The 61,306-nt window shown below is 44.8% G+C and overlaps 1 protein-coding gene across 2 annotated transcripts; it reads right to left on the bottom strand.

Moving 5' to 3' along the window:
- Positions 1-12,813: 12,813 nt before the first annotated feature.
- VAPB (VAMP associated protein B and C) lies at positions 12,814-60,954 on the bottom strand. 2 transcript variants are annotated; one of them, XM_070589634.1, is made up of 6 exons: positions 60,581-60,954; positions 35,854-36,006; positions 22,359-22,462; positions 18,941-19,021; positions 16,870-17,046; positions 12,814-14,309 (listed from the first exon to the last, which is right to left on the bottom strand). In XM_070589634.1, the coding sequence occupies exons 1-6, from the start codon at positions 60,636-60,638 to the stop codon at positions 14,151-14,153; spliced, it is 732 nt and encodes a 243-aa protein (XP_070445735.1). In that variant the 5' UTR covers positions 60,639-60,954; the 3' UTR covers positions 12,814-14,150. The 2 variants fall into 2 exon arrangements, with proteins under 2 accessions (XP_070445735.1, XP_070445736.1); XM_070589635.1 differs by lacking the exon at positions 18,941-19,021 and having other exon boundaries at positions 60,581-60,945.
- Positions 60,955-61,306: the final 352 nt, after the last annotated feature.

Below are 61,306 nucleotides of genomic sequence, written 5' to 3'. Positions count from 1 at the left end.
TTAAAATGCTTGCTGATCATTGTGTGAAATGATTTATTCACGCTCATTCTCTGCCTCCTCTATGACGAGTATCAGCTCCCTGGGAAAAGCGAAGGACAGAGCTGTCCCCGTCATCTTTTCCAGCAGCTCCAGCAGTGCCTGGCACATGGCAGGACCTCAGTAAACATGGTTGGGTAGAGAGACGTTGGTGATCCTGGTTAATCCTCACACCAGAACCTGGGACGAGGTCCCTGCCGTGTGCCAGGTCTGGGGTCCTGAGCAGGAGGCCCAGCAGTGTGGGTGCAGGTGCCTCTCTGCATCCTGCCAAGGCTCAGAGCGGAGGAGGAGCTTGCCCCAGGTCCCCGGCGGCTGGGCCCCAGAGCCTGAGATCTGAGCCTCCCTCTCGGGCGTCCTCTGGGCCTCCGCTCCCCTGGCAGGAGTGGCATTATTTCACTGTGTTTGGGGAAAGCAATTCAGAGCTGTTTTGTGGGACTCGGCTGAGCACCCTCTACTTAGGAGGCATGTGGGAGGGACAGAGAAGGCTCTTGGCCCATTGAGTGGACTGAGCCCCCGACCCCACCCCAGGGCCTTCTGTGCTGGAGAAAGGACAACAGACGTTTTCTCCCGGGCATGAAGCCACGATCCCCAGACTCTGGGCTCCAATAAGGAGGGGTCGGTTTGGGGCCGAGGGGCCGGGCTTAGGCCAGCAGACCACCACCTGTCTTGGCTCATCGTTAGTCCGGGCCTTCCACGTGAAACCTGAGATAGCTTTAATCAAGAGAGGAAAATAAAACCCACAGTTCTAGTTCAAAGCAAAACAAAACAAAATTAATGTTCTCCATTGTATGTTCAGTCACGTTTAAAAGGAAAAAAAAAAACCCTGTGCAGTTTATAATTTCATAGCGCAAGCTCCCAGGAGAGCAAATGAGCTTTTTTTTTTAATAAAAAGTTTAAATTGTATACAGCTCTCAGAGGCCCATTAGCTAACAGATGCTGGTTATCAAAAGAAGTTATTTCTTTGCTTTTTCTAAGTGAATGTGTTTAATCTCCCTGCGGTGCTACTGGCCTAAGAAAGCGGCTAACGGTGGCGCAGGCTGCCGCGCTGGCCCTGGTCTCCTGGGGCCGGTGACTCAGGCTGACTCAGGCGGGAGGAGGCTGCAGGGGAGGGAGGGGATGGTGGCTTCCTGATGCAGAGGAGAGAGTCGCATTCGGTTGTGGCCTGGGCCGTCTCCCGGCAGTTAGTGGAGCCCAGCAGGGAGGGGCCGGTTCACTTACGGGGGGCACACTTGGGCAGCAGCCTGTGACGGCCAATCCACTCTTGATGGCCTGAAGGGACTGGGAGCCGACTCCTTCTCACGCACATAACCCCATCAGATGGATGTGAGGGTGGGTCCCCAGAACTGACCTGCTAAGCTTCCAGGCTGACCCTCCTCCCACTTCCTTTCTACCTCCATCCTCCACCCCAGCCAGGGAGCCCCCTGCTATTCTTGAATCACACCCAACGGTCCCTCCCAGGGTCTTGCATAGCTCCTCCCTCTGCCTGGACGCTGGGCCCGCCCCACCCCTACCTCGGCACCCTGATATTTTCACCACAGCACTGATCAGAATCTGAGATGCCCTCCTCGTCCGTTTCCTTATGTCTTGCCAGCCTTGCCCGTCTGGAGTGAGTTCCCTGACCACAGGCCTTGTCTGTCGTGTTCCCCACTGCACCCCTCAAGAGGGCGGACGGGCCTGGCACCTCAGAGGAGCTTGATGAACACCGTTAACCAGGTAAACACTCTGCGAACTGGTTGGAGCTCTGAATTCAAGCATCGAGTTGACAACCACACGCTCTCAACTGGAATTTTGATGTTGCTATTTTTTCAATAAGATGGGCAGTGCAGAACCCAGAACTGTGAACTTGAGGAGACCTGCTCTCCACCAGCCAGGCTCTCTCTAGGACAGGCACTGGGGCGGCTGCTGTCCTGGACACGCGCTCCCGAGAGGCCGTCTCAGGTTTCTCATACCCACAGAGGTCAGGGAGACGGTGAGACCCACCTCCCAGGCTCTCCATCTTCAGCTGTGGAGCCTTCAGCTTCAGTGTCGGCACCAGAAAATGAGCTAAAACCTGAGGATTCCTGGAGCCATCCTGCCCCGACTCGTGGCAAGACCATAACTGGTAGGAGATTCAAGAGGAATCAGTGATGTACTCTAAGAGGAAAGGCTTTACGCAAAGAATCTCTCAGTGAGGATGGGTCTTTTCCCCATGATGTCTTATTTATTTCCTAGGGGTTGGTCATTAATAACCTACTACTCTTTCTCCTACAGTTGGTATTTTTTTAATCCCTCAGGAGAAAAAAAGTTAACAGAAAACTTAGGTGGTGATTGCTTCTGTTAAAATCAACCATGTCAGTTTAATGAGACCTGCATGTACGTCTTGAACACCCAACATGAGCCAGGTCCTGCGCCGGGTGCCTTGGGAGGAAAGCCTTGCAGACTTCCCACTAAAGTGGCCGAATGAAACACACGCTTTACCTCCACTTCCTTCTGAAGCCCCACTAAATCAGGGGAAAAGAATAAAAAGGCACAAAATCACATGGATAAACAAAAAGAAGAAGACAGCCAACAGGAGACGTCAGCAACATTCCGGCATCTGGAAAGCTGAGGGGTAACTTCTCATTGACAGCAGATCACGGACAGCAGAAGGAAAAGCACCGGCAGGCTGGTCGAGTGGCAGAGCTCAGGAGCAAGTCCACTCACGCCCCGAAAGTTTAGGCACCTCAGAGGCGGGAGAGCAGTGGGGCTGAAACCAGGAGGACCACTTGGAGGTCTAAATGTCAAAGGAGTTTTCCTCCCAGATCCTCTCCCGAACCCCTGTAAGCAACCAGAAATGCAATCAGGGCACCTGTGGACTTGGAGACCGTCCAGGGCAAGATACCAAGCTAAAAATAGAGGTAGTAACTAACGCTACACATCAAACCGTGAGGCTGCACAGCCGCTCTCCCGGAGGGATGGTGGCCAGGCTTTTCCCTCCAGGCAGGAGACTGGAAGATTCTTCTCCAGAGAAACAAGCCCGGGCCAAACCAACTACAGATACCGACAGCCAGAAATTCCCCAGGGAGGTGTCTGTTCGGTCCCTACCCGGTCAGCTTTCAAAGAAACACACCATTCAACAAATCCCACCTCCACATACGCAGCTTCCCATCAGCTTTTAGGGCTTCGCTCACAAATACACAGGACGGTCAAGATCACCAGGCACTTGAGGAGGGCCTCCAGGAGGACAGAGGCACAGACCTAGTCCAAAGTGACTCGTCAGTGGCAGATAATGCAGGGGGTAGGACAACAACTTGAGAATCCTCAGTGAAAACAATGTTAACCTTTGAAAGGCCACCACCACTTTTCAGTCCCTCATATAGAAGAACAAAAGCAGCACTTAGAGAACAACAACAAAAGAACTATAATAGCCTCAACGAAAAGAACATTTTATACATCCAGCAAAAGCAGGCTGCTATAAACAAATAATAGCAACTGGGAAAGAAAGAATTCTTGAAAATTATAAATAGGACAGCAGAAAAAAAATTTTAAAAATTGGAAATGAAAATTGGAGAATTTCCCCAGAAATGAAAAGAAGGATCAGGAATTAAAATGGCATCAGACTTGGGGCTGGCCCCGTGGCCGAGTGGTTAAGTTCGCGCGCTCCGCTGCAGGCGGCCCAGTGTTTCGTTGGTTCGAATCCTGGGCGCAGACATGGCACTGCTCATCAAACCACGCTGAGGCAGCGTCCCACATGCCACAACTAGAAGGACCCACAACGAAGAATATACAACTATGTACCGGGGGGCTTTGGGGAGAAAAAGGAAAAAATAAAATCTTTAAAAAAAAAAAAAAAAATGGCATCAGACTTCTTTGGAAGCTGGCAGTCAGTGAACAATGCTTTCAAAATCCTCAGGCTGATGGCCAATGTTGATTTTTCTACCCAGTACAACAATCAAGCGGGAAGGCAGAATGGAACATGTTCAGAGATATAAGGTTCTCAGAAAAATCATCTCCCACATTCTCCTTTCTCAGAAACCTGCTAAAGGATGTGCTCCACCAAAATGAAGGAGTAAAATAAGAAAGAGGAAGCCAGACATCCAGAAAACAGGAGACTCAACCCAGAATAGGACAAAGGGAGTTCCCAAGAAGACAGAGAACGAAGGGTCTTTCTGGGATGATAGCTGTGCAGTAGGTCTAGAGAGGAGTCAGTCCACTGAGGAGTAAGAGAATGGAGAGCTCCAGGAGCGACCTTTTGGGGGAAAAAATACAAAAATCACAGATCACTTGATGTGTGCATGCATCCATCAGAGTCTCGGGCTGAATTCCTGATAAGACACATGGGAAACCAAGCAAACACAACACTGAAACTGAGTAACTCCAGGAGGAAAAGAGGTTATGTATGAAAGGGAAATATAATCCCAGAACACACAAGATGCAGCTGTGAACATTTTAAAACTTAATTATGCAAAAGGATACTGGATATTATGACACAGTAGCCAAAAATTACGACACAACACTACGAGGGGGAGCAGGAAGGAGCCTGTGCTTCAGATAGGGGTGGAGAGAGAGGTTACTGGAGCCAAGTCCGTACCCTTCTTAGAAGGAAATCAACACATAATATCTACAAGTGAAAAATAAAGAAAAAGTAATATAGCCACATCATCCATAAATCTAGAGGTCAACAGCAGAAGAAACAAGGAACTAGCCTTTGGGAAGTGGGAGCCCAGGCGATGAGGTCTGCTGGTTTCACTATGAGCCTGTCAGAACTGTTTGGCTTTTTACACTATGCCCATGAAATGCTTTGGTAAAAAATAAAATTAAAAATACTGCAAAACCAAATCCAACAACAACCAAACCTAGAACTTGCCCTCAAATGGCTTTCAGTGCAGTAGAGGGTGGGCTGTGGTAAGAGAGGTTTCAAAGACTTCGGGGGCAGAGCTGGTGGAAGACGGAGGGTGCCAGTGTCGTCGAGCAGGCAGTCCCAGGGGACGTGAGGAGAAGACAGCATTTGGGAGTCTGTGCAAACTGGGCTCATCCTTTGTGTCTGAGACTGAGGGAAACACCGGAGAAAATGCCAAAGCAGGACAATGACGGGGCCGCAGCCGTGGGGCAGGACCCCTGCTCACACAGGGACAGGAAGGATACTCTGATGGTTTTATGACGACTAATGGAAAACACTTTCTATGTTTTGGGAGCCATGTTGAGGACTAGCAATGTGACTGCAAGGAGGGGGTTAAAATATAACCATGGGTCCTGGCTTGACGTCAAAAAGCCTCCTGCCTTCCATACACATTTTCCTAACATTTTGAAGTAGCATAAAGGTACATTTTCCAAAGTCCAGAACACTAATTTTGTGTTTCTCCAAATTTTTACTATTTCTTTTGAAGTGATTTTAGCGGTCAAACATTGCTAAGAAAACAGAAACAGAAGTTCCACTTGGAAAAAAAAAGGAAGTCAAGACTCAAAGTGCAATTTCTGAGTGTATTTCCAGTTTCTGATGGGGTATGTCACTCCCATCACAGGGCCTGGCAGGCTCTCAGGTAGCAGGTTTGCCTTCTGACGCACTAAGGAGAGAGAACGGCGAGTCAGTGGGGCTCCTCCTTCGGGACAGCTCCTTTCATTGTTCAGAAAACTCCTCTATTTCACAGCTGGGATTTTAACCCTTTAAAGATTACCATCCTCTGCATCCCTCTTAGAATAGCTCCCCATGGCCTGGGATACTGAAAACATCCTCATTTGGCGCCCTCTGTGAGCACATTGTCAAAAGGACCCCTAGGAACGCGAGAGTGACACACGCGTGCAGGCTAGCGCAGTCGTGAGGTTCCTGGCGCGTGTGGGTCAAGAATCAGAGCTCAAGTAGTTGGCCATAAAGGGTATTTCCCCTGCCCAATCCATTCCTATACCCTTTGTGGCAAGTGATCTTCCTATTAGTAAAATAATGTAGATTCCTATTTCCACGTTCATAAATGTCCTTAGCCTCCTTTCGGCTGTCCTGGCAGCAGCCTTTTGTGTGGTAAGCCTTTATTTCCTTTGACTTTACTTGACTGTGGATCTTAAGACTGTGTTCAAATTGCCTTTACCCATAGGAAAAGCTGCTCAACCTCATGCAAAGAAATGCAAATTAAAACTAAGAAAACGTGTGCACTTTTCAGACGAGAAAGGATGAAAAAATTAGACAATGCAATGTGCTGGCGAAGGCACGGGAAAGCAGGCAGCGCTAGGACCACGAGCTGGCAGGTGAAATTCAAAATGCAGGCGCCCTCGGACTCAACCCTCTCTCGGAAGGACTGTCCCATGACCTTCTCACTCATTTACGGGGGATGTACTGTGCCTGTGTTTGTACAGAAACTACTTAAATGGACCTCGATAGAAGGCTAGTTAAGTAAATTATGGGACCATCACACAGAGGAAAACTACAGAGCCATGAAGATGTGTGCAGACAGGAAAGGATCTCCAAGACACCTCACAAAGTCAAAGAGCAACACGCACGACAGGGCAGGCGGTGCGTGCTGTGCCTGTGTGTAAGAAACACCAGGGCTGTGCAGGGACGCACGCACAGGCAGGAGCTCTGCACAGAGCCCAGCAGGCGACGGGAGGCACCGGAGAGTCTGGGGAAGGGACGTGGTCCGGGCATGGAGGAAAACCTACTGGGCTGCCTGTCCCTTGGTCTTATATGAGGTCTTAGCATTTGCATGCGCTGCTTGCCCTAATGCAGCTAAAATGTCTTCACTGATGTTTTAACACCGTAACACTGTAAGACGGAGAACTGTCCGCCACCGCTCGAAGACCGAAGCCACCCCAGCTTTCGGACTTGGACGCCACTTACGCCAGCGCGCAGTCTGTACACCACGCCCACCGTCCTCCCCCACCAGGAAGGCCCGGGAGGCAGGCCGGGCGCCGCGCTCAAGCTCCCCGGGCACAAGTTTCCTCCCCAGGAAAATGAGGAAGCTGACCTCAGTCATCCTTTCAGTCTGTTTTCTGGCACAGAATATCCACAATTTTCCCTTAAACCAATGTCATGTCCCAAAGCAGCAGCGCCAGGGTAGAGTGAGGCGCTCCAGGACGCTCTCTAAAGCGGGTCTAAATGCTCTTAAGCCATCCACTCACAATAAACTTCACACTGGAGCATCCTTTAAATATATTCAGAGCACAGAATTTATTGAACAGAATACGGAGACAGCTAGTACAAAAGTCTGTGCCTGGGCAGGGCGGGCTTCCTCAGGCTGACACGGGACATGTGAGAACATGCTGGGAATGGCTCTTTCAACCTGGACGCAGCAGGAATACAGCTCCTCCCCACCGGGAGACGTACAGCCACCCACAAAACCATGAATTCATTACATGCCAGATCACCAAAGTGTACGGTGGTAAAGAGTCCTTTCCAGTGCCAACTTTTTAAAAGAACTCCACGTCAAAACAGGAAATACAACTTAAAATACATAGAAGAATTATGAAAACTAAAGCATTCTAAGACATCTCTTAAAATACTCAATTCCCAAAATGTTAACATACATTGAAGCCAGAAAAAAACATCACAAACCACAGAGATCTTTTTTGGGGACAAGGAGAAAGATATAAAGAAAGGTAGAACGACATGCATTATTTAAACTAATACTCAAAAAGGAGAGAGGGGGTGAAGGAAGCATTTAAATAGATCATTTTGAGTTTCCCAGAGAAGTTCTAAGTGGCAGCAGTTTATAAATTGTCTTAAAAAAGGAAACACTAGCAACAGAAATGAGAACCAAATGTATTTTACATTTTTCTATGTATAAGCTTGAATCACCTTACTGAGGCTGCTTATGAATGAAAAATACCAAAACAAACCACTCCCCTTGATTAATTTCTCAGCATCTCATACAATATCTAACATATAGAAGGTAAATGGATAAACGTTTGCCAAATGAGTGAACGATGAAAAGCAAGAACCAGTTCTTGTACACATGGTCTCAGTATTACAGACAATAAATTCTGACCTTTGAATCCAAGTAAAAGAGTCAATGGAAAAAAATATTTTCAAATGAATGCTGCACTAGAGGGTAAGAGTTGAATTTAGTTTACTTCTAAAATACAAAAGAAAGATGGGAATGCAGGCAGCCAGTTCATAAAAAGAACCAGACCTTTTTGTATTATATGAAAAACCATTAAGTCATAGGAGAAGCATGCACACTAATTTATCATCTTCTTAAATCACGAAAAGCTATGCATTCTTGTTAGCACTAAACCTTAATGAAATTGTGTTAAGATACCTGATTTGTCTCCCCTAGTTGGCATTGACTGAAGGGAAACAACCAGTAAAAGGTAACCTGTTTTGTTTCGTCCAGACCGGGCTCTGGGGATCAGAGATGCAAGTCCGAGGGCAGCAGCTGGCACCTGCAGCAGCCCGGGCCGTGCCCTGATGCTCATCAGAATGCACGTGTGGGTGCAGGACAGCGAGTGAGCATCAGTCCTGCACCCACATCCATTAGCCAAATGATTAAATATACATCAACCCTGTGGTATAATAAAGTAATTGTAATAGGGCATTGTCACAGGATCAATGTTTCCTGGTTTAAAAATAAACATTAGCATTTATCTAGCAGCAGAAAACTATTACCCCACGGTACTGTTTTATTCAACTGACATCTTTTAATCAAAGCAATCCATATTGTGGCAGCATTCCAAGGTATCATAATTGCAAATATTTATGGCAAGTTAGATAATAGCTATATTTTTGTTGCTGGCCTTTTCTTCCTTTTTCTACAGATTTGACGCAGACATTTTCTAATGAATTAATTCCATTAAGAAAAAATCTGAAGTAATTATATTAATTGAGACGTCTCATCCACCTCCACTGGTTTCACTTTTAACTATTAACACAGAACTGTTCAAGTCTTCTGAATTTTTCAAAATACCTCTGTAATGAAAATAAATTAAAACAAAACCTTTTTTTTCAGTGGCATAGGTATAGCTAAAAACACTCCAAAGGGCGTCTGGGTTCCTCGGCACAGGGGTGGGTGGCCTCATGTGCCCCAACTAATGTTCCAGGAGGCTGAGCCTCGTGTCCCCAGTGTGCGGCTGAGGGGATGCAGACACCAGAGTAAACGGGTTTGTGAGTCTCGCCGGAGATCTCCTTTCTCAGCCTCCCAAGTTCACCTCTCAACTGATGCTCCTTATCAGAGTCTGCTACTGCTCGCTCCCTTCGATGATTTCCTGGAGAAGTGTAACGCTAATTCGGGTAGAGGCCTGAGACCAGCAGCTCACCTGTTTTTAAACCTCAGCAGGCCACTCCTGTGATACCAATTTTAATGAACTGCCCTCACTTCACATTTAATTTACAAGTTATGTAAAGCCTCCACAGAAAGCATTCTCGTCACCTCGCTGAGTTAGACTGGTAATTTTCTTTCTAAAGCCCCCAAATTCATTCCCCAGGAGCATCAGGCAGAGATCTTCAGGCGATGAGAAAATGGAGAACGCACATTTTTTTACTGTCTGAGGTGTGTGTCGTTTCAAAAGGAAAAAATAAAAAGCATCTGAGAGTCCTGATTCCACTTCATCTTTAAACTAACTGCATACGGCACGAAGGCCGCACAAGAGGTCAGAGGAGCTGAGGCCAGGTGATGCACCGGACCCCTGCACACTGCTCCTTCCAGCCACTCTCGCAGCTGAAGCAGTGTCTTAGTTAGCCACTTGGGCCCTCAAAACATGCTTCTTGGAGACTGATTCTGCTCCAAACGAGAGGCTCTAAAAAGTTGCCCAAGTTAACCTCCCAGAGGCTTCATCTTCTCATGTCCCGGCCACTGTCGCTGCAAGGGTTAAGTGCAGCGAGCGAATGTACAGGAAAGGCTCTACACAGGGTGAGGAGGACGTCATGACAGCAACTTTCCCTAAAGGATCACAGGATTGCCATCATAGCAGCTCTGTCTGAGGAAGGCTTAAAAAAATGCCTTCTCCACATCCGATCAGGCCTCAGGCCGGGGAGACCCAGAGGCAGCCCCCTCCACGCGGGGCACGTCCCAGTCCTCTGGCCCTTATCAGATCTGGGGGCAGGGACCTGGAGCCACCTTTCTACTCTGCAGGGGACTTTCTGGATACAACTCCATTTCTGCTGATCTTTGAAAGCATTCACATTCAGCAAGAGCACACAGGGCCCAAGCTTAATGGCAGTAGTACTCCTCAGAGTGGTAACTTCTAACTGATTCCACAGTTTCACTTAGCTCTCCTCCTTCTCCAGCCAGACAGGCTCAACAGGAAGGGGCAGGGAGGCCGCTCCAGACCGCGTGCCCCTAGCAAGACGCCCGTCAGTGAACTGCCACCACCAGCAGGGGGAAGCAGCAGCCTCTGCACCTGAGACAGTCTCGGAGGTGAACCGTTATTCAAGTGTTAAAGGTGACTTTGAAGCCCAACTCCCACCTCTCTCCTTATTTTTTTCTTTTAAACGAAGAATTTCACAAACAAACCATAACCAGAAACTTGTAAATGGGCCAGTTCTTTAGAGAAGGAACTGAAAATGACAAATGGCATTGTATTTTGGCATGGATTCTGAGTTTGCAAATATAAAGATTTGTGTGTGCAAAAAATATAGGCACCATTTGAAAAATGTTAAGCTACTTACATATGGTACATATGCTACACACATGCACACACGCACACACAAACACACAGCTTGTTTTCAAATTAATTTAAAAGGCTATTTAGCTCTGAGCTCTCTCTGCCTTCAGTTATATCGGACTCAACACAGCCTGCGAGTCCGGCGATATCTTCTGATAGCAATTCTGTTCCTGGGATTTGTTTGAAAGCGGTTAGGTTTTCACGGATCACTGGAGGTTCTTCATTTTTCCCCTTTCTGTGTTATGCAGGTTGAAGCCTCTCTCTGGGCACAAACTGTCCACAGGTAAAAATCAATTTTGATTTTATCAGTATTTATTACTGCTGGTGCCAGCAGTGTAAAAGGCTAGAGAGGGAAGACATGCAAACTAGCAGAAGGAAAGAAGTTAAAGCCGGGTCCTCACCCCTACAAATGATGGAGCCTGCTGTCTTTGAGAGGTGTCTTGTATCGGGCTGAGCGAACTTCAGTATCTAGTTAAAAATTCAATCAATGAAAACGTCCTGCTCTCCCTGATTGCTCACACCTCTCAGGTATTGCGAGCTCAGTGGCGGGTATTTCCAAAACAAGGGCACCACTCTTGGAGGCGCCGCAGACCAGTTCCCAAGGCCACAGGCACGAGGGTGGTGAGACTGCGGCCGCCCACGCCCACGCCCGGCTGGCATACTCACCAGCTTCGCCCGACTCGCTCTGGCCAGTTTATGCCCATCACGTGACCCTCACCCTCTCAGGGCAGAGCAGACATGTGGTAGGACCACACAGCCACCTCTTTGCCTTACTCTGGCATTCCAGAAAAACATCAAAAACGTGTATGCTTCTCCAGGTCGAGATCTTGAGAGTTTGTGGCTCTTAAAACGGTCCCTGAACCTTAGTGGCGCTGGCTCCACACGTTCTCTTCCCCGACACAGTCTCTACTGACCAGGGTGACTTACACAACATCCAATCCTCCCACACTACGTCCTTCTCTCCCTGGGGAGTTCCCTGCTTTCACTCAGTCAAAAAGCCCCACAGACTAACGTGTTCACCAAATCCTAACCTCTGAAAGGGGAAGAGATTTTACAGGATGATTAGTCAGAAGAGACAACTTTGGATTTTACATTTTGATTTTTAACTACAAACAAAATGCCCACATGCTCAGAGAAGCTGTATACCTTCTGCTAGATCTACACAAACCGCTAGATCACTTTCAAAGACCTAAAGCAGAGCAGGAGCCCCAGGCACTCTTTTTAAGAACTTAGTCACTCTAGTGTAGCTGCCAGAAAACGGCAGTCTCATAGGCCAAATGCCACCAGCTGTTTCTGTGAATAAAGTTTTATCAGAAAACACAGGCACATCCTTTAAGAAACAGCCTGCAGACCCCTGCTCTAGAGAAATGGAACTTGTAATGCACCCCCTGGGCCCTCCTAGTCACTCCTTTCAATGCCATGAGGCATGGGAAGCTACATAAACATTAATTTGCTGAAGTCTCACACTTAGAAAAATTTTAATCCATTTACAGAAAATTAATGGCAAAAGGCACATGCCTCACAGCTCAGACTTCTCACTCTCTTTCATAGCACCCGGATCCACATGGAAAAGACACTGGAGAGTAATTTATAATTGGGCAGGCTTCCACATCTGCACGCTCAATGCAATCTAAGCAACAGGTGTGTGGCTGAGAACCGGGTCTGTTCGACATTTACCGCAAGTACTTGGGATCTATAGTGAGCTTCTTCTCATGAAGATGGAAACTTACTGACTTAGACCGTCCAGAGATTTCCACCTCCCAGTCTCTGGGTAGCCCCCCAACAGATCACCAGAGCCAGAACCTAAGGCCACTTGACTCCAGCAGGCTCGGGAGCAATGTGACCTGGGTCTGTAACCTCCAAGAATTGTCTCCCTTCTGATGAGTCTCTCTCTCAAACCCGCCCACACATGGGAGCCACTCGGCATGGCTGTCACCAGTCTCTTCTGCACGGCTCCTCGGCCCAGAAGACAGACTTCTTTTAATTGAAGGGCAAAGCAATGGGAGGGCAAGGGAGACCAGCTGCTTAAGATTTTCAGCAGTTTTATTTTATATTCTCAGTTGAAGCCAACCAAATATATATATATGTGTGTGTGTAATTAAATCATTAAATATATAAATATTTCTCATTGATAGGGCTCATTTTTAAATCAACTTTCCAATGACAAAATAATGATGATGATAAAAATAACTCCCCCCATATAGCAAATGTGACAAAATGACAAAAGAACTCTTAATTTGGGGGCTTTATTTTAATATTCTTTTCTTTTTAAGATGCTACATAGTCAAACAGAATTGGATTGGTCTTTTATGGCATAAAATTAATTCACAAATTCTCAATTACTACTTGATGGATTATATGAAGATCTCTCTCACACCCCACCCCCATTCCCACCCCACCCAGCTGGTTCCCTCTCTCCTGACCACTCTGCTGCCTGACTCACTCGCCCTGACCCCAAGCTAGGGCCGCATGGGAAAGGTCAGGACCAGGCTTGGGGCACGTGTGCTGGAAATATGAGCGGCGGTTGAGGGGCAGTGAAAGAACAACACAGAAGATGAGCTACTCTTCTCTTCTCCATTAAAGAGGGTAACACAGAGTCGACTGCTGCTACTACCAGTTTCCCTCCCTAGGACAGTTGTTATTTATTTACACAGACAAACGGTCCCTGGCAGCTGACCTCCAACAGTCGGATCAGCGACTGCTCCGTCTGCACGCAGAGCCAGAGCCCCCAGAGGAGCCGCAGGCCTCCAGCAGCAATGCCAGCTTCACGGCGTTAGGTAGCACAGGTGATTTTTAGGCCACAGCATTAATTATAATCTTGTGACAATAAGAAAACATGAGATGAAATACATTAAATAAGTTAAATATGCATTAAACATCTCTGAATAACAACTCAACCTCACTACATGAGCCATCAGTAACTGAGCCTGGTCCCTTAAAGAGAACAAAGCACTGACTTTTACTGCCAAAGTGCTGGGTCAATCAGTCGACATCCACCTCCTGCTGCCGACAAGCACATCTGATGCTGCCACAGCACAGTCTTTTCAGCTTCTGTCTCTGTTCACCAGTCCTAAGGAACTGATGCCCTGGGCAGACGTGGAGAAGCAGCCCGGGGAGTGCGTGAGCAGCGTGGGGACTGCTGTGTGGAGGTGACGGCACCCCCACCACACGGGGCTCCCGCTCCCCCAGGGCCAGCACCAACAGGCAAGGAAGAGTGTCTCATTTTAAGAGAGGTAATCCAGCAACATGTACCAAGGCTACAAATGTTTAAAATGACATTTACAACATGCCATTATCAGTTAATCACGGTTTCCCTTGTCATTAATAAGGATCATTCTTTTCCCCCAATCAGTTAGTATACATTTTTAACTTTCTACAAGATTGTTACATGTTATATTTGTGTGTGTGTATGCGTGTGTGCACGCGCACGCGCAGGGAGGGATAATTTAAAGGCAAGACCTGTGAGATGTCATCATACATTAATTTCTTTTTATACATGGTTATGATAAATTTAAATCCCATGATTACGGCGGATCCATCAATCCAATTCGCCGCCCTCTGCGTGCTGCCTACAAGGCGATCTTCCCTATGATGACACCAACAATAAAGAACAAAACCACCAGCGCAAGGAGCCGGGTGCTGAGGCCCTCCTCCTTCCCCGCCGTGGCGGACGCCGGAGCAGGGCTGTTGCTCTGCACACTCTTCCTCATCCGAAGTCCATCTTCTTCCTGCAGGAGGCAGACACACATGTCAAGGGAATCCAAGAAGCGGAAGTCAACTTAGCAGGGCGGGCTATTATGAAAGGGTCCAATCTCATTTTGCAAATAGAGAAACTGAAGACTATAGAGAAGGGACTGGCTGGAGGTCACTGAGAACAAACTGTCAGAAGCCCCTCTTTTCCTCCATCATCCTACATGATGCTGCTAGGTCCCCTTTTAGATCAGACATCTAAGCAGGACACTCCTTGGTTCCCCATGATTTATAGAAAAAGATCTATTCTCAGGGACACAGCCAGGCCATTTGCAACCCGGGCCCCATGCACCTTTCTAGCCAGGTCTTCCAGCTGCTCCTGTTGTCCTATGTCCCACCCAAATCCCTCTGTCCTTCCTTCCTCCACTGAACAAGCTTCCTTATTCAAGTCACTGGTTTTTGAAATGACAGGCATTTCCCAAGACACAAATATAAAAATCATAAGAAACTAAAAAGAAGGGGGCCTGGAAGCTTTCAAATGTAGAGATCTGTATATAGTTGGTACCTGATGAATTACATGTAGATTGCTGAATCGAAAATTTGACAGTTAGAATATTAAAATGTGACTGAATTTGATAAACAGATCTTAAATATTTTCTACCTAATGCGTGGAATTCCCATCAAAGCAACATTCCTTTTCATATAAAGATATCTGTCCACATTCTTCTTGCAACTACACAGCAAGTGTAAGGAATAGAAACTTTTCTTCCTTTACTGCCCCCGAGGCCAAGTCTACATTCCTGAATACAGCGTGCATCAAGGTCTTTCTACTCCAGTCCAGATGCAGCTAGATCTTTGCTCCATTACCCCATCTACTCAGCCACAAACCCCACAGAGAAGCTAAATTTTCTTTTCCTCCAATTCCTTCACATTCACCAAGTACCTAGTAGGTCCTGGAAACAACAGGCAGCCAGCCCAACAAGCTGACTCTCTGCGGCACTGGGGACCCCTCATCACGCCAGTTGTCAGTATTTGTGTCCCCCAACTACCCAGTCAACAGGGCAGGGCACCTCCTCGAGGGCAGGGACCACAGTATTAGTAGCCACAGCCCCAGGTACGTGGCAGGGCCTCAGGAAACTTGTCAGCCAAATGAAAGAATGAAACAACACAAACAAGAAGTCAAGAGTTTGGCAGGATAAAGAATCTTCTAATGTCAAGATTGATCTGATAATATTTTAAAGATATTCTGCTCATGGGGCATGGCCAATATCACCACATAGTGATAAATGACTGGTGTTATTCAATTAACTTCCAAAAAAAATGGGCACAGCAAAATACAGCATTTATTTTATTGGGTTTATAGAGAAGCTATTTCTAACTATTTATCACCTTAAATGGCACAGAGCTGTTTCTGAAGAGAAATATACTCAAGGAGAAGCTTTAGGCCTATCTTAGATTTTTCAGCCAAAAAGTACAGTGTGAGCTTCAAAATTTACTCCACACTAAAGGAAGTTACTGAATGAGGGAAATCAAGATCACTGAAAAGAAAGACGCCGCCGCCATTTCCCAAACACCGTCAGTTCTCCTGCAGCTCCTACACTGTCAGAATAAAAGAGAAGGGAAGTCGACTGAAATGAATTTATGATGGACATCTGGTGCTGTGGTCATCAGATGGTGAAAACCCACCACACATGGCTGGGTGGCATGATGAAGATGAAGAGAATAGACCGGCCTCAAAATTTAAGTTGTAACAAAAGCTCCTATGATCAAATGTTCAGAAACATTCTCTTTAATACTAGGTCTGAAACAGACATACTTTTAAAGCTGGAAAGGGCCTTGGAGGTGTTCTGCAAACAGAGGCCCAGGAGATGCTGTGACCAACACAGACTCAGAGCCAACTGAACTCTGACTAGTCATTTCTGCAAACCACAGGCCTCCAAGGCCCAGGGCAGTGCACCCTGCCTCCCTCCACCACCCAGTGCAACCTGACCCTCCAACGTCAATGCCTCATCAACGTCCACAAGCTGGGCGCTGAGGTTTCTCCTTCTATAATCACCACCTATCCACAGTGACAACTTCCCATCTCCAATCTCATCACCATGGTAACAGTTTGATGAGACCCTACTGCCAAAACCTATTTAGAGTCTGCAAAAATCAGAATTACGCCTGTGTTAAAACAGAGTACAGGTCAGGATTTACCCTCTTAAAAAACAGATTCTCATCCAGTGGGGATGTAGTGGGGTTTGAAAACGTGAATTCAAGATAACCGTTGCTTTTTCACTTTTAGTCTCAGAGTTTACTTTCAATTTACAGTAATGGAGGGTGGGAGGTTTTTGTTTGTTTACAAGGAGGCAAGTTCAAATAGTTGAGAAACTTCGGTTCAAAGGACACTGGTTCTTAATTTGGGGTGTGGGGAGGTGGGTGTTCAAGGACCCTTTTGAGATACCTGATGAAAGCTATGGAAATTTCTCCCTGGAGGAAAAATATGCAAATAGAAAACAACTCCACAAACTCAGGGGTTCATCAACCTCCCCACCTAGGATGACGGCGGAAAAGCTCCTGTTCTCTGTAGATTATCAGAAAATAAAATGCTGTTACCTTGAACTGCTTGTTCTCCTCTCGTAGCCTCTGAACTTCACCTTGCAGCCGCTTACATTCTTCCATCACCTTCTTGACTTCAGTGTCATCCAAAGAAGAACTCAGAGCTTTAGACACCATTGGAGTTTCTGTCTTTGATGCAGTTGTGGATATAATTTTATTTATTTCTACATCATGCTGTTCAGAAATAAATGAGAGCCCAAGTGTCACCAACTGTGTAATAAAGGACTTTTTTATGCAAAGTAGTTCTCAGCAAACACCACACGTGGTAGCGTTTCATCCACACTGTAAAATGTCACATTTATTTTAAAAATGGATCACTTTATCTAGTATCTTAATAATCTAAAGCAACTGAGCCCCAGAAATTATGGATAAGGGCAAATAATGAAGTTCGGCTGAAACTAATACTTCAAAGAGAGAGAAAAAGGGCTATGCATATTGCAGTATCAAATTCCTGCCATGCAAAAATTAGCATACTGTAATTGTGCAAGCTCAGGAGTTATTAGCCACAAATTACTGTCACCATGAAGATCTGAACATCCCCAGGACTGGCTGGGCAGGGGTGGAAGGCCAGGGAGAATGCTACACAGAGGGCAATTTATTTCATGAACTTAGACTTCAAAGCTGGGATGCAGGTGAAACAAGCTCAGGGTCTGTCTGCAATATTTCAATCTGGGGGAGATATGTAGCCCCCACCATTTCCCCCGCCGAGACTGTGCTGTGCTGCCCTTTCGAGAACGACTGGGGATGACTCAGTAAGCGGGGGGAAGGTAGAAAAGCACTCAGGTGTGTTGGGGAAAATAAAATACCTGGGGATCATTGCCCTGGGGGTTCCATGCAGCAAAGTGAAAGCTCTGCCCTTCATTTTCCAGAATAGTGAGGCCCTGAAAGGCAAGGCCCCAATCTACAGAGCTAATGTATCACAGAGCAAGGACCAGAATACAGATCTCACACTCAGTTTCCAAAATTGACCTTCCCAGGACATTATGTGCAATGGGAAGAGAGGAAAAAAAGACCACTACCCACTCAAAGAAGTAAGATGATGCTAGCGGTCAATTACTGTGCAGAAATAAAACACTAAGCCGTTTTGACACAAACCAACAGCATTCCTGGAGATTATGGATAATGTCAACAAGAATGTGAGCATTTCTACTTCCCAACTCCAGATATTAACAGCCAGGGTAGTTTAAGATTCTGCATGTGTTTTAAATTGTGCTTTTAATACAACTTAAGTTTTTCCAGCTTGGTTGAAGGGAGGTCCAAATTAGCATTTCAGATACAGACTTCTCTCTTCAACTGGCCACCAGTGAGGGCCATGGCAGGCTGAGTCCCTGGTTTCACACAAAGAGAAAGTGAGCTGACAGCCCAGAGGAAGCTGCCCCTTCTCCTCACCCCTTCAGGCAGTACAGGGAGTGATTCTCAATGGGGGACGACTTGTGGTTGTCACAACTAGGGGGTGCTACTAGTATTGAGTAGGGAGAGGTCAGGGATGCTAAACACCCTACAAGGCACAGGAGATCCCCCACAGCAGAGAATCATCCAGCCCAAATGTGAACAGTGCTGAGGTTGGGAAATCCTAACCTAAAAGCAGGTTTGGACAGAAGAGGCAGGTGGGGTTAGGGGGCCAGAGAGGTGGAGCTGAGGGGAAAGGGGGACAAGGAAACCTACAGGCAGCAGTCCGTAAAACAGAAGAGCCCACGAGGTTCCCACCTGGCCGCCAAGCCCCAGGATCAACGGCAAATTATTCCCAGTTTTCGTCTGACCCGCTGTGGAACAGCAACTGTAACTTTGCCAAGCCAAAGACGCTCTTTTGGATATATTTACTTTTCAACAACCAACAGGTTGCACTTTTCAAGGGGAAAAACTGTTTCAATTAGTTGTCTTTCTGCAAGTCTTTTCAAGGCTGACTTCATGAGGGCTCACTTATTTGGTGACTTCAGCTTATTTTTTTCTTCATACATCAGAAGAAGGAAAATAATTTGCCAACTTAAATCTTGGTTTTGCAGGAGATGGTAGGCAAATAAGTATCAGCTTGCAACATTCAATTATCGTTAACTATAAACATACTTACTGGTTTATCATTTTCTGCTGGCAATTCAAACACACATCTAAGTTTTGAATCCATAAGGTCTTCCGGTTTTGCCTCCTTCCACTAAAACAATTTAAATTTAATAATCAGGATATTATAAAGCTGCTGGAAGAATAATTTTCTTCCTATAACTGACAATTTCAGAAAAATACTCTTAATGAGAAGGCCCTGATGTATATCAAATAAAGAACTTAAGTCTGCTGAGATTTCAATATTTTTAACACGACAAAATTAAACACACTAGCTTTCCTGAATATTTCTTACCCTTCACAACTCCCGAGCTTGCTGCCTGACTCCTCAAAATCAACCAGTGCTCCTCCTGTTGCTAGTCTGTGGGAAGCACATGGAACAGAGAAGACCATTGCTGAACAAAGAGGTATTTTCTAAATTACGTCTGAATGGCCAGAGAGAAGTGGCTCTCCTCAAGACAATAACCCTGACCTCACAGGGCGCACCTTTCTCAAAGCAAGCCTGTGCTATCTGGGAGTGGTTTAGACCCACACTGCCAGCTGACTACGGGGCACGCTGACGAGCAAGCCACCGGCTGTGGCTGTGGCTGGCTGGGCTGACTCCCATTCCCTCCAGTCTGCTGGTGGGGACACCTTCCTGGCTAAATCCATATTCTGGGATGAGGCAGTCCTGGTTTACTCCTCCTCCTTTGGGCAGGGGAGGAAAGAATTCCAGAGAGTTCTGAGAATTGCACACCAGCATAGCAGGAAGGTTACAATACAGAAAAAGGAACAAAATCCCCCACCCTCACCCCAGGACCATGCAAGAGGCAGCTAGAGCAACAACGGTCCCAAGAGCCAAAAATGGGAAACAATCTGAATGTCGAACAACAGGGGACTGCCGAACAAATCACGGCAGACCCATTCAATGGAATGGCGTGCCATTCAAATGATACTGCCGACTATTTAATTACATGGGGGAGACTCACAGAGGATTACGTGAAGAAGCTACAAACACTGCTGTAAATCCGTTTCCCCGCACACATGCATGAGTGTACATGTGCAAGCAAAAGAGTATCAGGCAAGGGTCACAGATAGACGCTAAAGCACCGGGTGAAGACTGCTGCTCTCCAAGGACCCGATTCCCGCGAGCACCACAGACGGCCGATTAACCACAGGGCAGTGTGCTCTGACACCGAGAGAGCTGGCAGTCACTCTTTCAACCAAGTAACCAAACTTGGCATCACCAAGACAGGGACAACCCGGCATGAAATGCCTTCATATCATGCACACATGGCAGCAGCTATGGAATATTCTTGCCAAAAAACATTTAACTTGAATTTAATCATGAGGAAATAACTGGACGAATCCAGAATGTGGGACATTCTGTAAGTCAACTGGCCTGGACTCTAAAAAATTCAATGTCATGAAAAACAAAAAAGTTGAATGCGCTCTACTAGAATGAGAAGTAAAGGCCATTTTCGTAACAATTGGAAAACGCTGACTATGGGTTTCTCTATTAGATATTATTATTGAATTAATGTTATCGTTCTCAACTGTGATAAAGGACTGTGGCTGTGTGAGAGACTGTCCTTGTCCTGAAGCATTTAGGGGTGAAGTGTCACGAAGTCTGCCTCTTACCGTCAAGTGGTTCACAAAAAAGAAAGTTCATGTTAGAAATCAAGCAAATGTGGCAAAACATTAAATGATGAATCTAGGTAACGGTTATATGAGCAGTTACTGTACTGTTTTTTTCTACTTTCTGTCTATCAACATGAAAATAAAAATATCTTAAAACAAAGAAAAAGCACAAGGCTCTCATTAACAGTGGTTAGATCTGGTATAAAGAAACTACAGGTCACTTTTAGTCTTATTTTTGCTCATTTGTGTTTCCAAAATTTCTTACAAAACATTTCACCTAAAAAATTTTTTTAACTCTTATAAAAATTATAATACAAAGAAGTGAGATCCCCCTTCGCTGCCCACAGACTGCCTGGCCTGAAACAGCACTTGGACAAAGGAAGCGCCAGACACGAGCAGCAGGCGTTCTACACACAGCACATTTAATCCCACCTCAACCTGTGAACTTGGCTTTTAGCCCCATTTCACAGGCGACCAAACCCTTAAGAGTTAATGAAAACTGCCCAAGGCCACAAGGTTAGTAAAAGGCAGAACTCAGCTTTGCGCCCAAGACACCCAAGCCCGCACTCTTCCCACCAAGCCATGCAGCAAAAGTCAAACAGACCACATTCTTGGATATCCCATATTTTGTATTTGCCATACATTTCCTTGATCACACAAATTAACATGAAGTGACAGACCATGTTCCAGGGAATAAGAGAGAAAGTAGTGCATTGTCTCGATAATCGTTCTTATGAAGATAGCCTATTATCACTGATCTTCCTCTAATCCCACAATATCTGGCTTACTCTTCATTTCCTGCCCAAAAGTTAAACATCCATGAAGATGGTCAGTTATGCTTTCCTAAGACTAAAAGAAAAGGCTGTGTGGTGACGCTGGGACATGAAGGTAGGCTGTGCATGAAATCGCCCTTGGGGTAAACCTTTGAGAGAGAAAACACAGCACAGTGCGGCACAGCTAACTCAAGTCTGCAGGCACCCCTTGGATGAGCTCAGCCTCCCAGTTTGGTTTGGCAAGCTGGAAGTGAAAACGCGAGGCAAGCCTGCCCTTCTGTTCCAAACTGAGAGGACCAGGTGAGCTGTCCTCACTGGGGCTATGGATTGGAAGGTTCATCTGTGTATTGTGATTCAGACTCGCGGCACCAGAAGGCCTGCAGAGTCATTCAAATGTGTAGAAAGCTTACTTTGGGGAGAATTTCCATTATAATCTTTTTCCAGAAAAATCAGTAATATAATATCACTTATTTATTTTATGAAAATGAAGTCATCTTATTTTTATCAAAATCAGAGACAGAGACAAACATGTATTTAAGCAGGAAAAAAATGAAGGAATCTACGGGGGGAAAAAAAAAGAATCATGCTTACCAGCACCAAGCGAAAAAAAAACAAGCCACAAAACCCTTTAGGGTTGAAGGACACGCGGTAGTCAACTCTCTCACATCTTTCTGGGTTCCGGGGGGATGGGGAAGACACAGTAGGAAACATTCCCTATAATGAAAAGTTCCTTTTTCTGTGGAGGACAGGAGGCGGCATAAAGGGAGAGAAGCCTCAAACCACTCAAGATACAATCACAACAAGGAACTGCTGAAGCAAATCGAGATATAAATGTCAGAAAAGAATAGTGTTCTAGAAAGGTACATAAAATGTTAAATCAAAATTTTAGAAAAACCATAAAGGCAGTCAAAGTACAAAGCTCCCTGAAAACACCCTTCCCCTTTAGAAACAGTTCTGACACACACTGCAATGCGCCCACGATTCTGTACCTAATCATTTTTTAATTACTGGAAAAAGTAAGAAGCATTCAGTACTTACTACCGCTTCCATATCAGAAGTGTCAGGTGGAGCAAACAGAGACTGCACCATAAACTTGTGTTTGCTTTTCTCATTGGGGTCATAATCGAAAGGCTGTAACATCACTGGGAAAGAAAAGATGCCATTAGGAGGGTCAGAGCGTGGTTGCCAGCAGCCATTTGTCATGTTAACACTTGTCGTTTGGTGGTAAGGCAGTGTACCAGGATTCTCTGTCTGAGCCTCATGACGCCCCACCTGAAGCGAACAGGGCAAGGTGACCAGCATCTTCTCCACTTCGCAGGTCACAAACCTGAGGGCCAGAAAAGTTAGGGGACTTGCCCAAGGTCAAACAGCAGGTAGTGGCAGAGTTGGGACTAGGGTTTAGGACCCAGGTCTTCTGACTGCTAGTCCACTCATCTTTCACTCTCGCTCTCGCACACCTGACACAAACATCTGCTACAGGCCCCAGGAAGGAGCCTCAAATAACGGCTCCCTTGGACGAGTCATCCCCCCACAGTGAGGCAGGGGCCTTCCCACTCTGACTTAGGTTCCTTAGGACCCACCCCTGTTAAATGACAGCGGCTTTAAAATAGGAGATTCGCTACAAGGCTCTGACTAAACCACACTTCTAGTTAGCTCCCTGAAACCTAACTTTCTCACGTGCAGAAAGTGCACCGTAGCCCTACAGTGGTGAGCCCTGGTGTGGACGGAGCATCTCCCAAGCACCAGAAACGGGGCTCTGCTCTCTGGGTCTACTGTGATCCCATTTAACCTTTCAAACGTAGGCACTGTTGGGGAGTTTATTTTGATGTCTATTTCCAGATGGAAAGAACTGAAGCACAGAAAGCTTAACTAACTTGCCCGACCATGGAGGAGAGAACTCAAAAGCAGGCGAGCATCTGACTGGAAGCCAGTGCTCATGGCCACCAAGAGGAACTGACTCCTGGTCCTCTGACTGCAAGTTCTGTCCTTCTGCACCAGCACCTTTTCTGCTGGGCACTTACCAGTGTTCTCCTGCCTTTGAACCCCAGCTCAGGGCTTCCCACGTGCTCCCTCTAAAGCCTCACAGTCACTCACGCCCTGCAGCAGATAAAGGGCCTCCGTCCTAAGCCCTAGTTCACAAAAGAAGAATCTGGGGCTCCGTCAAGTGCAGCGATTGCTCGAGGTCACAATGTTAGGAAGCAGCAAAACTTCTACAAAGAGCCAAGTGCAGTCCAGCACCCACTTCTGCCACACTGGCCACCCCAGTGCTCCAGGCTCACATCCCGCACCCCAGGCCCGTCATCACGCACCTTACAGAACCACACACGATGGGGACGAGAAATACAAATATCCCCCACCCGTCTTGGGCATTTGGGGTCCTTTCTATCTCGGGGACAGAGAAAGTCTATTAATACCTAACAACACCTCAGACTTCAATGCTTTGGTGTCCGCAGGCACCCTGGCAACTCTGCTGCCTACGTCACCCATCAGAGTGCTCTGAGTGACCTCACTGGGAGACTTCTTCAGGAAAAAAAATCAATAAATGTGCAAACATTTTTTAAATTCAGGGCTTATATATTCACAACATCAAGTTCAGCTACCAATAAAGATTACTAAAATAAGGATGTTCAGTCTGAGTACTCAAAAACTCAAGTGTGACCATCAGCAGAAAGAACAAGGCTCATTTAAAACACAGGGTCACTCTACTTGGCATTTTATTCTTGCAGGTCTAAGGCATGGTTCACTCCTGGAAAAGCGGTCCTTGCTGGCAGTTTTGGACCTGGAATGCAGATAACTCTTCCTCTGGCATCACTGAGCTGGCAAGAGCTCCCCCGTAGACAGACCTGGAACATCATCACACACCTGGCCTTGATACTCAGCCTCAGGACAAATGAACAGACTAGCAGGTCAAAACTATGGACTCTTCTGAAAGCTAAATTCCCATCATGGTTTTTTCCCACCCCCAAGACTGCAATAAGGAAGGCACACGTGATAAACTAAGGAGCTGATGTCTTCACAGGCACTCTGATCTTTCTTGCACAGGGAGTGTCAACCTTTTTTGGAGTTGGGAATTTCAGGTCTCAGCTGGCTGTAACAAAACCCTGCTCTAGTACTTTTTAGTATGGGAAAGAAGAAAACTTTGTCCCAGACTACACTTAGATTTTCAGCAGGGCACAGCTCTAATAGCAAAACCTGCCTCATCCTTGAGACTCTGTTTTGCCAGCTGTGCAAGGCCCCTAGTCCTCTACCATAGAGCTCTGAGGCTGAACCAGGATTATCTGTAAAGAGTACCGAGGCCCAGAAGATGAGAGCAGTCAGAAGACACGGCTGGTTTTCAGTAAAGTTGGCCCTTGAGCTCAAACCACACGAGATCACACACAGAGAACTGAGGGGTCCAGAGAACCTAAGACGCCCCATGCAGACAGCCCCAGGAAGACCTGCTGTTCCCTTCCCCTTCCTCTCCCCGTCCCTGAGCCACTGCAAGTGACAAGGAAGAGCCAGGAGACCTCTGCTAGGGTTCTAGGCATGCCCTAAGGCAAAACTGACCCTTCCTTTTCATCTCCCCATCCCCAATACCTTCAGAATGTCCCAAGAAGGAAAGGAAAATAGCCTTTACTAGTGCCTACTACGTACTAGGAACCAGAGAAGGCACATTTTCATTACTTCTCCTATTTAGCCCTCACAACAGTCCATGAAAGAAGCCCCTGTCTTCATTTTCTAGATGAGAAGACTAGGGCTTAGAAAGGCTAGGTGGCCTCACTCAGGTCCCATGGCCAGCATAGTAAATGACTTCCAGAGTCAGACTTTGACACCACAGGCTCTCAAAGTGTTATCCACAGACCCTGAGGGTCCCCACATCAGGCGATCTATAAAGTCAAAACTGTGGTCATGATAATAACAAGACATTACGTGCCTGTTCCATTCTGTTAATATTCACAGTGATAGCTGATGCAAAACCAGAGGTGGGTAAAACCGCCAGCACCTTAGCACGGATCAGGCAGCAGCACCAACAGTGCTTATGTCTCTGTATTGGGCACTGCCACACACTCACAGTTTTTTTAAAAAGCTGGTTTCACTTAAGAATATCCTTGATGAAGCAAAAAATTATTAATTTTACTGAATTTCAATCCTTGACAACACATCTTAACAGTCTATAGGATGAAATGGCAAGTCCACATAATGCACTTGTGCTGTCCTGGGAGAAGCACCTGTGTAAACTGGGTTGAAAGTTGAACGAGATGTCCCTCATGGAACACCATTTACTTGAAAGAACAACCAACAGAAAAACTACAGTTATTCAGAACTAGGTATATGGCAGATATTTTTTCAAAAATGAATGAAGTGGGCCTGTCACTTCAAGGCAAACAACTTATAGCGGTTGTTGCCAATGATAAAATCCAGGCCTTCAAGCAAAAATTAGACTACTGGAAAAAAACTTGTATCTGCCACCAAGAGCTTCACAGTTTCCCAAATACTTAAAGACTTTTCTGATGAGATTGGTAGGAATACTAACAAATGTGATTTTTTGATATTGCATAATGAAATATGTCAACATTTGGAAGATCTGTATAACTCAGCTAACGTAATATTACAAAACCCAATTAAAGTGCAAGACCAATGTATTTCAGTGACACAAAGTTCAAATAGCTCACTGACATCGCTTCAGATTCCACATTGTACTGAGAAAGTGCCGCGTGTCAAGTTTTGGTGTAGTATCAAAAACCAATGTCCATAATAATCTGAAATGGCCAATAAAACAAACTCTCCCTTTTTCCAACTACACCTCTAGGGCAAAAGTGGTTTTCTCTCATGTACATTCACCGAAACAACACATTATAACAGACCACATGCACAGCAGATAAGAGAATCCAGCCTGTCTTCTACCAAACCAGACAACAAAGAGAGTTGAAAAACATGTCAAAACGCCAGTCTTCTAAGTTTTTTTGAAAAGTTATTTTTCATAAAAAATGTTACTTTTAGCATGTAATTGATATTACTATTATTGAATGAATTAATACTTTAAAAACTTCTCAGTTTAATTTGTACTATGATAAATATTGATACAATCCACAAACAAAAAAGCTTCTTAGGGCTTCAGTTTTTAAGAGTGTAAAGGGGTCCTGAGACCACAAGGCTTGAGCACCGTTCTTCTATACTAAGCTGCCCTGCAGGCCCCTCCAGAAGGAAAATGACCCGGCTAAGGAATTCAAGTGAAGGCACTGGCAGCTGTGTGTAGTGCCCCTCTTGGGAGAATGAGCAGTTTAAGAGGGAAAGCAGCTTCACACACACCAAGCCTTGAGCCCCAGCTCAGGTAGAGAAAGAGGCCCACATGCACATGCACAGGTCTCTTCCAGGGAGGGCCTAGGGTTTCCTGTGCTCCTCTCATCAAACCACCTTGCAGCTGCTTCTCCCTTTCTGCAGAGGGGCGCTGAGATCCACTGCCTCAGCACAGCTTCAGGCCTAGAGCATCCAAACTGGCAAGTCGCCACAGCGTAGATCTGGAAGAACCAAGAGAAGGTATCACTTACATTCAGACCTTCAAGCTAAGCACACAAAGAAGCAGGGTCTGGTGGTAAGCAACCACCTTAAGGGAGCACTGGAGACAGCCAGAAGTGGCAAGTCAAACATCCCTTCTGCAACGGCGAGGACTCATGACATAAAAACGTAGATGCCCGATGCACTAGTGAAGCTGCAGAGTTCAAAAACTTTAAACCATGAGTGAAAATCGTGGCTGCTTGGTGAATGTCCAGGAGGCTCAGAGTGTAGGGCTGGGTGCTCGACCCCTCCCACACTTGAACAGCTCTGCTTCCACCTTGAGCAGCAAGTGGAAAAGAAAGTGTCTGCCACCTATCAGCCCTCCTTTCCTTGTGGGCTCCCGAATCAGCAAGCAAGAGTGAGGAGGTCAAGTGGCCACCCAGATTTTACCAAACTTCATAAACCCTCGTTGTCCCTCAGGATCCACACCCTGCTTAACACAGCCCCTAACTCACGTCAGAAAGTTTGCATTCCTGAGCTCCCATCATCTCAGGATAGTCCAATTCAGTTTGCTGTATCCTGTCAGCTGGAGCTTTATGAGAACAGGACAGAGTAAACGTTGCTAATCGTTTGTTCTTTCAGCTCCATACATGCAAACTGTAACAGAAATTATGTACTTTTTTCCATGACAGGCTATAAAAGAGCTTCCCATTAAGTTAATTTATTTCACTTGAACACCAGAGACACTGATGATAAAACCCTCTTAAATGAACCATCTATCCTACTTTTAAAATATATCTGCTGATACTACATTAAAAAGAAGCCTGTTACCAGGAGACGGCCTGGAGACGGGGTCACCACTCACCAACATTAACGCTTTGTGATACAATGTCTGCTGTAGTACAGAAGGCAAAAGTGGGATCCTGTTAAGAAGGGCCTTCAGGGTCATAAAACATCGGATCAATAAGATCAGATTTTCTTCAAAAGAGAAGAAATGCAGAATATATGCTACTTAACACACACACCTCGGAGAAATGACGACTTGATGAAAAGCAGCCTAGAAGCAGCCTGGGAGAACCCAAGCAAGTCCCAGATCACGTTCATCCGCACCATGATGGAACAGGCAAGTGAATACAAGTCTAGCCAGCACCATGGCACACGCTTTATCATTTTTTTTCAATCTCAGAATCTTATCTTCAGAAAGTCTTTCTCCTCCTTTTACATGCACAACCTTGGCTCAGGCCTCCACTAACATCTAGATTTCTCCAACTAGGAGATCTTACTTCTCCCACTTTCTCTTCCAGTCAAGCTGCATATCCCCCATAACCCCTACGAATTTAATCTCCCACCATTGTGATATTCCCCAGATCAAAAACCTCCTACCAAAAAACCCTATTTCCCTAGTAAAAGACAATCAGTTCAACTCTTCACAGTCTAGCTCTCCTCAGATTTCCTTGCATAACCCAACAATAGGTCTCCTTGCTGGTCCAACAGGGGTGCACGTTGTGCTGGCCACAGCCCCACACCCACGGTGTTCTCCTGTCATTACCAAAGTCTCCTCCTATCATGTTGGCCCTACTTGGCACATCCCTTTTGGTCCGCCTGCCCTACTCACATCTCAATATACCACACCCTCCAGGGTTTAACTCACTCAACCGACTCCGTAACTAGGGGATGTCAAGCTTCACCATGCATCAGAATCACCTGCATGCTCATTAAAATAAGGCAGCGGGACAGCACCTCCAGAGTTTCTGATTCAACAGGTCTAGGATGGGGCTGAGAACATGTATTTCTAACAAGCTCTCAGATGAGGCCGACACTGCTGTTCCAGGGACCACACCTGGAGAACGTGTGCTACACTACCCCTCCTAACACTGCAGCTCCTACTAGAACGCCGTTTCACACCCTCATTCTTATTCTATCAGTGACCTTATTCTATCAGTGAATATTGTCGATACTAAGACTCCTAAGCTCCTTCCTTACATTTTTGCCCTTTCTACCCAATTAGACTGAAACCAGGAGCTCACGTTTTCATATCTCACCTTCTGGGTATTAATCTACAGTTTTTCACGGTGGAAGGGGGTGCACCTTCTTCCGTTCCAACACTCAAAGCACTCTTGAATCACATTCCCTCTAGAAATCTCCTTGGGGCAGCACAAAGAGAGGAAACCCTCTTTAACCCTCAACCATCCAGCTTCCCTTCTGTTCCACTTCCCAGAGCCACTCACTCTCCAACCCAGGGTCTAAGACAGTGGTTTCCAATCTTCATCACCACTGTTCTCTTACTCTCTAACCTTTCTTTTTTTTTTTTTTTAACATTTTAATTTATTTATTTTTTATTGAGGTAACACTGGTTTGTAACATTATATGGATTTCAGGTGGACATCATTACATTTTGACTTCTGTGTGGACTGCACCACGTTCACCAGCAGAAGTCTAGTTGCCATTCTCTCTCTCCTTTCATACAGCCTGTACAGCAAAAGACCATTCCCTACCCACCCGCACTCCCGGCACACTAAGGAAGTCACTCCCCACTCTTCTCAACTAAGCAAAGACAAACCAGAGCGGTGATCAGCTTAGGCTAACTCCTTCTACCACAACGAGGTGACAGAATTCTAGCCTAAAGCAAAGTAATTTCTCATTTTAGTTAGACTGTGCACCCTTATCATGAGTAAATTTATCATTTCCTTTAGGATTCTCAAAACGCTGAAAACATGACTACCTTCCTGGACCTCTGCCTATTCATGGGTGGAACTCGGAGTCTAGCAAGTAAATAACTAATTTTGTCTATTTAAAAATAAGTTAACATTGAACTGTCTTTGTGCTCTCCATAGGATTTTCCAGTTCAGTACAGCCCATCTGAGATAACAAACTCCTCATGTTCTAATTAATTAATTTGTGCAGAGACTAGTACAAACATATCTGTGTCACTGGAAGACAGGCACTGGCCAAAGAACAAGGCCCACTCACTCTTTTTTTATAAATATCTTTTAAAGATTTTATTTTTCCTTTTTCTCCTCAAAGCCCCCCGGTACACAGTTCTATATTTTAGTTGTGGGTCCTTCTAGTTGTAGCATGTGGGATGCCACCTCAACATGGCCTTATGAGTGGTGCCATGTCTGCGCCCAGGATGCAAACCTGCAAAACCCTGGGCCACCAAGGCAGAGTGCACCAACTTAACCACTTGCCCACGGGGCCGGCTCCATAAAAATACCTTTTAAAATACACGTCTTCTTCAAAACTCCAACATACTTTCCTGTCTCCTATAACACTTGACAATGGAAAACAACACAGCCTTTTGCTGAGTACTCTTGTGCTGTGACCATGAACACCCATTATATACTATCTTAGGAAGACTTACACGCCAGGTCTCTTGGGACTGATCAACTGGAACATGGAGAACGGTCTGCCCTGAGACTTAACTGATTCCAGATCCCTGCTGTGATTTTTGAACTCTCCCCCGTGCTTGCTCTCTATGGTGGCCTGTCCAGTCCTTCACTGTGGCCACCTCTCAAAGCCCTTTCCTTCACTCTGGCCTGCGAGGGGCTGGAGACCAGGACCAGGGTAACAGTGACTCTAACGTAAGAGTTAACAGGAGAGTCAAGACTTGGGAGCTCAGGTGTATAAGTCGTGAGTGAAACGAACATGACTTTTGGCTGCTCCAAAGGTGTGCTTAGTTTCTCCTCTTCAGTCACACTGCAGAGAACTGAAGTTAACTTCAGGTAAGTGAGGCACACTGAATGTACTGGCTAAGTCCTCTTCATCATGATCTTTGAAAATGTAAAGAATAAGTAAATTATATCATACTCCTAAAAAGTGAAACACAAGGGGCTGGCCTGATGGCGCAGCGGTTCAGTTTGCATGTTCCGCTTCTGCGGTACAGGGTCGCCAGTTTGGATCCCAGGTGTGGACCTACGCACCGCTTGTCAAGCCATGCTGTGGCAGGCATCCCACATGTAAAGTAGAGGAAGGTGGGCACGGATGTTAGCATAGGGCTAGTCTTCCTCAGCAAAACAGAGGAGGATTGGCGGCAGATGTTAGTTCAGGGCTAATCTTCCTCAAAAAATAAAAAAAATTAAATAAAATTTTAAAAAGTGAAACACAGGATTCTTCTCAAGAAACCTAAATATTACAGTAAACTTTTAAACAATCTTTGAAAGCACAATTAAGCTGAATTTCTGTTGGTAATTTCCTTTTTTTAGAAACTAGAATCTCATCTGGTGAGAAAGATTACAGACATCTTTTAAGAAAGAACGTGCGTTGTTCTTATCCGAGTAATAAACTGGTTCATGAAAACCATTTATAAAAAGATTTCACTTATCAGAGACCTCCAAAGCAAATGATCAAACGAAGAAGAATGTTGCTGTTAAGATGCCCCAAACCCCCAAATTTAGCTCCCACTATCAGCACTTGACAGATGGATGCCTGACTTCTTTCTCGAAGGGCAGTGCACTTACACTCTGGTGCTCATCACCTAAAAGCTGCAGCCCCAGGCGGACTGGTCCAGGGCAAGCAAGCATCTCCACTAAACTGAGTCAGCAAAATCTTAAAAGGATTAATTATCAATTGCAATGCTACCCAATTACGCTAATTGACCAACGTTTCTATCCAAGAAGAGTTGCTGATATTCATTCTCTGTCCTCAGCTTTTTACTGGAAGAACTTTATGCTTTAAACGTGATGGAAATAAGTGCTGAAAAGGGATATATGTCAGAATGAATACTGCTCCTTAATTCTTTGAATTTTCGTTTAAAATACAGATTCAGACACGAGAAGATCTGTGTTTGTTTGACTTTAATCCATTTTCAATTCCCAGGGTACACTTAGTAAAGTGTATCTGTACGTAAATACTGGTATCTTCAATGACTCTTTCCAATGCCCCCCACACACAGATATTTTGCATTTCTAATTTGCTTGGTACACAGGCAACCAATGTGCATAACTGAACTGCAAATGGAAGCGTGCTTGCTACTTCAGTGAAATTAGAATTCACTGAAGGTTATAAAAATATTAAACTTAATATCATATTACAGGAAGCGTAAGTATTTTTGATGGGCCCATAATTTTACCACTTCACCTGCTGTACCTGCTGGCAAACATGGTTTGGAATATTAATGGAAAACTTCCTCATTATTAAACTGCAGTATTAAAAAAAAAAATCTACAACTACTAACGGCTTACCACAAAGACATTTTCAGAAATTATCTACCTTAAAAATATTTTCCCACCAGACAGTTCAGAAAATAGATTTAATTTTGTAAAGCCAGAACAAATGGGGAGACCCCCTACTGCTTCAAACAATTCATTAATTCAGAAAGTTCTATTTTCCTTGCATTTAAAATCTCAGGGGGCAAAAAATCCAATCTCCTCTTCTCCAATCTCCATTTAAGTGTGCCTATTTTGCTGAGGTCCAGATCTGAACAACTCAAAACCATCTCTAGTAGATGGTGTGTATCAAGGAGCAAGGGGCTAAAACCAGAGCATTCTGGGCCAATTAACGCAAAGAGAAAGTATCCTGCACCCCCGTCACCTACTGCACTGCCTCACCCAACAGGCAGGGATCCCAGAAGGGGCTCCTGTAAGAAGGAGATGAGATGAGCACCTACCTAAAGGACAAAGAAAAGGATGCAGATCACAGGCCCGAGTGACCAGATCCCAAACACCCCTTTGGCAAGTCCACGCATTTTCAACTAACGTCACCAAAAGTTTAGGTTATGCCTGTTTCTAACCATTACTTTACCACCTGAGTTTATAAACTGGAGTTGCTTTTTTTTTAAGGACCCAGTAAGTGATGGGCCATCTTCTGAAGAAAATAATATGAGAGGTCAGAGTCCAGACTTTTGACGCATAATGCAATGTCCCTTGGACAGCATCAGGTTAATCTGAAAGCTGGGAAGAGCTTCACACAGTGTGTCTGAGAGCTAGAAAGCGTCCCTCCCCGTCACAGCCCTGATTTGTGTGCCCGCAGATCTCAGTCCCTCTGGTCAGCTCCATGGGTGGATCTCCTCCTCCTCTCCCTCCCCAACCCCTCTCTCTAAGGATGATTTATAACCTTCCCTAATAGCTAGCACATCCCAAGGGTTTTCAGAAATGGAAGAGAAATAATGTACCAGTCATGTCCTTTTCAGGTATGCTGCAACATTCTGTATGGTACGCAGGACAATGCCAGTAGTATTTTAAGTAGATTTGATGGCTGCCTTTTTGTAGATTATATTTGAAAATTTACTAGTGGCTTTTCACTATAAAACAAATACATATTATAGAAAGAAGCAAAAACATGAATTTCTTCTTAAAATTAGAAAAAGTCCATAAATTAGTAAAATGTATGGAATTTACTTATTTCTAAAAAGGCAATTCAAATATGTACAATCCACCTTCAAGAAAAACTAGCCACTGTTTGCTCAAAACTAGTGGAAGAACAATGCAATCCCACTCTTGCACCGCGCTGTCAGTTAACACAGCACTGGTAAAATACCACGAGGCAGACACTGCTCTCTCCACACTACAAACGAGAAAATGGGAACCTAGAGAGGTTAATGGATTGGCCAAAGATCAGCCGACAGGTTAAACAGCAGAGCTGGGCTCCCTATTCAGGTTTCTGGACCCCAAATCCAGTGATCTCTGAGCAGAGTGGGTGAGACCAAGCGTGGCCACGTGTGCACCTGTGAGAAGGGGGGCTGGCTTTCAGACAATCTGCACCGCCTGTCTGCTGGCATCCTCCTCCTCCCCCTCCTCAGGATACTCTCTCCCAAAGGAATCTGGGCAGTCTACATACTCACCAAGAATGTCATCACGTAGCTGCAATTTAAGAGGACCCTTGGAGAAGCTCAGTTCTTTCTACCCCAAGATGTTAATTTCTAAGAAATGATACAGTGGCCCTTCAGCACATAAAAGCAGCAAATGGGGGCCAGCCTCCTTTGCTGACTGGTGCGGCTGTCCCAGAAATGCCATGACATCTGGCTTCACGTAAGTGCATCTCAGGCACCGAGATAAATACAAATCAACTAAAAACCAAGGAGCCCTTCCTCAGGTACAAACACATCTCGTCTCACGTAGGAAGGCCTGGAGACACATGGACATTTTATCATTCAATTGCTTTTTTCCCCTGAGTACATTACATTTTGAGAGCCATGGTACTTTATGTTTTATATTCATTTGTGAGTGAGGCCATCCCCTAATATTGTTGAGGCAGTTTCATGACACAGAAGAGCCACTGGATCAGGAGCAAAGACACCTGGCTTCAAATACCAGCTCTAGCACTAATCACCCACGTGACTCTAGATGAACACGTCCTCTCTCTGTACCCGACCTTCTTATCTGCAAAAGGACGGCCACAACTACAGAGTCTTGTTCTTCCTTAAGTAGGTAATCATAAATCAAATGCCCAGGGTTAGTTAATAACTTTAAAAAACATTCCTATGATGGGGAAAAGATGAATGTTTCTGAAGGAGAGACACACACACTTTACCTTTAATATTGGAAAGCACACCTCCACCATACAACTGCCTGTTGAGACTATTTTATTCAGAAAACCAAGCTGCTGCCCCCATATTTATTGTGAAAATTGGTAATTCTCATCTACTGACGATCTTGCTCAAATTTGATATAGGCAAGGAAATCAAGAGGAAAAAAGAAGTCATTAAAAGAAGGGAACAAAAGATTTCAGCCACCCTTGATTTCAGGAGAAACACTGAAACCATATGGATCCAAGGGGCACAGAAAACACCAACATCCTAGGCCCCTCCCTTTCTCCAGCTGCAGCCCACAGTCTGGGCTTCAGCGCCAGACAGAATGATACACAACTTGGCTCCATCACTTGCTAGCTTCATGAGCCTGTGGTCACTGGTCTCCTTAACACAAGTGAAGTAAGGATGCATTCTTCACAGGGCAGATAACAGAAATTATGAGCTAATGTGTGCGCAAGCCTAGTACACAGGAGACCCTCAATAAATGCTAGACCCCACCCTCCTGACTTCTCCTGGATAATAACCCGATTCAAGAGTCTAGATCAGGTCTTGCAGCCCCAGAGAGAAGCACACGGGAGGACAGCTGGCGTGGGCGCACCATAATGAGAGAGACCAATGGATGCAGGGAATAAGAGTCTGCAGAAATGATCAGATAATGAAACACCTTATATCTTTCCAAAGGGGTGAATCATTTTCTTTTAGGTGTCAAAGAAATAGCCAAATGTATCAGAATCAAAATCTGTCATGGAAAAAGCCAGCCAGATTCCCATTTCGAATGAGTAGTAGCGTCTAATGATGCAGAACCCTCTATGACACAGAGTCCCCTGATGCTTCAAGGATAAACACACACTCCCCCATCACAAACACAAAAGGCATCCTTGGATCCAGCAGTTGTAATGAGCTGAAAGTTTATTCCATTTCTAAAATACATTTAAACTCAAACCCATCACTTATATCTCCTTAATTCTGAAATCCAATTCTCAATTTGGGCACTTTACCAGTATCTTTTCAAAAGTTGGACTTTGGAAAATATATGCACCCTCAGACAGAAGGGGGAAAAAAACCCTATCAGACATGCACAAAACTTACACCCTTGAATATATTCCAATTTCCTCAGCCCTCATCTCCCTTAGCTTTTCACAATCAGTAAAGTGCAGTTACCAATCATTGGAAATGACATGAGCTTAATGTCAGAAATCATTTAGCTTAAATAAGAAAATAACTCCATTTAGCTTTCTCCCACAAAGTAAAATTAAGTTTGTTTAGCCCTTTTTTTATTTATCGCCAAAGGGCAGATTTAATTTCAAGGGAGTGAAAACCAAACTCATTCCAAGTAAAGTCTGAAGTTACCACTTTAATTTTGCTCTAACTACTGAGGCGCAAAGGCTGTAAGCATTAAACCAAAGAAGCATTAATTATGGAAAAACAATAGGTGAGTGGGACCCACTAAGCTTTTTAATCAGAGGGTAGAGGGTTGGGGGGAGAAGTCTGCCATTTTATTTTGCTATATTGCAAATACAAGCTTTAAGAAATCCCACCGGTTCTAAGAGGCCTTTTTAGCCCACCCCATTGGCCTCCAGTCTCAGGACTTACCAGATACATTAATCGAGGCCCCTGCCTCAATGATCCCACTGTTGGGCCTCACGCAGTACCTACGTGGTGCGGTGGTCTTCACTTTAAAACATACATTTCGGTCTGTCGGGTTGCCAAGCTTTAAGTTGGTGGTGACAACATCAGTGAAGGGACCTGTGGAATGAGACAGAGATTGATTGGGGATCTCGTAAGGAAAGTTTAGAACATTGACTGACTTATGTTCTAGGGTCAGGAGGGGTATGGAATATTGTTAAGAGAAGATTCAAGAGCCAAAACTGTCTCGCTATCATTGATAGGAGGGATGATGAGCTGAGGTTAACGTACCAACAGTAAGAGCTAAAATTCACCATGATCTCACCACGCCACCAAGCACCTAGTACAATTTCTAAAACACAGATATCGCATTGAAACCTCACAACTTTATGATTAATGCTGTTTTACAGATGAGAACACAGGCTCTGAAGACACGTTACCTGTCTAACTTTCCATGCTAGTTAGTGGTAGTTAGGATCTGTAACCAGGCAGCCTGAGTTTAAGGCCAGTCCTTAATCTACGCTAAATACTGATTTCCACAATAACAAGAGGAAACCTAATGGGGAGATGTAAGGGACTAGAATTGAGTCCATAATGATTATCAAGGGCAGAATGTGCCCAGAGTAGCAGATGTAAGAAGGACTCTGAGGTGTTAATGGTCTACAAACACAGAAAGCCCCAACAATACAGTGCTGCTGACAGAAAAATTAGTATCATCTTAGGCTACCGCAAGTTCTGGGTCCTGTAGGGCAGCCCACACCTGAAACATCACATTCAGTTGTAACTACCCAGGCTACTGGGAAGACTGAAACAAAGCTCAGTGCCCTGAGGGTATTTTTTTATTATTTATTCATTTTCTACTTTATTAGATTTTTTAATTAAAAAAGTAAAACATGCTTCCTAAAACAAGCCAAACAATAAAAGATGTATAAAGAGGAAGTTAATCAGCTTTCCCTTGTCCCCTGAGGTAACAATTATTAACAATACAGGAGGATCTTTCCACATCATCTGTGCTTATACAAACAGTACAAGCATGCACCGGGAGGGGGAATTAACAAAAACGGGATTACACTACTCACCTTACTCTGAAACTTGCTTTTCTTTCCATTTACCCATCAACGGACACCTGACCACTAGGTTTATTAAGGAGTCAGGTGGGAGGGTTGAACTACAAGACCTCTTAGGTCCTTTTCGACCCCTTTTCAAATTTACATTTTTCACCAGGTAAATCAATGATATCTTCCTGTTTCCTCCGGGCAAGCTCTTTACTCCTATCTTTACATTTACAAGGAGGCAGGAGATGGAGTGGGGAGATGTGTGTGCTCATGTGTCCATAACGTTGGTTACCTGTTCCCTAAGCAGACCCGACAAAGACGTTTAAATGTGTGCCTTGAAAATTTTTCAATCAGACTCCAAGCTCCTGAGGACAAGGATGATACTTTACCAGTTTCTGCATCTCAGGCACTGTTACCTAGCATCTAGTAAAGGTCTCAGAGCGACAGTGAGTGAGAGTGAGAGAGAGAAAGAGAGAAAGAGAGAGGGAGAGAGGGAGAGAGAGGGAGAGAGTGTGTGTATCTATCAATCTATAGACAGACAGATACTCATTCAGCAAGGAGGAAACTACCTTGTGGATTACACTAGCAAAATTAAAATCTCAGGCTGCTTTCTCTCCTCTAGAGATGCTCAGGGTATGAAAAATCAATTTGATATGGGCTTAACTTAAATATAAATTAAGAAATCAATATTGGTGGAAAGGAAGAAAGGAAAAGGGACTCAATTCTAAAATCAAATAAACTACAGCCAGTTCTGCTATAAAGCTTATTTTCAAAACGTGAATTTGTTCCAATGTGATTGATGTGCATATTAGGGGGACAATCGGAGCATAAAACGAATTTCACATTTGCTTATGCGTGATTTTGTCTGCAAGAAACGCTAGATGAACACAGAAAACTGCATCCCCAGCTGAACCGAGCTGCACAGAAATACACAAAATACACCCCTACACTAACACGTCAACCACCTGACAACGCCCTCAGTTCACTGGTGGGTTAGGAGCCACACCCAGCCATACCTGGTGTTACAACTTTCTGCTCGACTTCAGGAAACCCTCCTTCCTCGACTTCACAGTAAATCACACAGTGCAGCTCCGCCGACGCCCACTTCCACAGGTCCTCAGGTGAAGTGCCAGATGGACTGCAGTATTTATACATTTCCTACCCGTTTAACGGTGTAAAGCTGTGCTACTGCTTTTATTAGGTTCCTATCTTTCTGTGTGTGTGTGACTGACAAAGTTTTTGACTGCTGGGCACCTAACCCCAGGTCCCCCTCCTAAGTCCTGTGGGTTTTTTTACTGTGCTTTTTTGTATGGTATGGTGACTTGAGGAATGTACGTGTCGCACTATGGCAGAACTGACTATACTACTATCCTGCCTCGTCACTGCTTCAGGGTCACGTGGACTGAAAGCTATTCTCGTTCCATGGGCAGTGACACCTTCAAGGACAAAATGCCTGAAGAGATTTCTCCATTTGCTTACCTTTCCAACAAACCCTGCCTCTGGCCCTCTGGGAGTCCGGCTGGAAGCCATGAGAGGGAGGCACTATTTGGTACAGTTGCTGCCAGACGTCAGGAAAGGTGGAGTCTTTGGTATTGCATCCCACCTACTGGCTCCGTCACAAAGAACCCTTTCTCTACACTCAACATCATCTCCTTATGGAGAACTAAAAGCTTACACAGGAAGGAAGGTCCCCTGTGGCCCAAGAGGACTTTCAGCTACAGTGAGGGAGAGCCAGATGCTGACAAGGCTCCACCCTGTGTCAAGTGTTTGGCATCGAGGGAGAAAGCGGACACTTGGTGCTGAGGTAGTGCTTGGGGGATTGTGGAGGCAGCAGCTCTTCGTGACTCTACCCTTTCCCACTTTCCAACGCACGCAGTCTGACCCAAGCGAAGAGGGAGCAAGCCTGATCCCCCATTAAGTCTCTTTGCTTGCTTAGGGTGGAGATTACTTCAGCAATGGTAAAGAAAAAAGAACAGCTAAACACAACCAGAAAGCAATTAAACACATGGGGACCACAACCACCACGTACATACACTCCCTGGCCCTCACGTGAAAACTGCCAGTCACAAGAACTCCGCATAAGCACAGCTCCAGCTCAAACAGCCTCACAGTGGGGGGAAAGGAGAAGAAATCAGACACATGTGTGTCTACACAGAGACCCTCCCCCCCCGAAAAGGGGGAGCCTCCAATACAAAGCCCAGGGAAAAGGTGCTTGCTGCCAAGCTGAAGGGGCTTTGTAAACTACCAGGCCTCAGAGTTTTCCAGATATAAGCTTAAAGCTATTAGTTTCAACAATATTCTGCCTCAAGAACACGGAAGCATCTATCAGATCAGAATGCCAAGAATGCATAATGGTCCACAAACACACCCAAAAAAGTATAGATTCTTCTAAGGTGGGCTAATGCATACCGAATGCAGAAAACGGGAGGCCAGCATGGTCTCACTGTGAGGAAATTAATACTCAATTATTTACAACTCAGTTTCCAGCGTCTCTTCCTCCCCTTCTTGCCTCACGAAGTTGAGGGGAGGGGACTAAAGTTAAGTATTAGTTTATCCCTTACATTGACCTTTCACAAAAATAAACCAAATTTAACAGTAAACACTAAGGTGTTTTGGAAATTCCCCCAGTTAACCTATTACATAGCGATCTAAACAGTGTTTCAACCTATATGAATCACATAAAAGGTAGTCTAAATTATTGAAAGAAAAACAGTATTTGTAGTAATAAGCAGGATAAAATAAATATCCCAGATTTCTCCCTCAACACTCAATTCTGGGCCTTTAAGTGTAAGAGATTTCTTGGGCTTACATAGATTTTTATTTGCAAAACTCTGGAAGAAACTATACTGAAAATATATGCAAGTGAACAGCAACACTGGTAAAATAGCCAAGTCTCATGACTAAAACTCAAGATGTTTTATAAAAATAGCCAACCCCCTTCTCCCCACCCCAGGCAATTTACTCTAAGAATTTTATGGAAAATAAACTCTACTTGATTTGAGTAATTATAGGGAATAAACCATGTTAGTATTCTCCTTTTCCCCTGTATTAATGAATTAGAATACACAAAAACCTCAATAAAAATGATCTAAGGGCTTATGAGCATCATTCAGATTTTTACTAGTCACAGTCATTTCATAAAACTGCCATTTCCATTAAAGCATTATGTAAAAAATGGGATTTTACTATACCAACATGCATATTTATCCCAATGAATTTCAACACTGCTTACAAAGTACAGAGTCAATTTTACAAGTAAAATTTCCTCCAAAAGTTAGACTTTTCCTTTAAGAGGTGAAAAGAATGATCTGGTGTCTCTAGAACCGCAGTACATACTTTCAATCACTTCTCTTTCTATTCTTCAATTCCTTATTTTAGATAACGTTTATACAAAACTAGGAACTAAGCATCTAAAACGTGAAACAGGAGGTTGAAAAAAATGAAGCAACATGAATTTGAGAGAAATTAGGAATATTCTTAACTTGAACAATGTTCTTTATGCCCTATACTATGCATATTCATCTGTGAAACTTCTTGTGAGTTTGACAGATGCTCATGAATAGCATTAACTAACTGGAATATGAACCCTTTGACATGCTCTAAAAGGTATGCATGGTATAAACCATTTCCCCCACCTACCCAGCTTGGCTTACTGTCATTGTAAAGGATGTATTTTAAGACAGTATGAAGAGCTAGAACTGACCTGTCTTAGAAAGCAAATAATACAATGCCAGCAGAAATACGCATAGCATCAAAAGTGAAAATAGGAATGGTTAATTTTTTAGTCTTAATTACAAAAATGGAGCCTTAGAATTATAAAGTGCTGGTTTAAAGGTCAAGGAAAGAAGGTCACAATCTAGCAAACTTCTCAACAGTAAGGGGTCAGGTTCCAGGTATTGAAAACTTTGTCAAACATGGCCGGAAAGATTTATCAATCAGGAAACACAAGAGCATTTTGTGGAAAAAGCATTTCATTAAATCCTTAAACATTTTACTGATCTATGTATGGTTTAAGTACTTCTTTTCCGTAATCGTTCATTCAGAGCTCCATAGAGAAAAAGACTTTAACAAAACTCTTCCTTTCAGGAAACGCAAAATCCATTTTTACAAAGAAATAACTTAAGAGTTCAGGTCCCACCACAAGTGGCCAAGTGGTTAAGTTCGGGCACTCCACTTCAGTGGCCTGGGGTTCGCTGGCTCAGATCCTGGGCGTGGACCTATGCACGCTCACCAAGCCATGCTGTGGAGGCATCCCACACAGAGGAGCCAGAATGACTTGCAACTAGGATACACACTATGTACTGGGACTTTGGGGAGGGAAAAAAAAAAGAGTTCAGGTCCCAATGATTCTAAAAGGTAACAGTGAAAGCTCCAAGTGAACTAACTTAAAACTCAATTGTGGCCTTACTTATGTGTGTAACCTCAAGCATATCAGGTCACCCCATCTGTAAATAGTAGGATACACTTCTTTAAGGGGTAAATATATCATTTTATTTTTACTCAGCAATTCAACTAGAAAATAAAGACACAAAATAAAAAACACATGAAACTATAAACTCCTAGAAGATAACATAGAAGAAAATCTAGATCATCTTGGGTTTGGTGATGACTTTTCAGATACAACACTGAAGGCACAATTCATGAAGGAAATAATCGATAGGCTGAACTTCATTAAAATTAAAAACACCTAACAACATCAAATGCTGGCAAGGAAGTGGAGCAACAGGAGCTCTCACTCATTGCTCTTGGGATGCAAAATGGTCTGGACACTCTGGAAGACAGTTTTGCTGTTTATTAAAAAAAAAACCTGAACATCCTCTTACCATACAATCCAGCAATCGCACTCCTTGGTATTTACTCAAAGGAGCTGAAAACTCATGTCCACACAAAAACCTGCACACAGGTGTTTATAGCAGTTTTACCCATACTGTCACAACTTGGAAGCAACCAAGATGCCCTTCAGTGGGTGCATGGATAAACTGTGATACATGCAGACAACAGACTATATAATCCAGCACTGAAATGAGCCATCATGCCATGAAAATTCAGACAAGGAGGAATCTTAAATGCATATTACTAACTTAAATAAGCCAATCTGAAAAGGCTACATCCCGTATGATTCCAATACTGGAAAAGGCAAAACTATGGAGAAAGTAAAAAGATCAGTGGTTGCCAGGGGTTAGGAGGGGAGGGATGAACAGATGGAGCACAGAGGATAGTTAGGGCAGTGAAGCTATCCTGCGTGACTCTATAATGGTGGACACGTGTCATTACACATTTGTGAAAACCCACAGAATGCACACCATCAGGACTGAAACCCTAATGTGGACTACAGACTTTAGGTGATAATGATGGTCGACATAGATTTATCGATTGTCAATCTATCACTCTAACGCTATACGTTGACAGTGGAGGAGGCTGTGCCTGTGTGTGGCCGGAGCTATACAAGAACTTTGTACTTTCTGCTCAGTTTTGCTGTGAACCAAAAACTGCTCTAAGAAATAAAGCTTTTCTTTTTCCTTCAAAAAAAGAGGAAGGGGCAGGCCTGGTGGCGTAGTGGTTAAGTTCGCGCGCTCTGCTTCAGCGGCCCTGGGTTCGCTGGTTCAGATCCTGGGTGCAGACCTAGCTCCACTCATCAGGCCACGCTGTGGCAGCATCCCACATAAAGCAGAGGAAGACTGGTACAGATGTTAGCTCAGGGCCAATCTTCCTCACAAAAAAAAAGAGAGAGGAGGAAAAAGAGTATTTGGCCTTTATATTAATTAAACTTTGGTAGCAACCCCAAACATTTCTATATTAAATATTGTGATTTTGAAATATATATTATATATAAATGGGTAAATAAAATATATATAAATGAATAAAGATGCTTTGTTTTGCAGAGATTGCTCTCCTTCCTTTTCCTGGAGTTCATGAAATTCTGGTGTTACGAATATATATTCTCCCTTTGTAATATATGTCTTGATGTAGCTACAATACTTTGAAACGCAAACTTGTATCTGTTACCAAGTAAGTTATATACCAATTTGATATATAATCTATCAGGTCTCAGCTTTCCAGACATAAACTTAAAGTTATTAGCTCCCCATCAGTTTTTTTCACTCCACATAAAAAGAGCTGTATTATTTTATATTCTTGCAAACACAATTTAGGTACAATATCTCTCCTTTCTTCAACCTTCCAAACAACAAGTTACGATATTTCACTTCAACTCTGAAAAGATTACCTTCTGGGAAGGTAATAATCTATCTCCAGAAGCCTAGGTGTGATGATGGATTTTGTTAAGACGATAAAATTATGCTTGAGGTTTTGATACAATAGACCCTGTATGGAAAAGCATATTAAAATGGGGGGAAATGGACACTATAAAGTAAAATCTGCTGGCTACCTTATAGACGTATCTAAAATTCATTCTTTGACAGTCTATTTTCATTAAAGGTATCCTATTGCTTCCTGCTTTCCCAACCCATCTGCAATGCACCAATAGTCACATTATTTCCTTTCTTGTTTATGTACGTCTTCCCCTTCCAGAATAGAAACGCCACGAACACAGAGACTTCTCTGTCCCTCAGTTCACTACCGATTGTTAGCATCAGAACACTTCCAGACGTAGAGCAGAGGCTAAATTTGCTGAATGAATGAATAAACGGCCATGCCATGCTTCTATCTACTTTAAACAGTGCTTTTATTCTTCCTGCATCCTCTTGTAGGCACAACCAGGCTTTGGGTGAGTGAACACTGAGACCACTGCTGCTCCCTCTCCAATATGACCACGCTTTTCATCTTCAGCACAGGACTTACCGTCAACTGGTACTTCACTTGTTCCTTTCCTATTTCCCATCTAGAGTAAACCCCCACATGAGAGGATGTGCCAGTCATCACTGGATGCCCTGAGCCTAGAACAGCGCAACACACGTAGTAAAAGGACCCAATAAATGTGTGTAGCATGAATGCATGCCACACTTCCTCAGACGCAACTCAACTCAGATTCTGGCACATTTCCTATAAACAGATGGCTACTCCGTAACTTGGATCTGAAGTCATGATAAATTTGTGCTGTTCATATACAGGTTGAAGGTATTAAAAATGTTCACCTGTGTCAATAATGCTTTCATCACGATTATTCTATGATAATTTTGTTTAAAGTTGCCCCCTCTAAAAAATGAAAAAAAGATATCATAGTCAAGATATTGAAAGAAGGTAAGCTCTAAAATACCCATGAATTCAAGAGTAAGGACATTAGGAGAAGTTTTTTCAAAAAATCTATTTTCTTGACTGAATTGTTGGCTTACATATTAAATGAATGCTTTAGAAACAAAAATAAAGTTTTGCAACCAATGTGTTTTTAACGGCAGACACTGGATTCCAATATTTCAGCAGAAAGCCTAATTGTGTAGCTCTTATTTTGAAATAGCCACACATAAAAAACTCTGCACATAGACCCATAACTTTCCTGAAGAAATCTTGGACTGCAAAGTGTTCTAAATTAATAAAGCAGCCTCCCTGATACCCTTGAGAGACAGCTAGCAACGGAGAAACATCACCCCCATTATTAGAGCAAGACAGATCAACACCAAGGACGCCGTCGAAGGCACACTAGAAGCCAGCACGACTGAAACAGCCCACACCCATCTTTCAGGCTGCTTATTTCACTCACTGGTTTTCTAGCTCCTTTGGAGCAGAAAGAAATAAAACTCAGTAGGCCACCAACTCCACGGGTGGGAAAACCGGACCACAAAGCACTAGTCTAAGAATTCAATACATCAAAGTACTATGGAAGCCTAAGATCAAACTCAGGAAAGCTACCCAAAAAGACATAAAGCTAGCCTAGGAAACTGAAAGATACTTGTAGCTTATGTTAACAGATAAGCAATTATTATTCAGAGTATATAAAGAACTCATTAATAATAAATGCGCTAAATTCTTATGAAGGAATACTATAGAACAATTGAAAATAATGAACAAGATCTGTATTTCATCAATAGATGGGTCTCAAAAACACGTTAAGTGATACATAAACTATGATACCACATTAAGCAATATAGGAAAAAAATGGAAATAGTTTACATACATTCCTCTGGAGGGTAAAGAAAGAGAGGAGCAGGAAAGGGCAGATATGGAGGGCAGAAATGTCTTCAAATTCCTAGTCAGGTTTAATGAGAAATATTTAAAACAAGTCTAACAAATTAATAACATTTAGTTATTCTGTATTTGGGTGTATATTCTATTACCACCCACATAAAGAAAGCTACGTATAGTTTACGTAAGATCCAGACAATGTTCTTTTGAGAGAATTTCTTCTTGCCCAGAATGCCTTGTCTATATAAAAATACTGGAATCCTGAATTGTGGATTCCATTATACCCACCATTATACCTACCTCAATAGCCACTCTTATGCAATTTGTAAAAATCAAGGTTATCATTTAAAACATGTTTAGAGTAGCAGTGGGCTCATTAATTCAAGACAAAGACCCAAAACTAAACTTGTGACAAAATCTATTAACAAGAACTTTGAAGACTAGAAGCCCTTACCCGTCTAAAGATAAATACTATGACTACTTCTCTCTAACGCAACACTTTTTTTTCTAAACAGAAAAATGGCTAAAGGTATTATATAAGAGCTGAAGCTTCACACATCCTATCTATATTCAGCACTAAGATTATAGTACACAGTTGACGATTATTTTAAGGTAACAGCACACCTGACTGGTATGAGTTTTATATATCAATTCTAAAAGAATCTCAGACTATTTAATAAACTGAATTTTTTCAATACACAATCTTTATTTCAGCGACTAACAAACATTTAGTAATTTTTCTCTATTTAGAAGACCAAAATTTGTAATTAGTCTTCACAAAAATAAACAAAAAGATAAGCAATATTCTACTCCAAATAAAATTCTACCTAAATGGAAGAGTGGCAAAACATGACATTTTTTTCACACAGAGCAGGAGGGCTCAAGACAGATATCATGTCAAGTGAGGGAGATGAATGATAGGAGAGCAAGGGGTCCCAATTTCTCATGGTCACAGGTGTGGTGTTAACTTCACTGAGTTACAAATGAACAGTTCAAGTCAAGAGCATAAAATAACTATCAGGAGAAGTAAAAACTTCCCCAAAATGTTCAGTCTTTAGGGGAGATGACAGACAGCACGTGAAAAGCGTCCACGTCAAAAGCAAGACATCCCAATACACAGCAGACACACAGGAAGAGAGCAAAGCACGCTTAGCATTCTGCACCTTCATGGTCCAACCTGAATTATCACTTTGTGAACAATGAGAAATAGCAGAGTGCGGTTTATCAGTTAGCATGTAATCTGCTCTGGTTTCCTTTTCAGTAGAGAACCTAAGTGGCTATACCAGTGAAAAGAGATTATCAACCAGGTCAGCGGCTTCTTAAACAAATTCAACAAGAAGCCAGGGAAAAAGGCTGTGAGACTTGGATGAAAAATATCTTCTATTTTCCTCTTTCTCTGCCTTTGGAAATCATACTCATTCTTCAAAGTTTTGCTCAAATGCCTTCTCTTTTGGAAAGGCTTACCTAATCTTTCAGTCCGAAAAAATTATTCCTTCCTATACTGTGTTCTAACAATAAGCTGATGATGGCCAAATTTACATCCGCAGCCTGACCCTGTCCCCTGACCTTACTTGTAGGTGGACTAAGCCTCAAATTTATCACATCCAAACAGCACTATTGAGTCCCATTCCCCTCCCCTAAACCCACAGCTCCCACCTCAGGAAAAGAAGCCACCGTTCAGCAAACTGCTTGAACCAAAAGCAGTCACCTTAGTTTCTTCTCTTCCCCTCCCACTGCACATTTAACCCATCAGCAAGTTCTGCCAGCTCTCCTTCGAAACAGATTTGGAATCTGAGCACCTCTCGCCACATTCTCTCTGCGGTCGCTACTCTGGTCCAAGCTGCGGACTCTTTCATACTCGTGGCCTGGATTATTGCAGGAACCTAACGGATTCTACACACACCACCACTCACACACCTCCCATAACCTACTTCCCCACACCAGCCTCGGTCATTTGAAAATGGACTCTTGCTCAGAAGACTCTTCATCGCTTCCCATCTCACAACAAAATCCAAAGTCTCTCCCGTGGCCTGCCCACCAGGAAGGCTCCTCCTTCTTCTCTGAGCCCATCTCCTACTGTGCCACTCCATCACTTCACTGCAGACACAACGACCTTGCTGCTCCTTGAACATACCAAGCTCATCGCCACTCGAGGGCCTTGCACTTGTCCTTCCCTCTGTCTGGAATGCTCTTCCTTCCAATGCATGCATGGCTCACACACTCATGTTATACAGGTCTCAGTTCAAGTATCACCTTCTCAGGGACATGGCCTTCTCCAATCACCCTCTTTAAAAGAGAACCCAGGCGCCAGTTCCGTGGCACAGTGGTTAAGTTCGGCACGCTCCGCTTTGGTAGCCCAGGTTCACAGGTTCAGATGCCAGGCGCAGGTCTACACCACTTGTCAGCCATGCTGTGGCAGCCACCCATATATAAAGTGGAGGAAGACTAGCACAGATGTTCACTCAGGGCTGGTCTTCCTCAAGCAAAAAAAGAGGAAGACTGGCAACAAATGTTAGCTCAGGGTGAAGCTTCCTCAACAATCAATCAATAAAACAAAATGCGGTCCATTAAAAAAAAACAGAACCCACTCCCAAACCCCTTTATCCTGCATTCCCCTCTCCCCATTTAGCACTTACCATTATCTGGCACCATATTATATGTATTTCCTGTCTTTTTATTTAATTCCCATCTTCCCCACCAGAAGATAAGCTCCATAATGCAAAGATTTGTCAGTTTTTTCATCTCAGTCTCTCAAGTATCCAGAACCATACTTAGCACATTGTAGGCATTCAATAAGTAACTGATGAATGGTCCCCATACTGTGCTAAGCCCTCAAGCTAGAGAGATGATACTTCTCCTGCCCAGAACCCTGAGAAGATAGAGTAAATATACTTGCAGAACCATTCCAGAACCCAACCAGAACTAAGAGGTAAGAATCTCTGGGATTGAGACTCTGGAATGACATATCTTGAAAAAAAAATCATCAAATTATAACAACGTTAGTTAACATTTAACAGTGCCATGCCTATTTTCGGCACTTTACGTGTATCTACTCCTTTACTCCTCCTAACATTCCCCACAGTGAAGAATCTGAGGCACCGGGAAGTTAAACCCTTTATCCAAGGTCACGTGACTTTTAGCAGCAGATCCAGGATTCACATCCAGACCATTTGGCCCTAGAATTCAACTCGTCAGTGCTGGGTAATGTACTACCTCTCACTGCATCGAATACCATATTAAAGCCCATGTATAAAGTCCTATGTAAACACAGGAGGGTGGGGAGGCGAGGAGCCGAACATGGAGGGAAGTCCTGGAGTTTGAAAAGATGAAGGGAGGTATAGACTGAGCTGCAAAGGCCCTGGGGAATGCACAGTGTGGTATGATCGCGTGCACGGCCCTGACAGGGGACATCACATGGTTAGAGCAGAAAGGGTCTGAGAGGAGTGAGTGAGAAATGGGACAAAAATCATGGCTGCTCATGCTTTTGAGAAACTTACAGTTTAAGTAAAAATAAAGTGTACAAACTGATTACCTTAATGCTATACAAGTCTCCAACAAGGTCTACATGAGGAAATGGAGGCAGAATATTAAAAAGGATTCTAGGAAGGGAGGCGTGAGGAAGGAAAATGAGTTTCCCTTTTCTGATCACGGACTCTTAAAAGTATTTACTGCCTCAACCAGCGTTCGCTATAAACCCAAGATAAGAATATATGTACTCAACGTGTGTCTGTGAGAGTGTGTGCGTGTCTGTTTGTTACTCTAAACAGCTTGTAAATATTGCAGGTGTTTAAAATGGAAAATAGAGGCCAGCCCAGAGGTGTAGTGGTTAAGTTCACACACTCTGCTGCGGTGGCCCAGGGTTTGCGAGTTCGGATCCCAGGTGCAGACCTACACACTGCTCATCAAGACATGCTCTGGCAGCATCCCACACACAAAACAGAGGAAGATGGGCACAGATATCAGCTCAGGGACAATCTTCCTTAAGCAAAAAGAGGAAAACTGGCAACAGATGTTAGCTCAGGGCTGCTCTTCCTCGTACAAAAAATAGGGAAAATAAAAGCTGAGACTGTTTTAAAAAAAAAGGGTGGGGGCCTGTTTTTGAAAGGCTTTGATTCTGGCCTAAGAATGCTGAACATTAACCTGTAAGATCCAGGGATCAGTGAATGTTTTAAAATAAAGAAATGACACAATCAAATTTCAATTTTAGAAAAATAACTCTGAAAACTGTATTCAGGATAGCTTGAAGGGTGAGGGAAGTAGGGAGAAAAATTAAAGACAGAGCTGGGACACGGGGCAATAATCCCAAAGGGAGAGGGCCCATCCTCAGGATCTGGGACTGGAATGGAAAGAAGCAAAGGGGCCCAGGAGACGCTGCTGATGAAACGGACTGACGGGATGTGAGAGGAGAGGAGGAAGAGGGAGGGAAAGATGAGCGCAGGATTTCTGGCTTACCCAATTGGGTGCAAGGTCCATTCCCAAGAAATGGAAGACACAATCAATGGGAACAAGAGGACAAATCCCGAATGCAGTGTAGAATGTGTTGAGTCTGATGTGCTTTCATGACAGCCAGATAGGCAGGGCTATCCAATAGGCAGAAAGCCTAGAAATCAAAAGATCTGCTTGGAGATGCTGATTTGGAAGTTTTCTGTGTAGAAGTGAGAGCTGAAGGTACTATTAATGAGATAACATAAACAGAATGGTTAAATGAAGAAGACTGAGGACAGAAGCCTGGGAAACGTCAATATCCAGTAACAGAGATGATAAAGAGGTGGGCAGAGGCCAGCCCCATGGCTGAGTGGTTAGGTTCACACGCTCCACTTTAGCGGCCCAGGGTTTCGCCCGTTTGGATTGTGGGCGCAGACCTGGCAGCGCTCATCAAGCCATGCTGAGGCAGCATCACACACAGCAGAACTAGAAGGACCTGCAGCTACAACATACAACTATGTACTGGGGGGCTTTGGGGAGAAGAAGAAGAAGAAAAAAACATGATTAAAAAAGAGGTGGGCAGTTCACCAGATGTCAAGGACAAATGTCATAAAGAGAAACCTGATGCACTGAGAGGGTTTCAGTGGAGGGGGAAGATCTGAGAATTGAAAAGAAAGAGAAGACGTAAACCAGTAACTGACACTCATTGCTTCCAAAAATTCAGTTGTGATGGAAGACTAGACGTTTGCTCAAGTCAGGGAAGATCTGAAGGAATGTGATTTCTTTTTAGGAACGGGTAACTTAAGCATGTTTGTAGGCACGGGGAAGAAATCAAGCAGAAGAGAAATCTGAGACATCAGAAGCAGAGAGGCTGACTAACGGAGCAGCGCACCATAAGCGATGAGAAAGGAATGGAGTAAAGAGCACTAGGTGAGGAGGCAGTCCTGACTGCGAAATAGGAGGGAGGGACAGGTGAAGACAGAGGTTTGCAGAAGACAGGAACGGTAGCAGCACTTGGGAGGAAACTTTTAAATATTTTCTGAGCAAAATACACTGTCCACGTAGATCAGCTCACACAGCGGGCCTCACTGACGGGTTTCACCACTCCTTGCCACAGAAAGCCGTCTTCTCTCTTTTTCCCCTCTCTTCTTTTTCAGCATTCTTTGACCCAGACACCATTAACTCCCTGAGAACCTGCCATGTGCCATGCACTGTGCTAGGCACCGGGATCTGGGGATAAAAGACACAGTCCAAAAATGGCAAAGGTATCGCTGACTAAAGGGAAAGGAAGTCAAGTAGCCAAACGTAACCCACTGTAGCGAGGTCGGGGCCCAGGGCACAGGCACCCTGAGCATCAGGAAAAGTGACCTCAGAGCAGCGAGCTGTGTTGAGCCTTGAAGGTAAGTGGGAGGAAACAGTGAAGCAGGAGGAGGACTGAACTCATTCTGAGTGGTAGAAACAATATATGCAAAAGCCCTGCCACCAGGGAGAAGGGAAGGCTGGAGTGTCAGCTGAAGCGTGAGGAAAGATGATGCTGGAGAGATAAGGGCAACAGGCAGAACGATTTCCCAGGTCTTGTTAAAGAATTTAAACTTTACTCTTTAGGCAAAGGGGAGACATTTAATGATTTTAAGCAAGCAAGAGATAAGCTCAGATTTGCATATTTGTAAGTGGCATCAGTATGGAGAGGAGAGAGAGGACTCAGACAGGAAAACAAGTTAAGAAGGCATTATAGTCATCCAGGGGAAAATGAGACAGCCATAGTGAGGACAAGGAAGAAGGGGCAGATCTGAGTCATGGAGTCTCTGCGTTGGTCGACTGTGGACGTGGGTACTATTCAAGTGAGATATATGCAGGAAGAGGAGGTTTGGAGGAAAAAGGAGTGGTGAGGAGTGTAGTTTGGGGCACGCTGCATTTGAAGTACCTGTGGCCCTATATATGGGCTTGGGTCAGGCCTGGGATCATCTGTAAGTGATGTCAGAAGCCAAAGATACTGGCAGAAGAGCTCCCCAATGGGGAAGAAGGAAGACAGAGGGGGAAACAGAAAGAGAGAGACGGAGAGAAGAGGAGCAAGAAGTGGGGGAGAAGGAAAATCTGTAACCCTCAGCATTATCAACGGAACTCCACGAGAAGTGGGCAAAAGTGGCCAAATGGGTGGAAAAAAGCCAAGAGAGAGTGATGAGGGAGGCAAAGGGAAGACTGTCAAGAAGCAGGATAGCAACAGGTGTCAAATGGCACAGAGAGTACACACAAGGTGAAGGAGGAGGCAAAGAGCGTCAGCCCCCGGGACCTAGCGGTTAAGTTCAGCTTGCTCTGCTTCGGCAGCCTGGGTTCAGCTCCCGGGTGCAGACCTATACCACTCTGTTAGCAGCCATGCTGTGCTGGCAGTCCACATACTAAAAGAAACAGAGGAAGACTGGCACGGATGTTAGCTCAGGGTGAATCTTCCTCAGTTAAAAAAAAAAAAAACACCAAGGATATGTGTAGTAATGAAGCTCCTGGGCAATGAGGTTAGGAGCAAACGAGAAAACGGAGATCTAGACTACTGTTTCCAGAAGCTTGCTAGGATAAGAAGGAAAGTGAAGAAAGAAGCTAGAAAGGGCAAACACAACTAAAAAAACAGTTATTCTTTTTTAAAGGTCTAAGAGACAACACTCAGATGTTGACTGAAGACGACTAATCACCAAAGCTGTGTTCAGTGCTAAGGTATGTCAAGAAAAAAGAAACAATCTTGCTCTGAAGGAGAAAAGCAACAAAGGCATTCATTTAAAAATAATAATAAAATAAAATACAAAGACCCAAATGAACTGATCAACTTTTCTCTGAACTTCCCTGGATGACCTCTCATGTTTCTTCCACCTCTGCCCTTCTCTGTGAGATTAGAGGTCAAGTGGGCACCCACAGTAAACCGTGGTCCTCCTGTCCCCAAACCACACGAGAAGTTTTGAATGAGTCTGTCTGCAGATTCTCTAAGGAGTGATTCATGGCTTTCCTTCATCCAATTAGCAAAGAAGTATCTGACTTGAAAAAGGTCAAAAAGCACAGATTTAGACTTTCAGAGCAGTCCATCAGGATACATTTATGTGCCAACAAATCAATCCGACCAACAGAATCAGAATTCAAATAAGCCTCCACAAGGACAACCTTTGGTTTTTCGGCAAATCCCTCTTTTTATTCTTGCGTATGCTTCTATCTCAAATGGTCATACCAAACATTAAAAAGATGACCAAGTCCAGGGTTGGATCCCTTCTTTGGGGTTACCAGGAGAAGAAAACGACGGTAAGAAAAGAATATACTCTATTAGTCACTCCTGGGAAAAACTAAAGACATGATACCTATAGGAGCCTGCATTCTAGCAGGGAAGACAAAGCAATGAGTTACAGCAGCACACGGAGAGTAAGACATCAACAAGATATGCAAGGCCGGCCCGGTGGCACAACGGTTAAGTGTGCACATTCTGCTTTGGCGGCCCAGGGTTCACCGGTTTGGATCCCGGGTGTGGACATGGCACCGCTTGGCAAGCCATGCTGTGGCAGGCGTCCCACACAGAAAGCAGAGGAAGATGGGCACGGATGTTAGCTCAGGGCTGGCCTCCTAGGCAGAAACAGGAGGACTGGCGGCAGATGTTACCTCAGGGCTAATCTTCCTCAAAATAAATAAATAAATAAGAAAATCAAGGGCCTTCCTAGTCAGCACACTCTAACTAGTCTTTTAAGGGAAGAAAAACAGCCAACATAATGATAAAAACCATGGTTTGCAGTCAGACAGATCTTGGTTCCAATCCCAGCTCCATCTTTCCTTCAGGTTCATAACTTAGGTACCTTAGGTTGGATCTGAGGGTCCTAACTGAGGCTCCACTTCCTAGGCTTGCTGTAAGAATCAAATAAATGAGCTCTTATAGAAAAATGCCTCGCACACACCATAAACTCACCAAGTCACAAATCTCAAATGACACCTTCCCTGTGAAATCCAAACCCGGAAGCAGAATTAACACAGCTTTTTCTAGCTCCCAATGGGGGGCAGCCCGTAAGTGTCCTATATCCATATTCTCTTCTCTCCCCTCACCACCCAGAGGCTGGAAACTTTAAGGGTCAGAACTCCTCCCTAGTCCCCAACCCAGTGCCTGGCCCATAGGCAGCTTTCAGTATGTGGTAAGTGAACCGGTCCTCAAGAGGGCTTCTGTCCGTGAAGAAACCTCAAAGGATGAGGTGTGAAAAGGAGGAAACCCGAAATCGTCCCAGTTTGGGGGAATGATGACTTCCCAAAGTATACCTCATACAGAAAAGAACAGTACTTTTTGTTATTCACCTTCAGTTTCTCTCTTTCAGTATTTGAGAACTCTCTAGCTATACATTAACACCCTTCTTTGTTTCTCTGCCTAAGGCAGTGGCCTGTCAGGAGCACTCAGAACTAAGGGCTTTGCAGCCCCACGTGTAGTTACGGCGGCGCCTACACAGCTCATTTATTTTAGACATTCCTATCTTAATAAGCACCCTTTCAAACTTCTCTAATTCCCACTTTACAAATCTGCAAACCTGTGAAATCTCCACCACACACAAGTGTCACCCTCCCTTCCAAAGATCCAATACAAGAACTGCCAATTACTCGAAAGTTCATGTCTTTAAATACAGAGAGTCATGGAACACCATCAAAATCTGATATAAAAAGTGAATATTTACAAGGTAAATCAAAGAGTGCTTTGGAGTCATCAACACGAATTTTCAAAAAGTATGGTAAGAAATCTCTCCTAAAAAAATTCCACAAAAAAATAACTCAATTAATTAATGTTCTTAACACATTATCCTGACAGCCACTAATATTTCCTTAATGGTTATGAATTCCCTGCCTCTCCGCCCCAAGAATGAACTCCATTATGAGCTCACTCTACAGAGCTGCTAGTGACGCACTAGAAGAAATGGGCTTGGGCACTAGACAAACCTGGGTTAATCTCTGCACCGTCGTTTATCGTGTGGCCGCATCCAGGGGCAGGCTACCTAACTACTGAGTAACTCACCTCACAGGACTGCGAAGGGGATTAAACAATAAGATAAAGAACATAAAGCATCCAGCACAGTCCCTAGACTTTGCCGACTATCTTCCAGAAATTAAGCATTTACCTTACGCACTGTTCATTCTGGCCTTATCTTTTCTTTCCCCTCATGCAGCAAAATGAACATCGGCACCCACTACAGCCACTGCTTTTAACTCCAGACCCAACCCACTGGAGGGGGTCAAGGAGAGTCCATCAGTTCGCCCCTTACAAACATGCCCTCTGCTCCTAGTTCCCTAGGGCCAGTTTTCTGTTCCTCTCCATTCTCTTAGCACCCTCCAGCCTTTAAAGACAACCCAAGGAACTTACAGTCGTAAAGGTTCCAAGCCACATAACAAGCAATTCAAATCTAGGTAAATGGTCCGGGGGCCCATTCCACTGTCTTAAAGTACAACCCAAAAGATACAAACAACAGCCCCAATCTCTCTCTCCCCCAAAATATGTACTTCCCGAACCCCCTTCCCAGACAGGCTAAGGTTATAAGAGCCTACTGAAATGCCAACTGTATACTAATTCAAACACGTTACAGGCGTCGGTAAGAACACGTGCCCACCAGCAGCACTTCACGTGCCCACACGGGTGCGCGCACACAAACCAAAGCCTCAGTGAAGACACTACCTGACACAGACAAAGAGCAATACTAACCCAGTCGAAAACCCTTCTGAAAGAATGAAGGAAAATTCTAGGAAGGTATTTCTAGCTTTACAGTTTTGTACAATTAATGCCAAAATATTATTAAAAGCAAGCCCATCAAGAATTTTCCATGGGACTATATGCCATTTTCTTATCGATTTCTTTTTTCCCATGCAAGGGGGGAAACCCTATAGCACGTTAAGACATTTGTTTCTGTTAAAACAACACATTTAACATTTTGAAAAATATACTCTGGAGATAGTTTTGCCACATTGATATTTTCTAAAATAATCTTAAAATGACTGTCAAGTTCAGTAACTTTGTTTCTGTAACAAAGCTCTTTAAATAACTCTTGTTTTTGTAAAGCCAGCAGCCCTGGTCTGTGAGGTAAAAACTTCAAGGAATGCACATATTCACTGAGCTAGGGCTAAAGCAATCCTGGATATGCTATGTTGACGACAGCCTGAACGCAACTTGTTTTTAACACAATCCTTGTTGCAAAATAACCATACAGAAGGCTTTTATTTTATTTTATTAAAGACACTCTATGGCAACTTTGTCTTGACTAATGGAACTCAGCCCTCTTTGTGTTCTTCTTGTCATCTTGCTGAAGGCCGTGCTCATTTGTTCCAAATCATGGTCCCTCAGGTGGCAAATTTTTCAAATACAAATGGGGGATTATGAAGCAATCTGGGAGATCATTCTTTATGTAAAAATTCAAGTTTCAGGTTCTAAAAATCAAGCCTAAGGGTAGTGTTAGAGTGATAATCAATGTCTTCTATTCCCTTGACTCCTTTCCTCATTTTCCACTACTTAGTGATAACACTGCCCAAAGTTCTCAGTATTTTGCCTTCAGCATTGGAAGGAAAGATGCTATATAATTTTAATAAGTAAAAGATAGTGTAAATGTTTAAGAGTTCATCTCTGTAATAAGCATCAATTCAGACTAATTATTTTAATAAATCCACACTTGGATGCAAAGCTACCAGGTAATTATGAAGATAACTGTAATGCATGTTACAATCACACACATCAAGAAACTAGCACTACTTTCCAAATATAAGCACATGGCCAAGAACTATCCATTTTTTTCCCCTAAGGAGTTAACTATCAAGAAAAGTGGATAAAAGAAAGTTAACTTCTGGTTCACATTTTTCTCCCAGGAACAAAAACTCAAAAATAAATAGTGTAATCTATGAAGATTTAAGTTTGACTAAAGCCTAGTAAGTTTAATGCCACTTGCTTTTGATGAGCAAGCTGGTTAATAATTAAATAAATGAAGATAATCTATTCAGGATGGATTTAAACTACTACTATAAAGAATCTTAAGCAGACTGCTGACATTCTGTTGTGCTGTAAAACAGTCTGCTTCACGTGATCATGAAATGTTAAGGAAATCAGTGCTATTCCAAAGCTAAAGAATTAATCCTGTAGCTAGCACCTGAAAGATAATTACTGCATTGAACTGACTATATCTGCAGGGTTTTATATTTTTTAGCTTCCCAAACAATATTAAATTACACACTAAGGGGGTGATTCTAAGCATGCTTTCCTTATCCAAATGATAGTGTTCCTAACTTACCTACCATCTATAGCCCCCAAGTTCCTACTATTATCTCCCCAAAGCGGTAACCAACCACACCAACCCACTGGTTCTATCCCACCGGAAATCCCTACTGACCAACAGCAGAACTCTGAGACTTCCTGAAGGCCACTGGTTTAGTCTCAGAAGAAAGCAAGGGTGAATGAGTCCACAGAGGGTTTAAACCTTAAACATCCTCATGAGCTAGTTAGTTAACAGACCACTCTCACCCGACAGTATCACTGGGGGGCGGGGTGGAGGTGGTGCTAGGATGTAAAGAAGGATTAAGAGTCCCGGACAATGACAAAAAAAATAGAAGGCATTCTATATACCACAGATGGAATACGATGGAAGGGGAGGCAGAGGAGAGAGAAAGAAGACAAGAGAGAGAAAATGCCCTGAAAGTGACTCATTCCGAAAGCCCTTTGAGCTGGGCGGCAAGTAGGACCTCAGAACGAGGAGATGGAAAGAAAAGGACTAGGCCTTGGAAGTGAGAGAAACAGAAAGAGTGACAACGCAAAGCACACATTCCACAGGTTTCCAAAAACCCTTCACTCTTTCAGAAAGGTCCCCCAATCCAAAAGAGCTCCCACTGTTTCACCAAGGCAAATGTCACAGTGTTGTGCTTCTTTCAAGAGGCCAGTAGTCTTTCGCCTCTGATACCTGCCACAATGTAGACGGCACTTTCTAAAAGACTGACCAAGGCCATGCGAGTCTGTGTTCTCTTTTCTTCTTAACATCCTTGAATTCAACATAATTACACAAAATGCCCACACTGAAAAAGAATCCAACATATACAATCCCATATCATCTTAGGCTGCACTTACAAGATGATTAATTATTTTCCTTTGGATGACAGGCATTTGAATTATCACCTTCTTATTAAGCAAAGTTAGCTTACAAGTTTGATTCATCTAAGTGAACCACCCCAAGTCAGAGTCACCACTCTGAGTGACTTGGAAGAGACGTTAAATATGCCAGTTCTGATCCTGAAATGAATGATATCTATACAGCAAGCCAGGGCATTGAGCCTCTACCCTATTTCATGGTCTTAGTGCTCAGTTTAAAACAAACAAATCTCATAAAGTGGTTTACACATGCCTGAATACGCCTCTTCTGAAGTCATGAGCCAACAGCCTTCAGCAGTGGGACACCGCGACTTCTCTCGGACCACTTCCCTAGCAAAAATATCCAGTGACTTTGCCCATCATTACTTCGGCCAACCCAGGGCCAGAAAAATCACTCTTCTCTTCCATATCTTTCAGGTAAAGAAGTTGAAATGATGAAGTCAGTTGTCTAAATACAACCACCAATCTCTGTGTAATATTGTGCATTTACAAAGCACGGCTTCTAAACAGTAACAAAACTTTCTACAGGAGGAAAGGCAGACATGAGCGGCAGCCCCATGGACTGACGAGTGACCCCAGGCTTTGGGGAGTGAAGTGGTCAAACATCTCTAAGTGAAAGAAGTGGGACAAAAACTCCAATTTCTCAAATTAGTGCCTCTTTCCATAACATCACATTAGAGAAGAGCGTATATACTGCAGGTGGGGGTTGAGGTTGCAAGGAAGGACTAGCTGAGAAGCAACACAATTTGCACTTGGACAGTGGCTGCATCTGCACACAGGTGGCCTTAGAAGATCTGACTCCTGTCTACTAGCAGCCTCATCTTCCTACTTTGCCTTGCAACCAACAAATGCTCGTTGCTGCTGTCATGCAGACCTACTAGTGGCATCCCAAAGGAGCCCAGTCACCTCAGCCTTTGTGCCTCAGTACATGCAATTTCCTCTGCCTGACAAGCTCCCCATCCAGATATTTCTTCTTTTAGCCTGCTTCCATTCGACCTTTAAACTCAGCTCAAATGACACCTCTCTCAGGAGCTGACCTCCTTCGTGCTGCCGGAGCACTCAGGATCACCTTCTATCACTGCACTGTCCTGCCTCATTCTGTCATCTGCGCCCTTCCCTAGATTTCAGTGCTGGGGTAGGGTGTTGAGGGAGAACGGGGGCACACATATGATGTGACTCATCCTTTCCTGGTACCTGACACATGGAGCACTCAGTAAACGTTTGTGGACTAAATGAATGAATATGCCAATTCCCAGGAGTGGCCAAGCCACAGGCTTCCAATGTCAAGAACTTCAGACAACTCAGGTGGAAACCATCATCTTCCACAATCACTTTAGCAACCTGGACTCCTTTTCCAGCCTGGCTCCTCTAGGAGGCCATGAGAACGTCACGCAAGCTCAAAGACTGTCATGGAATTTAATCCATGTTAGGCTTTTGTGATTTTTTTTTTTTAAATTTTTGTTTTATTTTCATTTTAACTACAAAACTCTTGCTTCTTTATGCATCTGGGGTCATTTCAGATTGTTAAGCTGAGAGGCAAAGTTCTAGACAGCTACAGTTCTGGACTATCTCCCAGGGTCAGAAAACATAATTGTTAAGAGGGTGAGCTCATGGGGCTGCCCCGTAGCTAAGTGGTTACGTTCCCACACTCCACTTCGGTGGCCCAGGGTTTCACAGGTTCGGATCCTGGGCACAGACCTAGCACAGCTCATCAAGCCATGCTGAGGTGGCGTCCCACAGAGCAGAACCAGAAGGACCTACAACTAGAATATACAACTATGTACTGGGGGGCTTTGGGGAGAGGAAAAAAACAGGGTGAGCTCTAAAGCCTGGGCTCAAATGTGCCATTTGCCAACTGGGCAACTTTGGGTAAGTTATCCTACACTACTTCCTGCCACTACATATACACCGGGGTGCCTCTGGCCAACATCCATTCCCCAAATATCTACTGAGCACCTGCTGTGGGCCAAGCGCTGGCCATCCGACCTCACGCATACTCGCACCATGTCGGCCGGTTTTATTTCCTTCACAGCACTTACCACCATCTGAAACGCTGCCATTTGCTGGTTTGTCTGCCCTGATTAGCAGGCAAGCTCCATGAGGGCAGGGGACTCGTCTGTCTGGTTCGTTCCCTGTCTCTCCAGTGCCAAGCACATGACTACCAGTTACTCAACACATTTGAAAAGAAGGAATCAAGTCACACAGCTCCCTACTGTCTCACGGGCTCATATTGTGGAGGAGAAGGGGGGAAAAATCATGAAAATCGTTACAAAGGGCCCCGGCTTGCCCCCAGCACAGCCGCGCACCAGGCTTCCTCTGGCTCCCGTTCCAGGCTGCTCTGGGTGGAAGGCCTCGCAGCCCCCCGCAGCCCCCCAGCGCACGGACGCGAGCAGGGGCACGGGAAGACAGCAGAAGGCAGGTCAGCCCGTCCCCTCCCCGCGCCCGCGGAGGCGCCTGCGGAACCTCGGCCCCCGACACGTGCTGGGCACGGAGCAGAGCGACGACCGGTCCGGCCCGCATGGAGTTTCCCTTCGAGCGCCGCAAGCTGGCACACAGGCGGGAAAGGGTGCTCGTGGGAAGCGAGCGCCGCGCGGCCCGCGGCCGGGCGCCGTGACAGGGGATGCCCGCGGGCGTCCAGGCGGGCGGGGGGCCAGGGCAGGCCTCCCCGAGGAGCTGACATCTGACCTAAGCCCCCAAGAGGGCAACCTCGTGGAGCGCAGGGAAGAGCCTTCCCGGCAAAGGGGGCGCCCACGGTTGTGCTCGGGAGCGGACGGCCCCGGGCCGGACGGTCGCCGCCAACATGTCCCCGGGCCCGGCGGCTCGAGGGCGCGGCGCGCGGCTCGGGAGGAGGGGCGGCGCGGGGCCTCCCGGCCCGGGGCGCGGGCGGGCGGGCGCGCCGTCGGGGCGGGGCGGGGCGGGGCCGACGTCACTGCGCGGCCGGGCCCCCGGAGCGCGGGGGGGGTGCGGGGGTGCCGGGCGGCGGCCGGGCCCGCGGCCGAACATGGCGGGCCTCCGGGCTTACCTCGGAATTTGAGCTCGTGCTGCGGCTCGAGGCTCAGGACCTGCTCCACCTTCGCCATGTTCCTCGGCGGCGGGGCACCTCAGGCGGGAGACCCCTGAGCGGTCACCTGGAGCGGGAGGCGGGAAGGCTGCGCCCCCTTTAAATTTAGAAGGGGGGGCCGGCCGGGGCGCGGGCGGGGGTCGCCGACAGGGTGCGCGCGGGGGGGCGGCCTACGCGGTACAGGCGCAGGGGCGGAGGGCGAGGGCGAGGCCGCGGTGCCCGGCGAGCGCACGGCACGCACGCACGCACGCAGCGACGCACGCACGCACGCAGCAGGCTGGCCGGCTCGGCCCTGCGCGCGCGTCCCCCCTCCGGGGACAGTGCGCAGGCGCGGCGCTGGCCGGGGGGGCGGGGCTGCCGGGCGGCAGGGGGCGGGGCGTCTAGAAGTCCGGAGGAGGGGCGGGTCCGGGACGCCTAGAAACGAGGACTGTCACCGCGAAGATTACTTATTCAGGGGCCAAGGGAAAGAGCCGTTGTGTGAAGTGCTTTACTCAATAGTAATGAGAAGAATAAACTTGACTTTTCTTTTGCTTGTGTAGTGCCAGGCACTGTTAGAGACTTTGAATAATAATGAAAGAACTATTTATTCTCCCTATAAACGTAATGTTGATAGGTGAATGATGTGTGCTAAGCGCTGTGACATGTGGTAAACAATAAATATAAATATAGTAAGCTACCAATTATTGC

Source organism: Equus przewalskii, chromosome 21 (genome assembly GCF_037783145.1).
Source record: "Equus przewalskii isolate Varuska chromosome 21, EquPr2, whole genome shotgun sequence".
NCBI classification, from domain to species: domain Eukaryota; kingdom Metazoa; phylum Chordata; class Mammalia; order Perissodactyla; family Equidae; genus Equus; species Equus przewalskii.
The sequence above is the reverse complement of the archived record's forward strand: the minus strand, read 5'-3'. Positions and strand labels throughout refer to the sequence as shown.

What these genes read in the sequence shown, in the direction of transcription:
- VAPB (XM_070589634.1), bottom strand. Translation starts at nt 60,638, where the DNA reads ATGGCGAAGGTGGAGCAGGTCCTGAGCCTCGAGCCGCAGCACGAGCTC. An exon ending in GGCCTCGATTAATGTATCTG is followed by an intron (nt 22,463 to 35,853) that starts GTAAGTCCTGAG and finishes TTTCTTTCCCAG; the next exon opens with TGATGTTACAGCCTTTCGAT. An exon ending in CAGCAGAAAATGATAAACCA is followed by an intron (nt 17,047 to 18,940) that starts GTAAGTATGTTT and finishes ATTTCTGAACAG; the next exon opens with CATGATGTAGAAATAAATAA.